This window comes from Schistocerca cancellata, chromosome 5, assembly GCF_023864275.1.
Source record: "Schistocerca cancellata isolate TAMUIC-IGC-003103 chromosome 5, iqSchCanc2.1, whole genome shotgun sequence".
NCBI classification, from domain to species: Eukaryota; Metazoa; Arthropoda; class Insecta; order Orthoptera; family Acrididae; genus Schistocerca; species Schistocerca cancellata.
Window position 1 is genome coordinate 718,543,254 of NC_064630.1, and position 72,089 is coordinate 718,615,342.

Consider the following 72,089-nt stretch of genomic DNA (forward strand, 5'->3'; position numbering starts at 1 on the left):
CCAGTGATCTTCATCCTCTACCCTTTCCAAGAACGCAGAAAAACTACTGTGTGTACTCCCAACATATCGTTTCGAATCCTCAGGCAGTTTCTGCCAAAGAACCCAAACGATCTCAGCTTCAGTTCTTCTAGCCTTCAAATGTATCAGTTTTCTATACCATGATTCGCAGAATTCTTTCATGGTTTGCCTACCCCTGATGTCATACAACCTGGCCATTAAAAACTCACGCCACAACTGGTCTTGTTTTTGTTCTGACCAGTATTCGTCAATAAATTTTTGTTTAAACGTTTCAAAATACATCTGGTTAGTATCCAGATTCAAACCCCATCTTTTTGCTTCTCCCGTTAGTGCACTAATTACAACATTAATTTTTTTCTGATCAGACAAATATTCAGGAAAATTTCTTTCGCAGTTCTTTACAAAGTCTAGGGGGTGCCATCCGTTATGCCTCTTTACAGGGTCGAATTTCTCTTCGCCCTCTAATATTTTACTGAGAGGCATTCTTTCAGTAAAATGTGTAGGTCCGGTTTGTATTTTCCTTTCCAAGTCATACACTTTGCCTTGGATTTGTGAAGTGTTAGGTTCACACTTCTTTTCGCAAGTAAGAATCTGTTTGGTTAGAGCTCTGCTTGTTTCTGTTACAGATTGTTTAATCTGGGCAAATTCCAGGTTACATTCTGTTTGTATTTCGGATTTAATACCGAATACCTTTTCGTCTACTTTAGTGACGACTAAGGGTTCTATTTGATCTTGAATTTTAATTACTTCAGTGTCAAATCTTTCGTTAATGTCATCAATTTGTTCTTGTACATTGGCAATATTGCCATTGATGACAGTAATTTCACTTTTAATACTTTTGATTTCATTACTCACTGTTCCTACCCTTGAGTTGACTTCTTCAATTTGTTTACTAAGTCTGGTACCCTGCTCTTGCATTTGTTTACTAATATCACTACTCTGTGCTGTAATTAGCTGTCTTTGTTCTACATTTTGTTGCCCCAGTGCTGCGATTTGTGTATTAATATTGTCACTGTGTGCTGCAATTAGCTGTCTTTGTTCTACATTTTGTTGCCCTAGTGCTGCGATTTGTGCATTAATATTTTCATTTTGCGCAGACAGTATTTTAAGCAAGTCAGTCAGATCTAGTGTCTTTTCACTTTTAGATTCTACTGCCTTTTCGTGTTCAGATCCTAAACTCCTTTCTGGTTTTGATGATTCAAACATATCCCTTGATTCATCAGCATAGCCACTGTCTTCGACAACATCGCCTACATTGTTTTGCTTATTACGCGCTATACACATAGCTTCGATCTGTTTATTAACGTCTGCGTGATAACGTACGTAATTTAACTCGCGCGTCATGCCATCTGTTGGTGTGCTGCCTGAACTGCTCTCGGTTGCATTCTGCTCTCGCGCGTCTAGACTTATTTCTAATTTCCTGTCCATTTTAGCTATTATTACGTACTGATACCTTTTATTTTTAATTTAAACTGAACTTTCACTACTAGTTCTTTGAAGTTATGTACAGGCTCGTGCCGCTGGACGTTTTATGTTCACTCAACGTTTGTAAAATGCTAACTACTTATAATTTTTTCCGTCTGTAGGTGCAAACTGAACAACGTCCTGTCACGCGGCGCCACGTATAACACTCCCTGTCTGCTACTACTGTACCATAACCTCAATGCCAGAAGCAGGTTGTAACATAAAACAATTTTGTAAAAGAAACTATGGCACAAAGCAACAGAGCAGTGTTACCCTCTGAGAGGAATTTTGTTAGTTTGACCGTGTTGTTCCTAACGGAGGTGGCTTATCGGAAATGAAAGTAAGAATTACGAAAATATTGGAATAGTGACAAACAAAATTTTGCCTAGCTATACTATTCCTAGAATAAGGGAAACGGTCGCCAGCCTAATTAGGCAAGAGAAAGATTAGCATTCTCGTTTATGAAAGTAGGTATAAGTAACTGTAATGGACAACACAACAGACACAACCTAGACTTAGCAACACGCGAGTGCAATGAACTCTGACGCACATATGTTTTGAGATTGAAGCTAACAGTTAGAGCAGTAGGAACTGTTTTCAAAATGATAACAGGTACAGAAAAACACTATCACTTTCAGGGTTTACACAAAATGAGTGGTCTTTATACTGTTAATATGCACACAAGAGAGACAAACACTTGGCACACATGAGAATGTAAAGTTTCACAACTGCAGCTTTCTCACTTTTACTACAACGAAAGGCAATGTAGACAAAATTGCAAGAACTGACTCACCTTTTAGAATTTACTACAGACAACAACGTGATCATTTACTTTATAAGACTCAGCCTAAAGTTTGAAGTTGGTAACAGCACTTTAAATAGCAGTTTCAATAGGAAAATTATTATTGGACAAATAACATTTGCTTTAACTCACTCTGTTACCACATTAGCTTTAACTATCTTTTTAATAAGTTCAAGAGGCATTATTTAACAAAGCTCTAGGCTTCAACGTACTTTCAGTAAGGACACTCGGTAATCACTTTACTTCAAACGGAGAGGACCCTGAGAGGTGTTATGATGAGGAGTAAAATCAAGGTAGGTAAATAAATTCCGATATGAATTACCTTATATTTCAGCACACTAACAAATCCATTAGGCTGATCCTTCACTGTACATCAATATGGTATTACGTTACAGTGATTGCGCAATGTGGTGGCAACTGCATGTTGGTAGGTGGAATTGCAGGTAGAATTGCCGGACTTTATCGTATCTTCATGGCGATGATTCATACAAATTCCAGAATAGTTCCAGCTATTTATCAACCCATCCGAGGCATTGGAAAGAAGCAGGAAAGGCCTCTCTCTGAATCATCACAATATGCACCGTTATAATGACAGTGCACAGACTCGTAGCTCCTTTCCGACTGGTGGCTCGTCTCCGACTGACTATCAGTTCCACCTTTTCCACCTATGCCAACCACAAATTGCGCGCGCTACCTATTTCCGTTCCTGAGGGGAACCACTACACCTTTTACATACAAAATAACTAAAAGCCCTAAGTGAGGATCAGCAATTTACATAACAGCAAACAAATACATTAAATAAAACAGAACATTTTCACATATTGACACTTCTACAAAAAATTATTCACACAAAATTACAATTACATACAATAAGTTCTGTTCCCTCCAAATGGGACAAAGAACTTTAAATTACAGATGCACTACTTTGCATAGAATCAAATCACAACATCAAAGGTTTTAACAAAGAAAAGAGTACACAATTTTATGTTATCGATTTAAACACATTCACAAACGATCAACAATGTAACATTAAATAAAGCAAAATAAATCCATACAGCATAAGAGCTGTGGTGTTACAAGCTGTGTTTGAAAGCCAAATTCTCAGAGCCAGACAAGCATTTACCTGTTAGACCAGACTGGAGTCGCCGTTATGCTGGCGTTTATAAATCACCAACGATGGAAGGCAGATTGGAAATTGACATATCCCTACGTTGCTGATGTCATTAGAGACGGAGCTCAACGTACAATTTCACAAAAATGAGGAAAGACATCAACAGTGTCCTATCCAAAGGAAGAAAGGCAGCTTCCACCATGAGTGGTTTGGAGAAAAATCTTAATGGCCGCTCGCGATTTTGAACCCTTCTCCACCAGAAATTTGACCAACAGTCAGTCATCTGGTGTGCGAAATTGATCGTGATCCTGATCATCTCCCTGTCTCGCAAGTCTGAATAAGATTGTATTGCTGTTTTCAATGCGTGGTTATGTGACAAATACGTGAAGTTATCACAGCATGTTCTGTTAGGGTTTAATTGTGTGCAGTCTTGTACATTTATCTGCATTTTATGCTGGTGCTAACGGAATCGGGTGTTTAACTACTCCTTCGCGAGAAGTGTAGCGATTTCATTATTTATTAGATGCCTGTGGATATGTGAGGATTAAACTCTTTGAAGCTAAAGGTAAGGGTAAGACGACGAATCGTAAACTACGTATTGGGAAAGCCAGATCTAAAATCGGAACCATAAAAGGTAGCAGAGCGCATTTGTTCTCCTTTGAATCATTGATTCTTCTGCCGGCTCCGACGTAGCGCGGAAGTAGAGATGCTGTGTCTCACAGTGGGATTTAGCGTCACTGAATATTTATCAGAGGGGGCTCAGGGCTTGGTACATGAATAATGAAATTTGCAGGCTCGTCACGTAAGAATCCCGGAGGTTCTCTTCTGATGGCCTTTCCACAGGGCACATCTATCCGGCGCGAAGCCTATAGTGACAGTGGTAGCACTCTAAGATCTGTACCAACATGAAGGAGTTACATGTGCCCTTTGTAATGCAGTAGTTCTTCATTCACAGTGAATGAATGATTTTTCTATTCACAACAATTGTGACTTACAGAAGCTCGAAATGACACTGCAGAATAGTGCTTCAAATGTAATGGACGGCATCATTTGTGAAGTGGCAGGCAGCTAGGATCTTACAGTAGTAAAGTGCTGAGGATAAATTAAATAATTTAAAAACAAGTAATTATAAACTTATCACAGAAGCTTATCTTACAAGTATCAAAACAAGTAAAATTGATTCGGCTCAACGGGCAAACTTTTCATTACAAGGGCCATCAAACTGAAAGCAAAGCCATTCTGATAAATATGCAAGAATTCAATAAAAATTTTAGAATTGTTTGTTGTGATAAAGAGTAGCAGATAGATGACATTTAAGGTGCTATACATGTCTCTGAAGCAGACAGTGACACCATAAATGCAAAACAAATTTTAAAGACAACAAATTGCATCCGTCTGTGAAGCAGAGCCAGCAGTACGTTGAAACTTATCAAGTCACATCAATGAAACCATTAATGTGCAAAATTCGAAAAGAAGAAAATTTATACACGTGTGTGAAGCAGAGAGAGTAAGATGTTAGTAAAAAGATTATGCAGGTTCGCGAATCGGACAGAGCGGAATGCTGTAATGGAACTTAAAATTTTCGGTTATTGTCAACAGCTTTAGTTTTAGGAAGTCAGGCGATTGCTCAATTCTAAATCCACATCTATATCAGTACTCCAGAAACGAACTGACGGTGTGTGGCGGAGGGTGTTTGTGATACCACTGATTGATTACCACCTTCTTGTTCCACTCGGATTGTCTGCTTTTGTGAACGTGATACAAAAGCAGTAAGTATTCTCTAACATACACAGAGAACGAAAATCAGATGGCAAGTGAAAGACCGGTACAGGTTTTGAGCGTGTGGGTGCTATTCTGTCATTCTACGCAAAGGATTAATCTGAGATGTACCCTTTACCCTGTGGCTCCTGCTAGATGCAATTTCCACCCCCACACTACTACAGAAGTCAGACAGACGCTCCTAGCGTTCTAAAGAGAAATGCTTAAAAAACTTTCAGCAATAAATATCTCCTGGAGTCGTCCGCTGTAAGGAAATGACAAAATAATTCACAAACCTTCTTACGTAAATAGTGGGACACTTGGAAACTTGAGTAGTGCTAGTTAGTGTAAGAGAAACATGAAACTAACGAAAAATATTATTTTGTTTGCAAAAATTCTGAGAAAACACAATGGCACTTTTAGTTATGAACTGAAAAAGTTGCAATAATTATTCGTTAGAATGTTGCAAGGTATGGTCAACGCTGACGTGTGTGAAATGCAGTGAAGTGTACTGTTGTGGAGGAAATATGTGGCTCGCAAGAGCTGTAGCGCACAATACTGTAAGCTGCGATGACTGCTGTCTTTGCCGCTCGCTGTTGACAAATAAGATAACTCTTGTTCTATCTGGATTGACCTTCGCCAATCAAACTCTCCCTATGCCTTGATGAAGTCAAGGACTCCTATTCGCCCCTAGTCTAACTACTGGCATGGTACACCGGTCAGATAACCAGTCCACCGCAATGCCACTCAAAGTTTCGCTCGCAGGCATTTAACCATAACTCTGTCCGCTCACACCGCACAATAAGTGTGGAGGCCAACACAGTGAACAATGCTTAATCGCAAGGACTCAGTATAGAGTCACACTCCAATTCCCTCTCGACAGAGGTGCTCTCCCAGTGAAGTTCTGAGGAGAGACTTGTTCCTCACTCTTTGAGTACATGTACGAGAGCACACGCTTTCGTTACGTGTTGTCGCCCCAAGAGCGACAATGGAATGGTCCCTCTCCATGCCGGATATGAAGGGGTATATCTTTTGTTCTCTTCCATTACTCCTTCAGCTCAAGGCGTCAGGAATATCGTCTGCCAATCAGCATTGCTCTTCTCAGACAGGAGAGTGACGTAAATCTGTAGCATCGGCGTTTGGCGTTTGCTGTATCCCTGCGAAAACCTCTGAAACTGCATGCTATGTTTGTAAAGAATTTGTAGGCTGGGCGCTCCCACACAATGAAGCAGAATTTGCTTTTAAGCCGAACACGGGGTCGTTCTCCCTTTCACCCAGGCAAACGGTGTCTGCTCTACGGGTGGTCGCCAGCCGACGTAGATAGGTTGACTTGTCCTCTGAAGGGACCACCCCCCTGGCATGCAGTTTGCCTCTCCTGAACTAAAAGCTGTTGTGACCGTCATGTCTTGAATGTGTGTGTGTGTATGCCAGCCTCAAGTATTTCAACCTTGGTGCGCATTTGTGATTTACTTGTTATTTGCATATCATTTACATGAATTCATACAACACTGAATTCTTGATGTGGAGAATATGATTGTGAGGGCGGAATATGTAAGTAATGAAGGTCAGGAGAACACGACGTCTTACATACCTCCCTCCTTCTGACAAAATTTTGGTCTGGGGTTTGTCAATGCCAAGGAAAACATTGACAAAGTCAGGCAAAAATTGTTCTTTTAGATTTTCCAATAAACTTTTCTCAGCCATTCTTAACATTTTCTTCTAATGATTTCTTTATAGCCATTGTTTCTATTTTTTAATTCTACAATTTATGTTTTGTTGCTAGCCAAATGTAGACTTTACAAAGGTTGTTATTCTTTGTCATTGCCAGTACGGGTCTGTGTTTTTCTTTTTCATTTCCAAAAATTGTTTTTACAATATTAATTTTTCTAAGCTCATTAGTGTACAGTGTATCATGTTTTAGTGTGTGTATATCTTTTCTTTAGTTAATCTTCGCGTGAGTGTTCACAAAAGCTCTGTTGTGTGACTTTGTTTAATCTATTTAGGCATTATTTTTCTTTTTTTGTGTCACTGTTTTAAGAATGAAGAAGTGTTTTTTTTCCTTTATTCTATCCTCTTTCAGCCTATGATTAACCAAAACCTATTTTATATAAAAAACTAACTTGGCTTTACAGGAATTTTTTGAGATTACCTACTTATAATAATTAATTTTCTTTACATAATATTTTAAGGTCTCTATCACATTAAGGGCTTTACATATATGATAAAATAATTAACTTAACAAAAAAGGAAAAAAATATTTTTTCAAATATATCATTTTCTTAACTCTACATTTGTATTTTATCAGTCTTTTCGTTTTGTGCTGTGTCAGTTTCTGTGCTCGACGATCCCAACTGAAATACTGTAAGGTGTCGACTTCTTTGTATGGGTGTCACAAATCATGAGAGAAGCACTCTAGCGTGCGATGGCGGGTCTTACTTGTTGACATTGTCCTCATGGAGTGGTAATTAACCGATGATGATGACTGTGGTTTACTGCATAAACACTGATGTCTTGGTACTCCTTTGCTGTCACACCTGGGATGGTATGGCAGTTCAATGATTGTAGTTGACTACCTACGATCGTTACCCAATATTGTGCTGTGATGTCTTGGTTCTTCACACCTCCTTCGGTACGGCAATTTGATACTGTGGCAGGGAGAATACTGTTCATTTTGCTGAATCTATTTCTAGATAATGTTGGTTGGTACTACTTAATATTCCGTTTGCCGTTCGCTTGTATTTGTTTACCGATTCAAGGTTTATTTTTGGAGAGGTGGTTGTAGTAGTTGCCATGCCTCAAAGCTCATGGAAAGACGTTAGAAGCAATTTGCTTTGTAGGATGGGAGAGAAAGGTATCTTGCTGTCTTCTGCCCTTCTTCATCTTTCATCTTCTGTTCGTCTCTTCTTTCTTGCATTCTTTTGTTCTTCTTCAGCTAGGAATATGTGAATTTTAGTGTGGGAGTGATATACGATTTGTAGGATGTGACTGCCTTTCCAAATGTTACTTGATGAGTTTGTAGATCTTAGTAATTTTTTGTACCTTCATTGTTGTCTCGTCGTATTATGATTCTCCCCATGCTCTTCCATTGTGTAGCAGTGTCGTGACATATGAAATATCCGTGCTGCACGTTGTCCTCCTGAAGTCCAACCTGGTTGCAACCTACATTTCCAGTGTGGCGTTGGTCTTCATGTTGTTGTTATTGCCCTGAGTACTTTCTCAACACGTCCGTACCCTCTCCGTCGCTATCTCGAAGCATCTGGTGTTAAGGGAGCTGGTGATTGGTGTTGGTGGCGATGTCCCTTTTTTCGTGTAGAGAAATTTTTTACAACGTTTTGTTTTGTACAAACAACAAGAGCTTTTGTCTCTATACAATGCAATGTTTATAAAAATGAAGAAAATTATTGTTTATTTCTCATATGATATGTTAATTAAAGCATATGTGTATCATTTTTATAGCCTACCACTTCTTCATTCTTTTAATTGTTGTGCATCATTTATTGTTTGTGTGCATGTTGTAGTGTACTTTACATTACAATAGATTGTTAGTGTGTTTTGTGTCTCTTTTTCTTTTAATTGGTGTGTTATTTTGTTGATTCCTAATTTATTTTTTGATTTATTGGTTAGTACACGATTTGCGATTGCCCCTCTGTCTCTTTCCCTTTCTTCTCTTTTACTATTTCTTTCATTCACATTCTTTTAGGTGGCTGACGTGGTAGATGGCAATACTTTTACCTGTTTTTTTTTCATCGTTCAAATTGTGAATAAAACATATTATTACATGATCTATTGTTACGAAGCCTTGTGGTATGCAAATGTGAACCTTACGCTCATTAATGATATCTACACTGATTGTCATATTAGCCGTAAGTTGTGGTACGATTATAAAATTGTTTTCAAACTCGTAACCTTGGCAATTGAATGAAAGACGTGTTTCGTATTTCACATCTGTTGCATTTTTTCCACAGGCTCCAAAAACTCTTATCCTTTTTGTCCTTAAAATCGGTAATTCTTTCTCTCTATTGCACCTTTCAAATAGGCTTTGTGATATAGCCGTCACTTTACTCCCACTATCTATGATTGCTTGTGTCGTGATTTCACCAATGTTTATCTTTAATACGGATTGTATGATTGTGGATGTTACGATTTCCTTTTCTTCCATCAAATCGTCTGCTATAGATTCACAGCTTAACCTATGGATAATTGTACCTTCCATTTGTGTTTGTGTTTGCTTTGGTGTTAACTCCGTGAGCAAACCGTTTGCGACCTATCTACCTCTTTTCGTCTGTTTTCGAACTCCCGTCTCTCCTTTTCACTTCATTTCCAAACATTCCCGAATGTACTCTCTCTCTATCTCCTCATAGTCACCCATGCTGTATACATTATACGTCTTTTGTGTTCGTGGCGTCTGTGTTTTGTTTTTATCTGGGATACTCTGCTCTATTTTATCGCGTTCATTTACTTGCTTCTCGTCAAATATATTACTATGTCCGTTAACAATTCTTCATCGCTTAATTCTTTAATACACGGAAGTGGTGGCAGTTCATCCTCGCTTTTAGAATTTTCCCATTCTATGCTATATTCCCAGGCTATGTAGCGTATTTCAAGTGTATCTGCTGCTGACTCTTTATCGGAAACTCTCGTAAGTCCCTGTTTGTCTGAATTTTGGCTATTTTCAGTTATTTCTAATTTTGATCTAGCTACTTCCAAAACATGAATGTCCTTTTTTGATTGTTTTAATCAATGGACGTCACTTTGCCTAACCTCTTCCGGATTTTCCCGTCAATCTTTACGTTTTTCAGGATTTGGTGGTTTAATTTCTACTTCTGGTTTCCCTTTGCTGTGCTGTTCTTGTCTCTGTGAACCATATACTTCCTCGATAATTATTCGCCCCCTGGTCTCGCCAGTTGCTGTTTCTAACCTCTTTCAAAGTACCTTTGACCGTTGGCATTTTGATTCCTAAACCCATATCCGCCTCTGTATGAGTGTCCATTGCCGTTCCTATTTCGGTACCAATTATTGTGGTTATCGTTTCTATCCCAGTTGTCTCCATTGTGGTACTGTCCTTGTCTCTTAAATTGCCTGAAATTATTGGTGTTAGGACTACGATTATTATTATTGGAATATTCGTTCCTAGTCCTCTCCTTTTGCTGTTCCCTATTCTTTCTTTTTCTTTTACCTCGTCTTCTTTAAACATAAATTCAAGTTCCCTTAAAACCTCTTTGAATTCTTCGGTATTTTCATTTTTTCCTACTGTCGCCTGTTGATACTTTACCGGTAATTTCATTCTACATAGACGTATCGGCCCTCCGTTACTATATGGTTTGTCTAGGCATTGATTCTTTTTGTCCATTGTATCAAAGAATTTTACCACGCTTTTCTCTCCTGAGTTTTCATATGGTGTCATCTGAAGTAACTCGTATTTAATTTTGTTTTTCTCCTCCTTAGACCAATATCTTTCGAGAAATGCTGTTCTGAACTGTAGGTAAGACGTACAGGTAGCCGCGATCTTTTGCATCACCTCTGCTACTGTCCCTGACATGTTTGCACAAATGAAGTCAAGTTTGTGAGCTACGCTCCAGTGGTTTGGTGAGCCTACTTGAAACTGATCGATGAATGTGCGTGCATGCAAGCTACCGCCTTCTTCCTTGAAATGTTGAAATTTTCTAACTGTAAGGAAGTGGTCTGTATCATATCTACTCATAAATCCGGTTGTGGCTGATTCATGGACTCAAATAATCTGCCACTGCTTGTGTCGTCGTGTTTATTCTCTGGTAATCTACTGCCTGTCTGCGTATTCTCAATTTCCTGACTCATATCCACGTAATATCGTATCATTGGTGGAAAAAAGTGTTGTTCGTGTGTTTCTACTCTCGTCGATCGCGGTATAGTACCTGTGCTGCTATTACGTTGTGTCTTTGGATTTACTGGTTCAGTTGCCTATCTATCGATTGGTATCGGCTGAATGTATGTGTTCTGTTTTTGTAGATACTGTGCCTGGTTCTGTGGCATGTCATGTATTACTTTAATCGGGGTTTTCTGTTTCGATTTCTGCGCGAGTGTTACGTCTAGCCTTGGTTATACTTGAACTTTCTTAGACGGCGGGTGTTCGTGTACTGAATTAATTCTTGACGTATCAGTTGTTTCGCTACAGATGTAATCGGTCTCGATCTTTTCTTCGATAGTTTGTATCAACTCTGTTCGAAGCTTTTCAAACTGATCTTTGTTTTTTAGCTCTGTTTTATTGATCCGCTGATCATATTTTCTCAGTGCAACCTTTGTGACCTTGCTTTGAATTGCTTGTTCTTCCGAAATTTGTACTGCTGTTCGAGTGGCTTTTTTCGTAAAACGTTCCACCTTTTTGTCAACGTTTACGATGTGCAGTTGGACCTTGTCCACGTCAGTGCGTAATTGCTGCTGACCTTGTGTTAGTACATGAATTCTTTCTCTAGATTCTTTCGCGTCTTTGTTTATCTGAGTGATCTGACTATCAATTCTGGCGATCCCTTCTTCCATCTGGATTTTAACCTGTTGGATCTGTGTCTTAATAGCCTAATTATCCTCTTTCAATGCCTGATACTGTTTTGTCATCTGTGTATTCTGTTCCGTTATCTGTGTATTAATATCCTGATTCTGTTTCATCCTACTAGCGTTCATTTTTTGTAACATCTCCATGATCGCGTCCTGTCCTGTAACACTACCTTCTGCTGAACTATGTATTCTCGATCTATTGTTTTCGACTCGGTCAGTTACGTCGTTTACTGGGCCATGCTGTGGCGTTTTTAAGTTTGATAACTGCAATATCCCGTGCTGTCTGTGTTGATGACTAGTTGCGTTTGTCATTACGTGGCGCAAACAACTCCGCATTCTGTCCTCTCTGTTGTGTATGTCTTGTGTTTGCAGGTACAATTGCGTCTGTTACGGAACCTTCTCATGGCGCTCGTAACCCCGCAAAATTCTGTGTCTGTTGTTGGGGCATATTTACAATGTGTACGATAGGTTCGACGTATTCTAAATGTTCCCCCTCTTCCTCACTGTCTATTTCTCTTTGAACGTTAACTAACTGCCGGTTCATTGACTGTATTGACGCGTATTCTGTCCCTGAAAATGCGGCAAACACACGCGTTTCCTGTGCTCGTTTCGCTTCTAATCTTTGCCATTTCCTACGTGGGCTGTCTATTTCTGGCTCAGAATGTGCCCTACCCGGAATTTCATATTATGGAAATTCGACGTTCTCGTCCCTTCGATTCCCATCTGTCTGATCTGTCTCAGTTTAATCCCAGTCTAACTGAGCTTGCTGATTCTGCAGCTACCCGACTGTCCTATTCTCTGATTCACCGCCTGTCCTATTCTTAGGTTCACCTTCTGTTCTATTATTAATAATCTCGTTTACTTGCTGTCCATCTGGTTGATTCTCCCCGTCTTGTCTACTTGCTGTCTCTGACGTAACCTGTTGGCTTGTACTCTCGTTAACATGGAAATTCTTTCAACACACCACAACACTGTCTACAAAACTGTACGACCACTTACCAGTTGGTTGAATCAACAACAACAACAACGTCGTGACTTCTCGGCTAATGTTCTGTCTTCTCTGCTAAGGTCTCCAATCTCTACCTGTGCGCTTGCAAAGGGACAAAAATGTTATTTCTTAATTCTAACTTATATGATGCTGCGTCACACTGCGTCTCAGCGTCACTCTGCGTCTGTACCTATCACCTGAAAATCCTATGCCCTAACAGCTACACAAAAATCGTAAAAAAATGCAAAATTTTCCAACACAATAACACACGCCCTTTTCCCTACAATTCTGCTTTCTTCACTACCTGTATCTATTCTGATCCCAATCTTTGCAAATAGGTATTTAATACTTGAAAAAAAAAAGTTCATCCAAGTGCTACTGCTGCGATCTGCCATACCTGACTATCCTGACACTTTTCTATTCTGGTAGCGTACCTATTTTACCTATCCTGGCAGGGTCGCCATTTTCTGTGAGCGTGTGGGTGCCATTCTGTCATTCTGTGTAACAGATTAATCTGAGTTGTACCCTTGACCCTGTGGTTCCTTCAAGATGCAATTTCCATCCCCACACTACTACAGAAGTCAGAGAAATGCTTGAAAAACATTCAGCAATAAATATCTTCTGGAGTCGTCCGCTGTAAGGAAATGACAAAAAATTCACAAAATTTCTTACGTAACTAGTGGGATAATTGGGTACTGGAGTAGTGCTAGTTAGTGTAAGAAAAACGTGAAACTAACGAAAATTATTTTATTTTATTTTATTTTTTTTTTTTTTTTTTTTTTTTTGCAAAAATCACAATGGAACTTTTAGTTATGAACTGAACAAGTTACTTCCAGGTTCTTTTCGGAATACGAAGTTACCTCTTAAGGATAAGATTCGCTAATGAAATTTCTATGCAAAGTTTAAGATTGTCATTGACTTGGCAGAACGGCTGAGAGCCGCGCCTACTCAATTGCAATAATTATCCGTTAGAATGTTGCTAAGTATGGTCGAGGCTGTCGCGTGCGAAATGCAGTGAAGTGTACTGTTGTGGAGAAAATATGGTGCTCGCAAGAGCTGCAGCGCACAATGCCGTAAGCTGCGATGACTACTGCCTGCGACGCTCGCTGCTGACAAATAAGATAACTCTCGTGCTATCTGGATTGACCTTCGCCAATCAAACTCTCCCTATGCCTTGATGAAGTCAAGGACTCCTATTCGCCCCTAGTCTAACTATTGGTGTGGTACACCATTCAGATAACCAGTCCACCGCGATGCCACTCAAAATTTCGCTCGCAGGCGTTTAACTATAACTCTGTCCGTTCGCACTGCACAATAAGTGTGGTGGTCAACACAGTGTACAACGCTTAATCGCAAGGACTCAATATAGAGTCGCACTCCGATTCGCTCTCAACAGAGGTGCTCTCCCAGTGAAGTACTGAGGAGAGATTTGTTCCTCGCTCTTTGAGTACACGTACGAGCGCACACGCTCTCGTTACATGATCTCGCTCCAAGAACGACAATGGAACGGCCCCTCTCCACGCCAGACGTGAAGGGGTATATCTTTTGTTTTCTTCCATTACTCCTTCAGCTCAAGGCGTCACGAATATCGTCTGCCAATCAGAATTGCTTTTATGGCTTTTATTTATCAAGCACATTATGTTGAAATTCTGCAAATAATCGTAGGTTTGTACATATTGTTTGTTATAGATTAAAAACTATTTATTTTTAGAGTTGGAGTGCAAATTTACTTGCGGTGTTTGTGCCACTTGCTGACGTATTCTGGAAACCACTGCTTTATTTTCTTCTCTGTTACAGGAGGTTGGTGTCGAAAGAAACGTCGTTGTACATATGCACTTGGCAGATATCTTGCCTTTTTGCACTTTCTCGTACTCAACAGTAACTGCGGAAGATGGCCATACAAACAAACATATTGAGACGAAGTGATTGAATTCAGGAATACAAAATACTTAAATTTACAAATGCACCCTCCGATGGTACAAGGTGAGAATTACAGTCAAAAGAGCGTTAGTCTTACTGATTCAGAATGCCGATCCATCTTTAGGGCATCGACAAAATTACGATGAGCAGAATAATTTCGCAAGAGCAACGAATGACACTTAATGGCGACAGAGTAGAATTTCGTCTCTCGAACTGCCACTGAAACATTAACTCGAATAAAATATGGAGCTCAACATGGTTTCCAAACGAGACCGAAGTAAAGCATTTACGATGTAGTTTCCCACGTCGACCAATCAAGGAAGCAGGAATTCACCAAAACGAACTGCAACGTGTAGCCTCGCCACCTTGCAGACAGAGTTAAAATACATTTCTGACAGATCAATGCATTTTATTAATACATCGGTTACATTCCTTACTTTTATAGGTTCGTGATGTACACTTCCTACACACTATGATACACAGTCACGTAACCAACAAAGTCGATTTAAGATCAGTTCCATGGTCATGAATAAAAATAGACAGGTTACACAAGTCTAGAATGAACACACATAGGTTTATCAATATAAAAATTAGACGACGTATCGCTCTTATCTGGAGCCCAGGTTTGCTTGATCTAAATGCCCTATAGGCGATAACATCCCGAGGTGGGAAAATCAATGTGGAGAATAAAATGACAGGTAACCAGCTCTTCCGTAGGCGAAGGCGCGGTCCGCGAAGTGGACACCGGAGATGCAAACACAGGGAGCAGCCCAGCACGACATTCTTTCACGAGCCACGATTCCCAGCACGGCTCCGTCCAACGACCCAATCCACCCCGATCTCCAGCCAACTGTCCCTTGAATGGACAGCCCATCTCCGAGCAGTGAGCAGTGCGCGCTCTAAAATAGTCCTCATGTTACTGCAAAAGGGCCATCCTAGGGGACGCCCGAGAAGTCGTAACTTCGCAACGCAACCAAAGATGTCCAACGAGCACCGCAATTGATATCAGGACGGGATCAATTTGACGCGTGAAGCTTTTAGCCTTTGCTTTACGCACCTTTTCGTCTCATTTCATTACATACTGCTCAAAACTGATATTCGAAAGTTTCACGCTAGATTCCATATACTCTGGCAGCTAGACTCTGCCAGCTGTAATGGCAGTAACGATTAAGGAATCAGGGTTTGTTTAAGATAATATTTACTTACTCGTACCAGCAGTCTGACAAAGAACTATCGGAAAGTTGTGATTGAATTGTAACCAAGTACTCGGATTCTTCACCCTTGACGCTCCTATATTTCATAAACGAGACATTAACAGTGTCGGCGACAAGCGGAGAAGCCGACCGGGGTGGCCGAGCGGTTCTAGGCGCTACAGTCCGGAACCGCACGACTGCTACGGTCGCAGGTTCAGATCCTGCCTCGGGCATGGATGTGTGTGATGTCCTTAGGTTAGTTAGGTTTAAGTAGTTCCAAGTTCTAGGGGACTGATGACCTCAGATATTAAGCCCCATAGTGCTCAGAGCCATTTGAACAATTTTGAACAGTGGGCCTGAACAAGCAGCCACTAGTTTTCTGCACATACAGCTTAGGAGACGCAAGAAACAGTGTCGAATTTCATTGCACACTAACATCGTGAGAACGTTCTATCCTTTTATGCATTATAATGTAATAATTATTACATGATTCTGAGGTAAATCAGACAATACCGTTAAACACTGCTGCTTCGGAGATTCAAGGAGAGATGCGAAGGACACCTTACGTTCAGTCAAATAACTGGAAAGAATATATAGTGCTCCGAACAGATAATTCATTAATTGCTGTGGGATCGGAACACTATAGTCGGGAATGAAGTAAAGCACAGATTTACGAAAGAATGTGGGATCCATAAGAATGAGAGAAGAGAATGACTTTATGAATTCTGTAATAAGTTTTGAGATAATAGCAGATACACTGTCTAAGAATCACAGAGGGAAGATACGTACTTGGAAAATGCCTGTAGACACGGGAATATACCGGCTGGATTATATTATGGTGAGAAAGGGATTCGGAAATTAGATACTGGGTTATAGGGCGTAGCAACATGCAAGCTGTTCGGAAATTCCCTTTCCAAACTTCTAAGACTTGTAGAGGAGAGTGAATAGATAATATTTTTGAATAGGAACGTATGCCTGGAAACGTACCTTTTCCGTTCTACGACGGTTGCAGTTCAGTTGTGTAAAGAATTCTGGCCGCTGCACTAGAAATTGAAGACATACCAGGTGGGATGGATAGTGTGCACCAGGACATGCTTCGCAGGTACAGTTTTGTAACAACATTGGTGGCCGCCACGTCGAGGCACTGTCGTAATGCGTGAGTACTGTTCTGTGCGGGCAGTATGCTGGGTTCTTTTTGTTTTGGAATAATGCAAACAGGTAATATTTAAGTGTTAATAGAAACAAATGTGCAAAAGCGATAAATGAATGTTCCGTTATATTTCCTTTCGAATTGTTACCTAGTAATTGTACTACGTAACGCCTAATTCAATTCCTCAGGTAGAAGTGGAAGAGTTAAACACCTGAAATGAAACCGTGGAAGAACGGAAACGGTACATTTATGGACATGGGTTCCTACTCAAAGTATTATGTGCTCACTCCCATCTACAAATCCTAGAGATTTGTGACGGGAATTTCCGAAAACTCTGTAGACGCAGATCGCAATTTAGTCATGACGAAGTGTAGACTGAAGCTTAACAGAATGGCCAGGGAAACTCATTATGCAAAGAACTGCGATGCGACAATACTGAGGAATAACGACTTGCGTTTGAAGTTTTCTGAGGTTATAATACCACGATAAGAATACTATAGAAGACAATTAAGTAGAAGTGGAACGGACATCCCTAAAAAGGGCAATCGCAGAATATGTGCACGTGAGGTACCCGCTGCGAAATACAGGATGACGGAAGAAGTACTTCAACTGATCGACGAAAGAATGAAATACAAAAATGTTTAGGGAAAGAAAGGAATACAATATAAATCACTTACGAATGAAATCAACAGAAAGGGAGATTACAAGAAAGATAAGCAATAGAATAGGTAATGGTGGTCCATGGACGTATGAAGCATATACAAAAGTAAAAATAATTTTCGGTGCAATTAGAAGGAAAGACGCCAAAAATAATAAACTGTAAAATTAAATGCACCGTTAAAAGCAGAGGAATGTGCGGATAGTTGAAAATAAACGTTTCTGAAAAGGGGGTTCTGTCTACTGACGCGACAGTAAAAGAAATATTCGTCGGTTAGGACAACGTATGGGATCCAGTATCTGAATCAGCTTTTAAAAAGTCTCTGAGACGCCTTCCAACAAAAAAACTAGAAGTGACACATTTCATCTTTTCGGAATTTTTAAAAACGTTGAAGGAAATGGAAATCAAACTATTTTTCACGTTAGTGGCTACAACATATGGGACTATATACCTCGGTCCTTAGGGAAAAATATAATCCACACATCTCAAATGATAGTAAGCGGAGATACATATGTGAACTGTCGCACCGCGAAAGTATCGTCCACGTAGCGATAAAAGACCTTGGGTTTAAGCGTGCTGTTTCCAAGGCGATATCCTCGAAGTAGTCCATGTACAGATTAGATGCACTCACGACCACGTATTTCCAGTGTGGGGGAAAGTTTTACCAATAGGTGGGTGGAGTCGCTATGGGAACCCCACTGGCACCAAGTATCTCTTATCTGTACATGGAATACTTGAAGGATATCGCCTTGGAAACAGCGCGCCTTAAACCCAAAGTCTCTTATCGGTACGTCTGGCTGCACGGCGAGAACACTAACGGAATTTCTCAACCATCTGAACAGCATTCACGAGAACATCAAGTTCACAATGGAACTGGAAGAAAATGAGTGCCTACCCTTCCTGGATATCCTAATAAAGAAGAAAACGGACAGCACACTGGAACACTCGGTCTACCGAAACAAAACATACACAAACCAGTACCTCAACGCCAACAGCTGTCATCACTCAGCGCAACGGAAATCCGTGCTCACTACCCTTGTCCGCAGAGCTCATGACATGTGCGACAAGGACAGTTTGCTACTGAGATTCAATCCCTGAAGAAAACCTTCTAGAAAAATGGATACAACGACACGCAGATTAGACGCGCTCGCAAGAAGGAGAAGAAGGAGGACCTCCAGGAAGAAGAGAACAACAAAGGTCTGGTGGTCCTCCCGTAAGCAGGACCGCTCACGGCTAAGTTTGCCAGGATACTCGAGAAGGACAACATAAAAACCATCTTCCTTCGTCCAGAAAAATCAGAAATATGCTGGGCTCAATGAAGGACAAATTGGGTCTAAGAACACCGGGTGTCTACAGCATTTCCTGTGAATGCGGAAAGCAGTATATTGGACAGACGCAGCGTTGCATCACACACCGCATCTCTGAACATGTGAGAAGCGCTCGTCTTGGACCAAAGGAAAAATCCGCGGTAGTGGAGCACGGCCACAGTGAAGAACACACGTTTCAATTTCAAGAAACCGAGAGACTGTGTAGAGCGAAGGGTTTCTGGGACTTTATTGCTGAAGAGGCAGTGGAGATATGGGTCAGCCATAACCTGGTCGACCGGGATAGTGGCTTCCAACTCAGCACTGCGTGGAACACGACATTATCAAGAATAAGACGAGAGCGCACCGATGGAGGCAGGTCGGTGGCGGCGGATGGAGTAAACAGACCACACCGAGACGAGACGCCATCACCCGGTGCCCGCGGCTGCCCCCCACCACGCGTCACCGCGCCGATTCCGCTAGCGCCTGATTGGTCCGACCGGCGCCTAGGATGCAGGGAAGCTCGTCGTCCAGCGGCTATAAAGATCAGGACGAGACATGAACCCGACACCATCCCCCCCTTTTCACCTGCACCTACAGGGTTATTACAAATGATTGAAGCGATTTCACAGCACTACAATAACTTTATTATTTGAGATATTTTCACAATGCATTGCACACACATACAAAAACTCAAGAAGTTTTTTTAGGCATTCACAAATGTTCGATATGTGCCCCTTTAGAGATTCGGCAGACACCAAGCCGATAATCAAGTTCCTCTTACACTCGGCGCAGCATGTCCCCATCAATGAGTTCGAAAGCATCGTTGATGCGAGCTCGCAGTTCTGGCACGTTTCTTGGTAGAGGAGGTTTAAACACTGAATCTTTCACATAACCCCACAGAAAGAAATCGTATGGGGTTAAGTCGGGAGAGCGTGGAGGCCATGACATGAATTGCTGATTATGATCTCCACCACGACCGATCCATCGGTTTTCCAATCTCCTGTTTAAGAAATGCCGAACACCATGATGGAAGTGCGGTGGAGCACCATCCTGTTGAAAGATGAAGTCGGCGCTGTCGGTCTCCAGTTGTGGCATGAGCCAATTTTCCAGCATGTTCAGATACACGTCTCCTGTAACGTTTTTTTCGCAGAAGAAAAAGGGGCCGTAAACTTTAAACCGTGAGATTGCACAAAACACGTTAACTTTTGGTGAATTGCGAATTTGCTGCAGGAATGCGTGAGGATTCTCTACCGCCCAGATTCGCACATTGTGTCTGTTCACTTCACCATTAAGAAAAAATGTTGCTTCATCACTGAAAACAAGTTTTGCACTGAACGCATCCTCTTCCATGAGCTGTTGCAACCGCGCCGAAAATTCAAAGCGTTTGACTTTGTCATCAGGTGTCAGGGCTTGTAGCTTGTAGCTTTAGCTTCTGCTTTAGCCTTTTCCGTAAGATTTTCCAAACCGTCGGCTGTGGTACGTTTAGCTCCCTGCTTGCTTTATTCGTCGACTTCCGTGGGCTACGCGTGAAACTTGCCCGCACGCGTTCAACCGTTTCTTCGCTCACTGCAGGCCGACCCGTTAATTTTCCCTTACAGAGGCATCCAGAAGCTTTAAACTGCGCATACCATCGCCGAATGGAGTTAGCAGTTGGTGGATCTTTGTTGAACTTCGTCCTGAAGTGTCGTTGCACTGTTATGACTGACTGATGTGAGTGCACTTCAAGCACGACATACGCTTTCTCGGCTCCTGTCGCCATTTTGTCTCACTGCGTTCTCGAGCGCTCTGGCGGGAGAAACCTAAAGTGCGGCTTCAGCCGAACAAAACTTTATGAGTTTTTCTACGTATCTGTAGTGTGTCGTGACCATAGGTCAATGAATGGAGCTACAGTGAATTTATGAAATCGCTTCAATCATATGTAATAGCCCTGTACATGGATCCCGACACCCCTGGCGCAGATCCACCAAGTATTCGGTGTAACCTTGGACTCGAGAATAACGTGGAAGCCTGCCCCACATAGACGAGGTCCATAGGAAGGTCTGTGCCAGAATGTTCAGCCTATACCCAGTCCTCAGCACAACCAGCTGCCTGCCCTTCTCTGTAAGAGTAAATTTATATCACATGCTTATACGGCCAGTAATGGAGTAAAAATGCTCTGTCTGGGGATAAGCGGCGAAGCAGCATCTGGACAAACTCCAGAGGCTACAGAACCGCGCCTTCAGGAGGGCATTGTATCACAGGGTTATTTGGTAAGCGTGATAGCGTTACGGAGATGTTTAGGAAACTCAAGTGGCAGACTCTGCACGAGAGGCGCTCTGCATCGTGGTGTAGCTTGCTGTCCAGGTTTCGAGAGGGTGCGTTTCTGGATGAGGTATCAAATATATTGCTTCCCCCTACTTATACCTCCAGAGGAGATCACGAATGTAAAATTAGAGAGATTCGAGCGCGCACGGAGGCTTTCCGGGAGTCGTTCTTCCCGTGAACCATACACGACTGGAACAGGAAAGGGAGGTAATGATAGTGGCACGTAAAGTGCCCTCCGCCATACTCCGTTGAGTGGCTTGCGGAGTATAAATGTAGATGTAGATGTACCCATGGGAGGATTCCCCACCGACGATCTGCACGCCGCTGCTGAAATGCTCCTCCTCAAAAAAAGACCCCAAGATCTTTCAAGGTCTTTCTACGAGAGCTCCTCCAGATCTGGAAATAACCTCATCCACTCCCTAGGTCGGTATGACATGTACCGTGATAAGCACAAACTTCCTATGACAATCTTCGACGACTAAGTCGAAGAGAAAAATCCCTAAATCTCGAAGTCTTAATACCAATCCTTAATCCTTAAAAATACCCAACACCTCGCCAACCTAAGGCAAGTACAAGACACAACCAGGACACCATCACAGTACACAGACAACCAAAACTATTCAAGATAATCACACACACAAAACATACAATGTGAAGTAAAAGCCAAAAGGCTAAAAACCCCTCCATACACTTCCCCAAGGAGGGGAAAGTAAAAGGTGGGAGAGAGTGAACCCGACACTTCGCCTGAAGATGGGAAGTAAGAAACTTGCTGAAACGTTGCTCGAGAACAACGCATTGACTTCGCTGTCAGCCCGAGAAGTTTTTATCATTCTTCGGTAAATCACAAAGCAAACGAAAGCGCTTGTTGAGTCCTCATGACGGAGGATCATTGAACAGGACTGTGACGAAAAATAAGAGGACGACAGCTGCGAAAGACTGAATATCGGACTCGCGAATACTGGCGTAACCAAAACATTAAGAAGGGCGCTCCATAAGCTGGAAATGAAAGGGCGAGCTGTAATTCCAAAGCCGCTCATCACTGATGCAAATGCCCTTACCAGGAAAACATGGGGCCGAATCCATGAACCATGGGTTATGGAGCAATGGAAGGAAGTCATTTGGTTGGATGATTCTTGTTTCGCACAGTTCCCCTACTTCTGGTTAAGTTTGCGTCCCAAGAGTGAAACATGGCGGAGTTCGGTGATGATTTGGACAGAAACATCGTGGTATTCCATAGACCCCACGGTTACCCTGCAAGGCTGCATTACTACCAAGGGCGATGTGACCATGCTGTCAGGTAAATCCCATTATGAAATGTTTGTTCCCCAATGGCGATGCTATTTTCTTAGATGATAGGGCCAGTTTCCAGACAGATAGCATCGTCCAGAACTCATTCTTCTGAGGAGGAGGATGTATTGTAGTATCTTCACTGCCAACCACAGACGCCAGTTCTCAGTATTATTGAGCCTTTGTGGGCTGCTTTGGAGAGGTGGGTGCATGATCGCTGTCAACTTCCATCGTCGTTATTGTCACTATTTTGCGGGAATAATGGTATAAGAATCCCTTGAAAACCGTGCAGGACTTGTATATATCCATTTCGATGCGGCGGGAATCTGATGTGAATGCCAACGGATTTCCTACACCGTATTAGGCATGTTACGTATTGTGTTTGCGATGTCGGAATTCTGTACATGTGCAAGAACAAAGAGGAAGCCACAAGAACAGAAAAGTGCTTGCGTTAATAAGGCGTAAGTTGGGGATGAATTTCAGTACTGTTCAAAGTCGAATGAACTGTGACGGATGTAAAAGACCAGTCGAGGACTGGGATTAAAATTCGGGGTGAAGTGATACCAATAATAAGTTTCGCTGACGATATCGGTATCGACAGTGAAAGTGGGGAAGAATTACTGCACCTGCTCTATGGAATAAACGGTCTACTGAGCAGAGAATTTGCAAGAAAGGCGGAAGTGAAGGGGATTATCATTAGTGAGATAAGCGATAAACGTAAACGTCAGGACTGGGGCCTACTTAGCAGACGATGTGAAGGAACTATTCACATGAATATAGTTGAATCGTTGTCGGCCGAGCTATCGTGGCAAGTTGTTGACCTCGTCCGGTTAGAATCCCGAAACATTGGGAAATACATTTTATGCCAGATAAACTGCAAATTACATTTGTCTGTATCCGATGTATTATGTATTGTGTGGCTGGGTGTGGTGAGATCTTTTCAGTGTAGTGTTGCGATTGATCTATCGTTAACGCATGTGGAATGAAATGAAGCAGAGACTAACTAGCCAGCAGCAAGAACCTCGACAAACTTAGCGTCCCTATCCAACGGAAGGATCAGGAGAAAGTACAGAGAGATTTGAGATTTAACCAACACATTGACTCAAAGTCCAATTATAAGGAAATTTTACCAGGATCCAAACTCATTTTCCGATGAAATAGTCCTGAGTAATATTTCTTTCCTAGTCAAAATTCGAGTCTCCATTTAGTCTGCACTACACTAACACATGTTAGTGAGTTCGAGAATGGAGGTTTGTATCATCGACTTATCGGAAAGCTAAATGATGGTATCTGAAGTGAAATATGACCTAGAAATGAGTAGAACATCTGTCAAAGTATTTCAGCAGCATGAATTCCCTCTGCCGCTGTTAAATTTCCTCGTTTTCTTTGTCACTGTACATATATCTTGGATAGAGGATTCTCGGACTTCGTAAACAATCGAAAAGCAAAGCAGTTTCTATAATTCATCGAATTCAGGATTTGAAAAAGCAGCTTACATCCATTGTGTTCGAAAGCTTGTCTGTTATTCACAGTGCGATCATAAAGCATTAAACGCATCAATTTTGGCTTCCACAAGTCGGTCATAATCCGATTTAGAGTTTGTTGTTGTATTCGTAAACCCATTCGATGTTGGTAGCGGACGCTGTGAAACGTTTGAAATCATTTATGTCCATTAACGTACTTAACGATCCCGTACGATCGATCACTAACTCCGTATATCGTGTCTCCCTACCACTTTCGCGCAACGACGCTCTGAGCGTGTTTTTTAGGGAATTGACTAGTTTGTTGCTGGTAAGGAGACGTCAGACCACACATGATATGTAGAGTTCAGAAGAGTTCAGTGAGACTAGCGATGATATAACCAAATATTTAATGATTTCAGCGTCAGCTCAACTGCACTCCCTGTAAAAGAATCTATTATTAACTAAATTTAGTGGAAGGGGTTCAAGGCTCTCCTATTTTTAGTTAGCTGGTAAAATAACGTCGAAAAAGCAGTTAAGTTTACCATTGGAAATTTTATTCCACTCACAAAACATTGTTTATAAATTGCACTATTAATAAAAAAATGGCTCTGAGCACTATGGGACTTAACTTCTGAGGTAATCAGTCCCCTAGACTTTAGAACTACTTAAACCTAACTAACCTAAGGACATCACACACATCCATGCCCGAGGCAGGATTCGAACCTGCGACTGTAGCGGTCGCGCGGTACCGGACTGTAGTGCTTAGAACCGCCTGGCCACGCCGGCTGGCCACTATTGATAAAAGGAAATGTTTTAATGCAGGATGGTGAAAACCAACTGCGTTCAACAAAAATGTGAACGAATATTCCCTGAATGGGTTTCCAAGTTCTACAATGGATCGAAGGATGACCTATGCCATATCACATCTATAATCTAGGTTTAAATTAAGTTTCACAAAAGAGAAAACTATCAAAATGGTCTACAGTGACCCTCAATTATCTTTAATTACTTATCTAACTTGTCGTAAATTACAGTGGCATTGTGGCTTCTCAATAACTATATAACAGAAAAATCACCGCGTTTCAGATTTTTACTTCAAGTGGCAAATGTGAACACCATGAGCTTTAATTGACGATCGACACTGGTATTAGCAAAAAGGGGGTGTAACAGATGAGACTTCTGCAGTTCTGAGTGAAGCTTTATGCGCTGTTATGCGGCATCGCGTGCGTTCATTACCTTGTCGGTGTTCGTCAGGGGGCGGAGGGCAGCACAGCTCCGCTCACCTCTCCTAACTACAATTTACCGAAGTTGGTTTAAAAAAAACTATCTGGCTGTGTTTTCATCGGACCAATCAGGGTCTCAGTGTTAACCTTAAGCTCCACCTACTAAAATTCTGTCTATCCAATGAGAAAGTTATAATTTTCGTGGTGGGGCAATGTTTTTAAAGTTTGCAACGTAACAGAGACGCAAAAAAGTCTCACGCAAAAACTTGCAGCTGGTGTGGTCCTTTTAGTGTTATCGTAAGATCTATACTGTTCTTCTGGAGGGCTCTATCTTTTAACATGGGCCAGGGGGTGGTCCTGACGTAACAGAGACGCGAAAAAGTCTCACACTGAAACTTGCGGCTGGGGTGGTCCTTTTAGTGTTATCGTAAGATCTATACTGTTCTTATGGAGGGCTCTAGCTTTTAACATGGGCTGGGGGGTGGTCCTAGCGGTTAGCTGGCGACGTGGGTGTCCGTCCCTTATTGTAGGGCCTTCCTGCTTTTCTGCTCTCGGCTTCTGTTCTCGTTTCTCCCCTCGGAACTGCGTCTGTCTCACGGTGGGAAGATATGATATGCATTTAGGCATTCTTGTGTTAGTCTGTGGTATTCCATTTGCACACTCGTTACTCGTATTACTTTGGTTAATTTAATGTCACGATTTATTCGGAGCTGTGTGACATTCTACTGGATTTGCTTATCATGTCAGGGTTTTCATGGAAGGTGTTGGATTTGCCTGACACCTTACATGGACACAAGAAAAAAGCGTTTATTTCTACAGAATAATACTTCTTCTATTTTTCAACATAATTCCCTTGAACATTCATGCACTTATTACAACGGCCTACAAGCTTTCTCATTCTGGCTGCAATGAACTCTTTATCTTGTTGTTTGAACCAATTTCTCCCTCGTTGTCCTGGAACCTCTTCCCACATAATGCCTCCTTCAGTGGACCAAACAAATGGAAATCACTAGGTGCTAAATCAGGACTATAAGGGGGATGAGGATGTACTTTCAGCCCATTTTGTCAATGGTTTTACGGGTTAGTTGAGCAATATGAGAACGTGCATTGTCTTGTTGCAGAATCACACTTCTCCTCTGAGATCAAGGACGTCTCTCTCTCATGACTCGCTTCACCTAGTTTAGAAGTAAATCCGAATAGTACTCCCTGTTCATTGCACGCTAATCTTCGAAATAATCACAAAAAACTCGACCTTCAGCATCGAAAAACATCGTCAACATGACTTTTCCTGCTGATGCTTGGGTTTAGATTTAACAGGAGGATTGGTGTGCTTCCAATCCATGCTTTATCTTTTTGATTCTGGCTCATAATAGGAAGTACTCACCTTCTCTTTCATAACGTCATTTATCTCTGTGCACATTCTCAATCTTGTTTCCTTGTGTAGCCGCGTCAAATCCTTTGGGACCCATCTTGCACAGGTTTTGCGGTATTTCAACTTGTTACAGATAATGTTATGAACTGTACCAGTACTAACTTGAACCTCATCAACTATCATTTCCACAGTCACTCGGCTGTCGCCACTAATAATGTAATCAATTCGTCTTTACAAGTAAGGGAGTTGAAACTGCAGCTGGTCGCCCAAAACGGTGTTCGTCAGTCACTCAGTCACGACAATTTATGAACTGCTCGACCCACTTGTAAAAATTTGCACGATTCATACAATCTTCATTATAAACTTTAGATATTCTACAGTAGGTAATCATTTGTTGCTCGTATCAAGTAAAAAACGAATAACAGAACGTTGTTCAACTAATGTGGACGTTTCAAACGGACTCGCCACCTTGAAATATATTTTTGAGGTTATAAACAAAACAATGTTTATGCATCAGCTAATCAGGATTCATCCCAGTGACGCCAACTTAAAGCCGTAAAAGTACCAAACTTGCCCAACTAACAGATTTTTTCCCCAGACCAATTTGTCTCTTTAATTATTGAACATACACTAGCTGTTGAAAAGTGAAGCATCAGGAGGGGAGAAGGACACGAAATTAAACTTCATGGGTTGAGAGGGTATGTGATATTATTCCGTGATTAGAATCTAGTCAGATTTACATCTCTTGGCAATATGGCCCACTTATCAGCATGATGTTGCACCTTATCTAGATTGGATGCGTGTACTCATTCGGTTGTAAATGGTATCATAAGGCTTTTGTATCTTCTTCTGGGGCAAACTGGCCCACAACAGATGCAACTGATGCTTGATATCTTGGAAACTGGCACTGGGATGTAGTTGACATGCAAACTGATCCAACACGTATTATATCAGTGACAAATCTGGGTAGCTGGCCATGAGAGTACCTCAGTATCGCGCAGACAGTTCACAGACTCACACTTCACATTGGGACAAGCATTGTCCTTTTGAGAAATGGCATCACGGTAGTTTCTGAAGTAGGAAATATTTTAAATCTGGTAAATACATGGTTCCTTTTTATTGAGATCTTTTTTATAATATTATTCGTGGGAACCGTCCTCATCCACCAAAATGTATATTTTATTGTATTGTGTAGAACAATGTCCGGAACTGAGAAAGATATAATTCTCCAGCTTTAATACATCACAAAATAAGACTTATATAATCTTTATTCAAGCTGTGTTGTTTCCACATAGTTTTCAGGTCAATAATTAAAACTGCAGGTAGGCAGAACATGGCTTATAACTTTTCTCACTCTCGATTGTCTGTGAGATTTACATGTACACCGGTAAACTTTCCTGTACTCTTAGTACCCCATCTGACAAACTGCAGAACACTGATGAAAAAGACAGAACAGAGGAACTGTTCTGTAAGCTATCTGATAATTTACACCACATGAAAGTGACTGCCACGGAGAAGGGTGGAGTACAACTGGTTGTTGGCATTTAATACACGTAGAGAGTCTTCCAAAGCATTGAACATACCATCCAGTGTAGAGTTATACATTGTAGATTCCAGCCTGGTAGTACCAAGTTTTTCAGCCAACGAAATTTAAAAGTTTCTCCTGAAGACAAATCAGGATACTTTATAAAATCGATAGATTGGTTACTTATAACTTTGTTCACTTCTGGGCTTGTGATATTATATGCAAATTTGATGTATATGTGTAGTCTACAATTGGAGTTTGTCCATGCTAAACTATTCTAAATATCTTATCGTTGTTTAAAATCACGTTTCTGTTTCTCGATAATATCTTTGCATGCAGAAGTTATGGTGTCTTGTCAGGTAGTTGAACATTTCCACTTTGTTAGAAATGGCAGTGGATATTTTCCAACATTCGTCTTGCTGTCACATTGTCGTTCCCATGTAGTATCAGTGATGGTTTCGTCTTGATCTTGTGTCTTGCAGAGATGAAGTACGAAAATTTACCACACAGATAATTATTAGATGCACCACATACTTCCTTCTTTAAAATTACGAACAGTCCTCTGATTATTCTTGGCGTTGCACTTGATCAAAAATTTTAATCAACATAATGTTGTCACAGAACAGCTCTGTAATGACTGTAAACAGATTTAAATTCTTCGTGCAAAGGTGCGTGCCATCTTTGGCGTACTTGATGCTAACAGTGTCAGTAACAAGATTCTCGAGGATCTACAACAATAACCATAAACAAAACAGTTTTTTAGTGGATCTCTTCTTCCCCACTAACAGGTGAGAGGTATCAAGCACTTTGGAGGAAGCCACGCTGACACTTCCGCTACCACAGGACATTGATCTGTTGTAGATATGAAGACTTCTTATATGCTGGAAGGATCCCAAATGGCGGCAATTTTTGCCGATGAGGCAGAACATTTTCTGATGAGGCAGAATTTTTTTCTGATGGGGAACTACTTTTACTGAGAAGGCAGAACTTTTGCTGACATAACTGTATATTATGGTACCGCTAAATGAATATGAAAAAATTAACAAACATTTTGTTCAAGAACAATTGTTTTCTTATATGTTACCCTGCCAAAACTCATAAAGATACCGGTATATTATTTATGTGTGTCTTTTGGTTCGTGATCTCGAAAAATAGCTAAAAGTTTGTAGTTGGGCGACCTAGAAAAGTTACCGAAACAAGTTAACTGAAAGTATAGTGACCCTCATTTGTTACGTGTGTGAAAAGTGCATTAGAAGTTTTGTCCACTGTTCGTGCAGTCATGCCAATGCCAGCTGAAGATTCATGTCCAATTATGATGACAGACTGGATGAATCTTATATAATCCATCTCGATGTCAACAGACATAACAGCTGGATGATGTTGCTGAATCTTCCACTGTCCAGTTTTGATTGGCTTCCTTCAGAGAGTGTCGAAACTTTCTGCGGTGGAAAATGTACTAGACGATTCCAACGCTGGGTACGTTTTAGAAGTGGATCTTGAATACCCTGAGAGCGTTGATGATTTATGTTCATATTGTCCACCATCCGATAGAGAAGAAACCAAAGAAATTACTATCGACCTTTAGGATAAGAAAAATTATCTTATTCAGTACAGAAATTTGAAACAATGTTCACAACATAAACTGGTTTTCAAAAACATTCATGGCCCTTATCATTCAGGAAAGCTCTCTGGATGAAGCCATGCGTTAAGATTAACACACGAGAATGCATGTGTACCAGAAATGGTTTCGAGAAGAAATTACGCTTTGACCTTCTTAGTCTATTCATAACTAGATCAAGCAGTGTCTCAGATCGGCAAAGGATAAAGGGGACCTACTGTAAGTGTGCGGAAGTCTATATTGGAATGACCAGACGGTCCAGAAACAGCAGGATCGCCGAAAATAAATGGTACTACAGGTTGTGAGAGGTGTAGAAATCGTCCTTGGTGTATGACGTGCTTTGTGACAAACATGTAAAGAAGTCACCGACATGAAGAGTTACTACGTCCTATTCTCCAGAGAAACCATACAAATCCACAATTATGACGATAACTTAAACAAGAAAGAGAAAAGCCTCAGGGTAAACGGATACTGGATTCCTTTGCTGCAGTGAACGACCGTTGCGGATAGCAAGGGAAACATCACAGTGATAATGACCAGAGAAAAGCTCTTAGACGTCCTCGTGGCAGATACGAGGGTTGGAACTTTAATAGTAGCAACTATTTATTTATGTCTGGTACAAAACAGATACGTGTTTCAGAGTTTTACTGACCTTAAAAGTAGTCACCAGCATTGTGTATAACCCGTTGCCAGCGATGTGAAAGTCGTAGGATACTCTTAGCAGCGCCAGTTGGGTTGACAGTTCGAGCGGCGCGGTCTATTGCCCGACGAATTTGTAGCAGTTCTGAAGCGAGCGCCGTGAAGTGTTTCCTTCAATTTAGAAATCGAGTTGAACTTACGAGGTCTTAAGTCAAGGGAGTGCAGTAGGTGGTATAGCAGTTAGCAGCACCATCAGTCAAACATATCAGTAACAGCTTGCGCTGTTCGTGCTTGGGCATTTCCTGGAAAATGATGGTCAGGTTGTGCAAAAAGTGTCATCACATCTGTCTCTATGCTGTTCATTTTTGAAACACAACCTACGACCAGCTTAGAGACAAAAGTGATGACACGTTCTGCAGGACCTGACCATCATTTTGCAGGACAATACTCAAGCAAGTACAGTGCAAGCTGTTACTGATTTGTTTGACTGATGGGGCTGCTAAGTGCTATACTGCACTCCCCTGACTTAAGCCCTCGTCAGTTCAATTCGGTTTCTAAACGAAGGAAACACTTCACGGCATTCGCTTCAGAACTGCTACAAATTCGTTGTGAAATAGACCGCGCCGCTCGAACTGTCAACGCAACATGGCACTGCTAAGAGTATCCTACGACTTCAACATCGCTGGCAACGGGTTATACATAGTGCTGGTACCTACTTTGAAGGTCAGTAAAACTTTGAAAAACCTATCTATTTTGTACGAGCTGTAAATAAATAGATGCCACTATTACAGTCCCAACCCTCGTACATATAAACTGCAGCCGTGATGTTGACTGCTGTCTGCCATCACCATTGGAGGATGGAGATTAGACAATACCAGCCACTCGTGCTGGAGAAACGTCACAAAAATCTCAAATAAATATTGGTCAAATAATCAGAATCAGCAGCTAAGAGGAAATTTGTCGATTGTGTGTCTGAAAAACCATGCATAGTGTGCGAAGGATGCGGGATGTAAGATCAGTCAAACCCTGGTAAGGCACATCTGGAGCAGCTATATTAATTGCCAAACTAATTTTTCAGAGAAGTGTAATTTTCAACGAAAACTTAGCCACCACTGAAATGAGCACGCTTAATGATATGATTGCGCCTCCATGGGCAATGAATCCACCACCTTCACCGCGGATACAAAACTATATTCGACCTCCTCCGGGAAACATAAAATAGCGAGCACGAAGAACACGGACAGGAACTGTGGTTGTAGGTGGGAATGTGGTTCTGCTGCGTGGACAAGCCGAGATAGTCCGCGCAATTGCTGTAAAAACTGTGTTCGAATGGAGCAGTGCTTAATGCAACTGTCCAGTAAGCAGGAGAACCCGGGTTCGAAGCCCGGTCCGGCTCACGATATTCACTCATCGCATGTGATTCCCCATCACGTCCCTATGCACCTTCTATCAATAGTTCCTTTCCTTTCTCCGCCCTGCACCTTCAATTTACTATATTGGAGTCTCTCATAAACAGTAGCCATGGATGTTTCAGATGTTTCAAAGACGCCGCTTGTATATTTTCATTACGGCAATATGTTAAAAAATCTAAGTCATTAAGTGTAAAAATGGGCTATGCAAACACTGATAGCTTAATATATCATTTAACCAACACTAGTACTTATAGTGAATTAAAAAATGAGATGTAAAGGTGGTCTGACACTTCAGCTCAACTCGATAATAATATTTATAGCACCTCCCCCCTCACCCTTGTCAATAAATAGGGAGTTGGTTTATTGAAAGACGTACTTAATGGTGAACCTATTACAGAATAAGTCAATCAATGACCAACGGCAGATGCTCACGAGACTGGGTCTGAGCGCGTAATGTGCAGACCAAAATGTATAAAACGAAATTCTGTTATATAGAATAGATTAATCAGTTATGATTATAGGCAAAGCATGAACGATTCAGGAGTAAAAATTACTACACAGCATGTAATGCAGTCAAAGCAACAAGTTGTTTCTATTAAACAATATGAACTTGCTTCACCTCCACAAGACAACAAACGTTTTGAAACTTCCCCTTTGAAAATTAGGAATGACTGTGCTGGTAAACTTCTACGTTATGCGATACAGAAACAACTGAGTAAAACTGAACGTACCCAGACAGTTTTCTCTTTACTTATTCTGATCATCACTAAACTGACACACAATATTTATACCGCAGCGCAATCTGACTTTCAATAATCCCTACAAAAGAATGGCCCTGACTAACAATAACCTGTACCTTTCATGAATCACTTACCTCACAAAAGTCTTCGTTGCTCGAACTACTGCAATACAGCGAGCGCCAATACTGCCAGCTAAATAAAAGATTGTAACTACTGTAGGCACTAGCTATTGATAGGAATAGTTAGCAAATGAAAGATTTTGACAGAGAACATACAATGTATTTACCTTAATTTCATGACATCCAGTCTTACAAATTTCCTTTTTCTGACACACGTCCAGATCGTCCGCTCATAGTAACCTCTCAAACCTCTGGCATCTCTCTCCCCACATCCACCACTGCTGGCGGCTCACCTCCAACTGCACAGCGCTACGCGCTGTTCACATCCAAATGCACAGGACTACACTAGCGAATATTCCAACAATGAGTCCAACCAGCCACAGACTGCACACAGCGCAGTCAGCGATTATCATGCAGAGCACTACGTGGCGTTACCAACATAAAAACCTAAACAGCCTACTTATAGTTTGATACGTTCTGATAATGTGTATACTGTGGCTGTGGGTCACTAATGCATGAAAAATTATGACTGATTTTATTGTAAACTGAACAAAAAGTAAATAATGTAAATACTAGAAAAAAGTGTGCGAAAATGTGAATGACACATTACATACTCCATTGTCATTACCTTGTATTGTATTGTATGTTAACCGGGGACCTAGAAACCACGGAGAGGCTCCGTTCCCGCCGCAGCCGCAGTGGTCCACAACCCCACGACGACTACCGCAGTCCCCTTCACCCCTCCGCCGCCCAACACCGAACCCAGGGTTATTGTGCGGTTCGGCCCCCGGTGGACCCCACAGGGAACGTCTTACACCAGACGAGTGTAACCCTTATGTTTGCGTGGTAGAGTAATGGTGGTGTACGCGTACGTGGAGAACTTGTCTGCGCAGCAATCGCCGACATAGTGTAACTGAGGCGGAATAAGGTGAACCAGCCCGCATTCGCCGAGGCAGATGGAAAACCGCCTAAAAACCATCCACAGACTGGCCGGTTCACCGGACGTCGACACAAATCCGCCGTGCGTTAGACCGCACGGCAAACCGAGCGGGCGTCATTACCTTAATGAATAGTTTCCGATGGAAATTTTGTGATCCACCACAATTACTTGGATATGGTAGTGAAAATCATTGTATCTAAAAACACTGAGTGTACGTACATATATTGTATATCAGAAAATTATGTGGAAAAAATTTATAAAATATTTTGTGTTTGGCGTTTTCTTTTTCTCCTTCAAATTTCATCTGTAATATATTGTGTGAGCTACATGCAACATACAGTTAATAAGTTGAAATGCATCTTTATCCTTCTAGCTCTCTCTCTCTCTCTCTCTCTCTCTCTCTCTCTCTCTCTCTCTCTCTCTCTCGGAAGCCAGGTGGGGTTGTGTGTTAACAGACAGTTGACACATGACAGCACATTATGGTACTGCTTTGCATAAAATGTTCCTCATGTGTGTTCGCTACAGATTATAAGCACTCAGTGTTAATACTTTTCCTGAATACTGCGCAAATAATTCAGTCTGAAACTTTTTGTGATCAAATCGTAAAATTCAGGCGTGACTGGTGTGTGTGTGTTTACTAATGACAAAAGTCAAGTATTTACAATTTTTTTGAACGTGTTGCAAGAAGCGGAGTCATGGCCCAGTCCTATAATGGAGCAGATGCCAGCTGCTGGGAATGTCATGCAGTGGGGAAGGGATATTTTTTAAATGCTGTGTGGCGGCAGAGGTGAAATTTAATTATGAGGCAGAGGTGAAAAGATAAGAAGATGCTGTAGTGTATTAATCACAGAAATGTGGGAATATTTTGTGCACACGCATATGTGATATGATTTTAATGTCGAGACACAGAAAGGGAGATAGAAAATATGTTGTGACATTAAATATAAGGGCCGATCAAAAAGCTTCCATCTGGTGCACTGTTGCAGCATATGTGCAATGTAGAGCGACTCCAATGTGGGTATATAACCAATGGCATGTAGGCAAGGCATTATTGTGGCATTCATGCATTTCCAACACGCATGCATACATTTTTAAACTTGTGCTATGGCGACGTTATTAGCAAAAGCGTGCAAACCGTGCAAAAGTGCTTTATTCTTGTCTAGGCTGCTGAAGAATAAACACCAGTAAACACCCACTGGAGGATGAAAAATGTGTACGTGGCAGCATGACTGTTGAAAATCACCATCGGGGGATGGTGTGCCAAGTTTTGTGCTTGTCGTGATTCGACCAGAAATGCCAGTCGATTTTAGAGGCCAGACTCGTCCACTGTGTACAATATCCTGTTGTCTTCCATCGCTGGCGGGGGTGGCGCTACAGTCTGGAACCATGTAACCGCGCGACCACTACGGTCGCAGGTTCGAATCCTGCCTCGGGCATGGATGTGTGTGATGTCCTTAGGTTAGTTAGGTTTAAATAGTTCTACGTTCTAGGGGACTGATGACCTCAGAAGTCCCATAGTGCTAAGAGACATTTAAACCATTTTGTCTTTCATCACTGGGAAACATTAATGCACAACACTGGAGAAATCATAGCGTGCAGTTATGGCAAAATGTCAAAAAAAAAAATCTGTGGCATGGGTTGCTGGTGTTTGATGAGACTTTCGTACTGTATAAGTTATGTCAACTCAATTGGGTGACACTCCAACACTCACCCTATAGTCCTGAACTCTATGTGATTATCACGCCTTCGGTCCCTTGAATGATCGACGATTTCTGTCGGATGAGGATAAGCAGCAGGCTGTTGCAGACTTCTTCATACAGCAAGCCACAATATTTTACCAAATAGGTATTTTTAACCTGGCCCATTAGTTGCCTGATTGGCATGCTAATTCTGGACTCTACAGCTGTCAAACGGAATCTCTTTGATTGCCCTTTATATAAATGATGAGACAGTACAGAGAGCTATTATACAATATTCCTGTGACATGGGGAGCAATTTGTTACTGTTTTGGTGTGACGTGGCAGTTTGTTAAAGTTTTGATGTAATATGGAGTACAATTTGTTACTGTTTAGGCGGAAGTAGTTACAGTTTCAGAGCAAGTTGTTACAGTTTTGGGGCAAGTTATTGCAGATTTCATTTTGGTAGAAATGGGTAGAGTTGGGGGTGGAAGGGGGCTATAAGCTGATACAGTTTTGGAGGCATGTTGATACAGTTTGGGGGCAAGTTTATGCAGTTTCAAGTGCAAGTTGATGCAGTCAGGGGTACAAGTTGATATATTTTTGACGAAGTTTTTACACTTTCAGAGAGATAAGTTGAAATGCTTTTGGGGCAAGCTGACATAGTCCTGAGGTATGTTCGGGGAGTTTAAGGTGTCTGATTTCTGTGAAGTCCGCCAAGTCCAGACCTGACAGCTTTCATCAATCATGAACTGATGTGTGTGTATGTGTGTGTGTGTGTGTGTGTGTGTGTGTGTGTGTGTGTGTGTGTGTGTGTGTGTGTATGCAATTCAGAGTCAAATATCTTACGCAAAAAGGTTTGCTTCTATCAAGTAATGGCTACAAAAATACCGCAGCTTGACGTCATGTTATGCATCATTTTAATACTATGAGTGTTGTACATGTATACAATTTTATGTAAACACCTTTGACTTTCACAGACATAATTCATTTCCCTTTGACCTTTGTGCCTACTCAACAGATGATCATGTAATTTTTACTGCATATATTCCAATTTGGTCCCATTTTTATGTAACTGATGGTCTGTTTTTAATACTTCACTGAGACTGGGTGGGGAGGAGACGGGAAGAGGCAGTGGGGCACTAACTATACTTGGTCTAGTTCCATCATCTTAAACTATTTTTTAAAAAAATTCCAACGAGTAGAATGGGCTAACTCCACAATCTTGTATTTTTATTGGCCAGACATAGGTGTCTTTGTCAATCTTAGCAGTAACATCATTGATAAGATTTAGCATGTAGGTAACTGACACTGACACCTGCATTTTTCAAGGTCAAGTGGCCACCACATTGGATTGTGACAACAGTTGTATCACAAATATCAGCACCACATTTGAGTGCAAAGTATACCGGATTCACTACGGATGTGGTACTCCCACGTAGCCCAACATCAGACCTTGTTCACATCTGAATGCCCCACAAATACAGATATTACACAGTTCGACAAACTGGCAACTAGAGACACGGTGCCTCAAAGAAGTATGCATCGTCATCCCTTCACATGGCTGCTGGCGGCTGGACGCTGCCTGGCCAGAGGGTGGGTGGGGATGAGGCTGCTGTAGCGGGGGGTTGCAAGGTGGGGGTGGTAAGTAAACCAGAGACTGGACTCGAATCTCCGTCTGGGTATTCCAGATGCGTGTTGCGTGCTGGATGGTGCTGGGCGCGCTTTCGTCTGATTGCTGCTAGCACAGGAGTCCATGCCAAAATAAGTTGGTATCCTTGCCCTACTGGCCATATCATTGGTAACACTTATATCTAAGGATTCCTTTATAATATTGCCCCAATAGCCATTTGCTCAGCGTAGCACGTTGGTGATCTGAAAACAAATGAGTGGTCCCACTTGATGCAATGTTATGCATTGCTGACTTCTCTCCGTGCCTCAACTGAACATGCCTTATGTGCTCCTCGCCACATTTAGAAATAAAGCGTTGCGTTTTCTCAATGTATTAGTGACCCCATTCACAGATGTTACTGTATATCACAAGCATGTTCAGTTTTAGTAGTTACTTCGTAGAGCCAAAGCATTCTTTTGACTTAGGAGATGGTCGGAAGAAGATATTTATGTTCGATTTTTTATGTAGCCTGGCAATTTTGGCCAAAAGTCGTCACACGTATGGAAGGAAAGCAAATCTCTCGTCTTCTTCCCCCTCTTCCCAGATTACTGCATGTTTTGTATTCTTGAATCTTCTGCTGATCTGTGCTACACTGTACCTATTTTTGCAGAACAGCTCCTTTACTTGCTATAGTTCGACTGAGAAGCTTTCTATATCGCAGATGGCGCGCTCCCTATCTACACTGTCCGAGATGCACTGGATGGTGGCAGCCCATTGCATGCAGGTGCAGTGTTGTATAGGTCTGTGTGGGTAGTTTTCCTACACACTACGTGGTCTAGTGTACCAACTGCCTTCTTCTTTATTAGTAGGTCCAAGAAAGGAAGACAAATATTGACATCTATTTCCATAGTGAATGCTACTGTTTGATGAGTGATCCCAAATCTTATCCAGCGCCTGTCATGCTCCCACACCACAAAAGTATCGGCAACGTAACGGAGGAAATGTCAGGGTCTATGGCGTGTGGATCAAATGCCAACTCCTCAAAATGCGTTCATCTAGACATCTGCAATCCCAGAAGCCGCTGGAGATCCCACATCCATTCCATCCAACTGTTTATAAAACTCCCCGATATACTTGTGTACGTCATTGCATGGTCTTAAAGTTTGTTTTCCGCTCGAAAAATTGATATATGATCACTAACGAATCTTGAAGGCGTACTTTAATGAATAGCAATGCCACGTCGAACTCGTGAGCATGTCATCCATTTGTAGTCACATGTCGTTAAGTACTATAACGAAATGGGATGAGGTCTTCACACGGTGACTACAGTGCCCCAGCGTGCGGTTTATAGACACCGCATACTCGGCCAGTCCGTAATTCTATGAGTTGACGCTGTCGAGTATTGGCCACAGTGGCTCCAGTTCCTTGTGGATTTTGAGAAGTCTATACAGCCGTGATGCCGCTGGCGACCTGGGACCCGGCTGCTTCTTCAGTGGCGTATATCAGTTCTCGATATTTCGCTCAAAGATGATGAATATCACATTAGTCGAACCGCCGTGGTATTTTAACACCGACACCTGTCATTTCATCAATAGCGGGCACCGGGAGAGTCTACATTCATATTAACTGTAAATTTATTTTACAAACTTTAAAGGGGGACATGTGAGGAAGTAAATGGATGATAATAAGCTAATGTGACTTTTACTGTTTCGGAGATAGTTGAACTCAACTTGGCATACGTTGGCATTACGTTATTGGCTTTAACATGTTTTTTAATTTTTTGTTTATTTGGCAAATAATTTGATCAGGACGTTTCTGGATACTTTAGTTATCAGTTTCAGAATGTGGTCGGTTATTCACAGTAATAAGATAAACAAATCATCATAGCAGTTTTGTTAATATCAGTCTTAGAACTCTTATAATTATTTTTTAAATTTATATGAATGACACATATCATTTTTTTCAGAAAAAGTTGAATGTTCTACCACAGGAAGTAGTGGTAAGGTCTATATACGCTACTGGCCATTAAAATTACTACACCAAGAAGAAATGCAGATGATAAACGGGTATTCATTGGACAAATATATTATACTACAACTGACATTTGATTTCATTTTCATGCAATTTGGGTGCATAGATCCTGAGAAATCAGTCCCCAGAACAACCACCTCTGGCCGTAATAACGTCCTTGATACGCCTAGGCATTGAGTCAGAGCTTGGATGGCGGGTACAGGTATGCTTCAACACGGTACCACAGTTCATCAAGAGTAGTGACTGGCGTATTGCGACGGGCCAGTTGCTCGGCCACCATTTACCAGACGTTTTCAATTGGCGAGAGATCTGGAGAATGTGCTGGCCAGAGCAGCAGTCGAACGTTTTCTGTATCCAGAAAGGCCTGTACAGGACCTGCAACATGAGGTCGTGCATTATCCTGCTGAAATGTAGGGTTTCGCAGGGATCGAATGAGGGGTAGAGCCACGGGTCGTACCACATCGGAAATGTAACGTCCACTGTTCAAAATGCCGTCAATGCGAACAAGAGGTGGCAGAGACGTGTAACCAATGGCACCCCATACCATCATACCGCGTGATACGCCAATAAATGGCTCTGAGCACTATGGGACTTAACATCTGAGGTCATCAGTCCCCTAGAACTTAGAACTACTTAAACCTAACTAACCTAAGGACATCACACACATCCATGCCCGAGGCAGGATTCGAACCTGCGACCGTAGCAGTCGCGCGGTTCCGGACTGCAGCGCCTAAACCGCGTGGCCACCGCGGTCGGCTGATACGCCAATATGGCAATGACGAATACACGCTTCCAATGTGCGTTCACCGCTATGTCGCCAAACACGGATGCGACAATCATGATGCTGTAAACAGAGCCTGGATTCATCCGAAAAAATGACGTTTTGCCATTCGTGCACCCAGTTTCGTCGTTGAGTACACCATCGCAGGAGCTCCTGTCTGTGATGCAGCGTCAAGGGTAACCGCAGCCATGGTCTCCGAGCTGATAGTCCGTGCTGCTGCAAACGTCATCGAACTGTTGGTGCAGGTGGTTGTTGTCTTGCAAACGTCCCCATCTGTTGACTCAGGGACCGAGACGTGGCTGCACTATCCGTTACAGCCATGCGGATAAGATGCCTGTCATCTCGACTGCTAGTGATACGAGGCCGTTGGGATCCAGCACGGCGTTCCGTATTACCCTCCTCAACCCACCGATTCCATAGTCGGTTAACAGTCATTGGATCTCGACCAATGCGAGCAACAATGTCGCGATACGATAAACGGCAATCGCGATAAGCTACAATCCGACCTTTATCAAAGTTGGAAACGTGACGGTACGCATTTCTCCTCCTTACACGAGGCATCACAACAACGTTTTACCAGGCAACGCCGGTCACCTACTGTTTGTGTATGAGCAATCGGTAGGAAACTCCTCATGTCAGCACGTTGTAGGTGTCGCCACCGGCGCCAACCTTGTGTGAATGCTCTGAAAAGCTAATCATTTGCATAACACAGCATCTTCTTCCTGTCGGTTAAATTTCGCGTCTGTAGCACGTCATCTTCGTGGTGTAGCAATTTTAATGACCAGTACTGTAAAATCTGTAGCACATTTTCCGTTTTTATCTACAGTGGTTCAGCAGAAAACGTCCCTTTTACACTGAAAACGAAAGTTTCTGGAAATGCAGATAAAAAGAGTTTATTAGCACTTATTAACAGGTTAATATTGGCCCTCATTATACGTTTTGTAATTTTTGTCTTCATGTAGCTCTTTTCATTCAAACTGATCCTTCTGGCTTGCCCTTTTGGACAATACTCTTCTCTGATATTTCAGAACTAGCAATACATACATCGCGAATCTTCTTCAGTAGGTTTACAGTGGAGCAACCTGTGTCAAGTCCTAGTTTAATAAGGGTCTTGGTTCTTTTAGTGTTACCATCACTGAACTAGAGACAAGGATTGTATGAAGAAATTTCAACAACAAAATGTTGTCTTTGGGCATTTCTTGTAAATGGCGTAAGTAAAGCTTTCATTCGGGTTTTGTGCCCCCCTGCGTGTGTATTTCTTTAATAAACCGTAATTAATCGATTCGTAAAGGGGATGAAAGCCTTCTATACTCTATAGATGTCTTTTCTGGTGACAGTAAACGATAAAATATCGCGAACGAGACACAGTAGTGTAGGAAAGGGGGCGTGGCACTGAACATTGGTTGAAACAAATCAGCTACTGGATTATTTGTAGCACGAATTAAGCTCTGAAAGTCGGATACAGTATTTCTGACATACAGCGGAAATATCTGGTGGCAAAAAATTTCCATATTTTTGATTAATTTTGTTTACATCCCACCTTAAAAAAATGAAGCAGCTCTGTCACCGTTTACGGAAGTTTCTTCTTTATGTGCGCGTCTGCAAAGAAGTCACAAGTAAGATCTGCAGCTGCAAAGGTACGAGAAAACAGGTTAGCAGGCGTCTCCCGGTGGCAGCTGTAGGGTGTGCCTAGTCGCTGGTCGGGTGGCGTCGGATATTTTATTCAGCAGACAGCTGACCCTGGCGCGGTGCGGCCTCACCTCTGATCCTCGCGAAACCCGAGCCGGTGCTCGTCTTCACAGGCCGGCCGCGCTGCCCCAGGTCACCATCCAGCAGGTTTCTCCACGTACTTTAGCTGCAACTCCCAACTAGCGCCTTGGACGTATCAGAAGGACGCAAAATAACGCTGACCACGATAAGTACGAAAAATTTTGATATCGTCGCAATAGAGAGGTCAAGAAGCCCATTAAACGTTCATTGCGTCATTTATGCAACTAATCCCTTCGATTATTGTGTTACTTGCGTTTAGGTCAACATTATCTCGTCATTCATTTTACAAAGGGCTAACTTTGTTCATATTTGGTAGAGAAATGCATAGTGTGGGAGAGTGTTATACTATGGAACAATTTTCAGACAAAACAAATAATGATTGAATTTAATGCGTTTAGACGATAACCTTCCCGTCTAGAATAAAATAATTTAACTTACTTTCCGTCTAATGAAAGAAAGAAAGAGAATTGAACTTTTTGTGCGTTGCAGCTTTCCTGTCTGAACTTGCTTTTGCCAACGTGTCTGCTTTGATAGTCTTCAGCGTACACAGTGTTGTACGCCCTGTGCCTTTATTGGTAACAATATGAATGTGACTGATCAAAAGAAGATTATTTCGACGTGAACATATAAGCTTACGACGTGGCCCTCAGTATTGGTTGTCTATGCAGTGAACCTGAAAACATACGTATATATTTTTCTTACCTTTTATTTTACTGGGTTGCCTTTGGATAACGCCATCTGACTGAATGTCTGAATCTATTCACTCTGATCTATTGTTGATAATTATTTGGGTTGGCATTTATTTACTAGGATTGAAAATATGTGAGCTAAAACTGTACTTATTATTCATTTGCTTTTTTGATTGAAGTTACTGGTGCAAAACTCAATATCATTATAAAAGAATTGAGAAAACTCAACAAAAGTTAAATCTTGTGGTTACTGGGTTCAATGAAAAATAATACGATACTGATTGAGATAAACTGATCTATTCTGAAAATTATTTAATATAAATTTTTAACTCTTTATAATGATTCAATTTATAAAGGGATCGTTTACGTAAAAGAGATTACAAATGTAACAACGATCGTACAATATGCAGTTACCGCTTGAATACCTTTGATGTCTTCATGACGTCGATTTTTAATAATTCGTCGATTTTTAATAATTCATGAATAATTACCAATTATATAATTATAGTATTCTTCAAGTAATATACAGCTAGTGGCGAACAAGCACACTGTTCTGTCTCAACACATAACTTCACAGCACAAGGTTGACTCAAAGTGTTCTATCGACAATGCTGCGCGTTTCTCGCCGCGCTCCCTATGTATCAATGCGCGGGCTCTCTCGCCAACAAACAGCTTGGTGCGGATACTTCACTGTCACCATCGATATGCAAAGAACTTAAATAAATTTTACAAAATATTTTTCTTTAACATTTTTCTTACACACCAATATTGTTATTTACATATTTCTTAGCTTATAAATATTTGTCATCAGTTTATTACTTTGATTTATTTATGTTTTGGGATGGTTGATTTTATGTTGACATATTTCAAAGTTAAATGTTTTTTCTTATTCGATTCTTAAATGACAGCAGTCAATTTGTGTGTGGTGCAGTCGTTTTCTGAAATTAGAAGAACTATACCAGAAGATTAAGATGTTTCAAACGTGAAAAAAAAATTTTCATGGTACGACATGGACACGCACCTAGTAACAAATATTCTTTTTGATTATAACAGTGTCGCAGTCGATAAAATCTTGCCAATACTGTATTTAACAGTCTACTTATTACATTATTAATCTGCTAATTACGAATAATCAGTATGCCAAATCAAATTAAGCAGAAGTATTATAGAAATCCAGTTACCAGTTAAATAAATATGAAATGTAAGCTATCGAAAAAACACAAATTGCCATATTCATGTTAACTGTTAAGATAGTAAAACAAACTCAGATCATTTGCAAATATCACATGTTCTTTGCCAGTAGAACATCAGTTTCAAGGTACAATTTGGTGCACGAACGTCAAAGTGCGGCTTGAATGTTCATATGTTACATTCCGAGATAATAAACAAGCACAGAACCACACTTCGATAAAAAGTGTCCATTCCGTTTGACCTTAGTGAGCCATACAGCTCCCAAGACACCAACAACCTATTGAAATTGGTTCACAGCGCAAACAATAATTATTTTAATAAAATATTAATTATTTAAGTAGTATTAAAGTGGCTTACGTCATTACTATATTTACGATATTTACATATAACGGGACAGAATTTCTAAGTAATTAAATTAAGTTCAACGTCCAGCGGAATCACATGTATTTTCTCAGTCTGTATTCACATACGGTCAACAAGATACAATAATATGGCATTACGAAATACAACAGAATAAGGAGATCAAACCACATACCTACAGTGATATAGTTAATTAGTGCAACATAAGCGTGGCGAGACTGTACTGGTAATGGCTGAGATGGTGGATAATACCATACTGGATTTGAAAGAGAGCCACAGAATTTACCTTTAATTTCTAGCTCCCTGAGTGGTTACACAAATCTAACTGATAGTACATCAGTACTTAAACGGTGAGTCATGCGAATACTTACATGTGTAGAATGATGATTTCAGATTGCATACAGCCCCATGTCCGTTCACGCCTAATCTTCATCGAAGTCTCGAATCGCTATGGCACAGACACGTTTTAGCAATTGTGTGCCGGAAGCTTCAGCTACTAGACGCGTGTTGCCACAACCGTATGAGAACTGAAGATCAATTATGGTACAGTTGAATGTCCTTGACTCCGATATTATCTGCTGCTCATCAGTGCGAGATATACACGGTGACTCCACGGTGAGTGTGAAAAGGGCTTGGAGGTAGATGAGATCAGAAACATCACTCCAAGACTGCCCACCATGTAACTACCCCGAGACTCTCCCACTTCTCCACTTCAGAGGATGGTACTGTATTTTAGTGTACCTTACTCCACAATGAAATATTTATTCCACAATGAAAAGTTTTATAACAGAATTAGATCCACCAAATACGGAAATCTTATGAATTAATTAACGGGCAGCATTCCTACACACAGGAAAATGAGCGCCCAAATCTTTAACCACACCGGCGCTAGATCAGCACCTTTCCCCCTCCCCCCTCCCGCCAAACACACACAAAACTGAGAATACAGCATAGCTCAAAGTGGCGCCTGCTCTTCAGTAACATAGAAGGATGCTATCTCAGAGAAAATAGTCTCACCAAGCACTCTGCGAATATACCCTTTTAGTGACAATCTATTTTCATGTTTTCTATAACCGATGGGCGTCCTCTGAAAAGTGTTATATGACCCGGTTGTAATGCATGTATCTTGTACCTATACGTTTCTTGAGACTATCCTGTATCCGCTCGCACTATTCCCCTGTACCACTAGTGTGCCCCACTGATAACGTTATCCCGCAATTCTTGGTCTCTGTTGTTGAGTCTAAACCGGTGAAATCCTGCTGTGATAGGAGTTTCCCTTTTGGAGTGGCCGCCAGGTAAATGTGACCAACTACCTCATTCCACTTGATCCTGCAGCTACACGTGACTATGAAACTAGTATGCAATTCGCTTTGCTAAAAACGCACGAATTACACACTCCAAACATAATGTGGAGTAAAGAAATATCTGGAATAAATTTCTCTAGGTAACATATTTAAGTGATTAACACTGCAAGATCACAAGTTAATGTTTGCGCGAAGTAATCCATTGTAGGTGTGAAAGGCTGATACACCTACGTAACCGCCAGGATGCTGAACGCAAACATACAAACGTGTATGCAATTTGTTGTACACGTGTCGGATGCGGGCTGGATTTCAATGCTGCACTTGGTCGGTCAATACAGGGACGGGTAATGCTTGTTGTGGATGACGCTGGAGTTGACGTCCGTTGATGTCCCTATTTGCTCGATTGGAGACAGATCTGATGATCGAGCAGGCCAAGGTAACATGTCGACATTCTATAGAGCGTTATCCTGTTGGAAAACGCTTCTTGGAATGTTGTTCATGACTAACCGCACAACAGGTCAATTCACGAATAAATTTCCCCTCAGGGTGCATGGGATAACCACGAGAGTACTCCTGCTGTTATAAGAAATCGCACCCCAGACCAGAAGTCCAGGTGTAGGTCCAGTGTGTCTACCGCGCAGACACGTTGGTTGCAGGCCTCAACTGCCCTCTTACTAACCAACACACGGCCATCACTGGCACAGAGGCAGAACCAGCTTTCATCAGAAAACGCAACAGACCTCCACTTCGGGGTCAGGCATTTTCTCTGCCTCGTGATGACTGGGTGTTGTGTGATATCCTTAGGTTAATTAGGTTTAAGTAGTTCTAAGTTCTAGGGGACTGATGACCATAGATGTTAAGTCCCATAGTGCTCAGAGCCATTTGAACCCATTTTTGAACCTCCACTCCGCCCATCAATGGGCTCTCGCTTGACACCACTGAAAGTCACTGTTGGCGATGGTTGGGGGTCAGCAGAATGCACGCTACAGGTGTGTGGTTCAGGGCTGTCCATGAAGAAACCTGTTTCTAACGGTTCGATGTGTCACTGTGGTGGCAACTGCTCAAATTGCTGCTGCAGATGCAGTACCATGTGCCAGTGCTACACTTACGTTATTGTCGTGAAATCTGAATAGACATCATCTTTCCGATGTAGAAACATGCCTAGAAACCTTCGTTTATGTCTCGCAACTCCTTCTTGATGTTGCTATTTTTTTCCGTCTAAATGGTTCAAATGGCTCTGAGCACTATGAGACTTAAGAGCTGAGGTCATCAGTCTCCTAGAACTTAGAACTAATTAAACCTAACTAACCTAAGGACACCACACACATCCATGCCCGAGGCAGGATTCGAACCTGCGACCGTAGCGGTCTCGCGGTTCCAGACTGAAGCGCCGAGAACAGCTCGGCCACCAGCGGACGGCTTTTTCCGTCTGTGTAATTAAGTGCGACTTGCGGCTGTCCTGAAAAACTTAGTTTCAACAATCTTTGTTTCGCGTGCAAGCAACACCTGCTCTTGCTGATAGAACTTTATTTTTAAGATCAAGGATTGACCACCTTCTCTCAGAGAGCATACCATCGACACTTCAATGTGCGCTACTTCCCTCGTCAGACTACGATTCTCCGTCTTGTAGCATGCCTTTCGACAACATATTCAGTCTGCGATCGCCCAAGAATGGGTAGACGAGATTTGGTTTGAGCCCCTGAAAACAGTCAACGAATGAGCAACAGCATTAATGGAAAATGGCTCAAATGGCTCTGAGCACTATGGGACTTAATATCTGAGGTCGACAGTCCCCAAGACTTAGAACTACTTAAACCTAACTAACCTAAGGACACCACACACATCCATGCCCGACCCAGGATTCGATCCTGCGACCGTTGCAGCAGCGCGGTTCCTGACTGAAGCACCTAGAACTGCTCGGCCACAGCGGCCGGCATTAATGATAACTTCGAACCATCAACCCGAAGATGTGCCGCTCAGCTTGGGATTAAGGCATTACATGTTTGTATCAAGTAGATGTATCAATCAGTCGAAAATGTAAAATAAATCTGTGTATGTGACCCTACGTTTCTTCCAATGCATTGTATTTTTTTCTTTTTCCTCTTATGAAGTACCATAAATTGTCAAATCTGTGCAACAAGTTCACGATATCGTGGTCAGAGACAGTAATTAACGAGCCACACTTCTAGAAATACCCAAAAGTGATACTATCAGGTTTTTTTGACAAATGAAAATAGCTGGCTTCATTTTCTCCTTGCTCATATTTGTGCTTTTTTCTTACACGATTCCGAGCTCTGGACATGTAATTGACAGGCTCTTGTAAAAAGGGCTAAATGGATTGTATTGAAATCTTAATGCAAACTGTATTTATTTCAAAACACTCTAACCCCCCTAGTTTCCTGTCTAATGATTACAATTTTATATGCATATCTTTATTCTTAAAGTGCCGTCATGGAAGAGACTGAAGGGTGGCTGATCGATGCCATAACGATAGGACACATTTTTCTTTCGTTACTTACTCCCTGTCACAAAACAGAATCACCATGAGATTTACTTGCCGATCGTTTCCTCAATCTCGCTTACTCTTCACGTAAGAATTTTGCATAACTAATCAGTCTTTTATCACCGAACAGTGACCAGGCAATCGCCTCAGAGATCTGATGTCCACCGACTCTCACTTCAGTTTTGATGAAGAATTTTTTCATAAACGTATGTTGACATATAATCTTTCGGAATTTTATAGTCTTTTCTCTAAAGAGAGAAAGTTTTATTCATCGTCACTGAAGCTTTCGCTTTATTGTCACTGTATCCCAGTTATGCAAACTTTCTTGGAATTTGTAGTATGTGCATGTCGTGACTTACTGAGAGAATTTTTATTGGAATACCAGTCTTCACAGGGAGGAGGAGGAACGCTTTACGATGGACCAAGGATCACTGCAAAGAAGTTTAACGATATAGCTGGAATTCATCCAGTACAAAGCGCAGCTGGTGCATCGAATGAATCCTGCCGATGCACAATTCCGTCTCAGCTATGCATTTCGCTTCCAATACTTAGTGACAGAATAACGGGACATCTTTGAGGTTCTGATAACGACCTGAGAACCTCGCTGCAACTGAAATATCGTTGAGAGCAAGGAAAACTTCCGAATGTGGGTACGGGAAAACCTAAAAGGTCGTCTGTCAGGGTGATATGCATTCAGTAAAATGTACAACCACAGACTTTTTTTGGGAACACCTCAAAGAAATGTGTACGTCGAAAAACAAGCAACTAAAAACAAGAAAGGAAAGAAAAGAAAAATGGCCCGTGATTTTTTGAGGTACAGCGAACAATTCTTCGCAGAGTTAGAACAATGTAATGCGAAGAGCAGCTCTTTGTGAGTTTAAGATCGGCGCCATTTGAAAGACATAATTTTACCCACCCAGTGTTTTCACATTTTCCAAACACATGCTTCATTTCGTTAACAGTAATAATGAAATGCACTTCCAAAAAAAAAAAAGGTTAGACTTTATCCAAACCTATGCGTGATTTCTGCGCCACGCTGTAGGGCCTATGCAAGACCTCACACTTTCGCAAATACTGAAGTGGTAAAACAGTGTCTCTGAGTGTGTTACAGAAGAACTATTGACCGGTTTCGGCTTCTCAAGGGCAGCAGTAAATATCTGCCGCTGACTTGTAGCGCGTAGCGTTAATAAATTACATTCACAACATCGCTTGTAAATCAGTCCATCTAATAATGAAAACGCTATCTAAATTATTACAGTAGTTCCTGAGATCATCTTTCGCATACAGGCACAAAAACGCTTTTGCCCACGTATATAATGGAGGTAGAGCTTCTTGTATAGACGCAGGCAAAAGAGAGCTGTGTAGCTAATCTGAGGGAAAGGAACCTTTGCGAATTTCGACGAGAATAAAACCAAACGTATTAGCTGACCTTTTTGTGAACCCTACTTGTGAACAATTGAAACGCAAATATTTTCTCGAAATAATACTTCTGAACTTAGCAATTTTTCGCGTCAGTGTCACAGATTTGAAGAATATAAGGCAAGTAGTTTGATGCAATAGTGTAAGCTATAAAGTATTGACCAGCGTATTCAGTAATATTCTGATATGCTGAACTTACAATTATCACTGATTTTCCACTTGCTTTAGACTTAGAAATGTCATTAATTCGCCTGTAGCATTATTAGCGCCTGAACGCAAATTTAGTAGGTGCTTTTGGATTACTAAGCCGAGTTGGTAAACATCAGTATTGCGCTCCTACACAGTAGAACCTATATACAGGGTGGTCCATTGATAGTGACCGGGCCAAATATCTCACGAAATAAGCCTCAAACGAAAAAACTACAAAGGACGAAACTCGTCTAGCTTGAAGGGGGGAAAACAGATGGCGCTATGGTTGGCCCGCTAGATGGAGCTGCCATAGGTCAAACGCATATCTACTGAGCTTCTTAAAATAGAACCCCCATTTTTATTACATATTCGTGTAGTACGTAAAGAAATATGAATGTTTTAGTTGGACCACTTCTTTCGCTTTGTGACAGATGGCGCTGTAATAGTCACAAACCTTTAAGTAGGTGGTATCAAGTAACATTCCGCCAGTGCGGACGGAATTTGCTTCGTGATACATTACCCGTGTTAAAATGGACTGTTTACCAATTGCGGAAAATATCGATATCGTGTTAATGTATGGCTATTGTGATCAAAATGCCCAACGGGCGTGTGCTATGTATGCTGCTCGGCTTCCTGGACGACATCATCGAAGTGTCCGGACCGTTCGCCGGATACTTACGTTATTTAAGGAAACAGGAATTGTAGAGCCACATGTGAAACCTCAAACACGTCCTGCAACAAATGATGATGTCCAGGTAGGTGTTCTACCTGCTGTCGCGGCTAATCCGCACATCAGTAGCAGACAAACTGCACGAGAATCAGGAGTCTCAAAAACGTCGGTGTTGAGAATGCTACATCAACATCGATTGTGCTCATACCATATTTCTATGCACCAGGAATTGCATGGCGACGACTTTGAACGTCGTGTACAGTTCTGCCACTGGGCACAAGAGAAATTACGGGACGATGAAAGATTTTTTCCACGCGTTCTATTTAGCGACGAAGCGTCATTCACCAACAGCGGTAACGTAAACCGGCATAATATGCACTGTTGGGAAACGGAAAATCCACGATGGCTGCGACAAGTGGAACATCACCGACCTTGGCGGGTTAATGTATGGTGCGGCATTATGGGAGGAAGGATAATTGGCCCCCATTTTATTGATGGCAACCTCAATGGTGCAATGTATGCTGATTTCCCACATAATGTTCTACCGATGTTACTACAAGATTTTTTCACTGCATGACAGAATGGGGATGGACTTCCAACATGATGCATGTTCAGCATATAGCTCGCATGCGGTTGAAGGGGTGTTGAATAGCATATTTCATGACAGGTGGATTGGTCGTCGAAGCACCATACCATCGCCCGCGTGTTCACAGGGTCTGACGTTCCCTGATTTCTTTCTGTGAAGAAAGTTGAAGGATATTTGTTATCTTGATCCACCGACAACGCCTGACAACATGCGTCAGCGCATTGTCAATGCATGTGCGAACATTACGGAAGGCGAACTACTCGCTGGTAAGAGGAATGTCGTTACACGTATTGCCAAATGCGTTGAGGTTGACGGACATCATTTTGAGCATTTGTTGCATTAATGTGGTATTTACAGGTAATCACGCTGTAATAGCATGCGTTCTCAGAAATGATAAGTTCGCAGAGGTACATGTATCACATTGGAACAACCGAAATAAAATGTTCAAACGTACCTACGTTCTGTATTTTAATTTAAAAAACCTACCTGTTACGAACTGTTCGTCTAAAATTGTGAGCCATATGATTGTGACTATTACTTCGCTATCTATCACAAAGCGAAAAAAGTGGTCATATTTCTTACGTACTACAGGTATATGTAATAAAAAATTGGGGTTCCTATTTTAAAAAAAACGCTGTTGATATCGGTTTGACCTATGGCAGTGCCATCTAGCGGGCCAACCATGGCGCCATCTGGTTTCCCCCTTCAAGCTAGACAAGTTTCGTTCTTTGTAGTTTTTTTTCGTTTGACGCTTATTTCGTGAGATATTTGGCCCATTGACGATCAATGGACCACCCTGTATTCTAGTCGACGTGGCAGCAACTGTGCAGTCACTACTAGCAGTTTACGATCCGACTTCGTGGAAACGGAATGTCTTATCGAACATTAAGTCGCTGTGTTTTAGCTATAGCCAGTTCAACAACTATAAGTATTTCTGTGCTATTAATTACATACCCTCGCTCCTGGTTTCCAGTACTTGCACACACGGAACTCAATACTCCTATCATTACACAGGATCTCATTGCTACACTCCGCACAAAACGCAACACCGCTCCTGGTCACGATCGTGTCACCTACCGTCACCTTCGTGAAGCTCCTGTCTCTTTTCTCTCCACCCTGGCCAGGCTCTACAATGTAGTCTTGTCCACCGGTTCCTACCCCGACCTGTGGAAAACCTCCCGTATCCTCATGTTCCTTAAACCTGGCAAACCGCCGTCCGCCGTCTCCTCCTACCGTCCCATCAGCCTTACCTCGGTCTTCAGCAAGGTCCTGGAATCTATCCTCACCCGACGCATCCACCAGCATCTCCGCCAGCACCGCCTCCTTCCCGTTACCCAGTGTGGCTTTCGGCCGTCCTTCTCTTCCGACGATCTTCTCCTTCACCTCACTCATCTCCTTTCCGAACAGCTAAACTCCCGTCGCTCCGCCATCTGCCTCTCCCTTGACCTCGAACGCGCTTATGACCGCGTATGGCATTCCGGTCTCCTCTTCAAGCTCCAAACCTTCGCCCTTCCCATTAACTACGTCCGTCTGATCGGTTCCTTTCTCTCCCGCCGTCCTTCCTACGTCACGATCCATAACACAGATTCCTACACCTTTTTCCCCTCCGCCGGTGTGCCCCAAGGCTCCGTCCTCTCCCCCCTTCTGTACCTTTTGTACACGGCGGACATGCCGCCGCCGTCACCCCCCGTCCACCTTCTCCAGTTTGCCGATGACACCGCCTTCCTTGCCCTTGCCCTGCAACGCTCCCAATGCCTTCTCCAATCCCATCTTGACCGGTTCACTGCTTGGTGCAACCAGTGGTTGCTCAAGATCAATTCCTCCAAAACCCAGGCGATCATTGTTGGCAAAACCACCCCCTCCTTCCGCCTCCTTGATTTCTATCTCACCGTCTATGGCCGTCCTATCGCCCTCACTCCCACCCTTAAGTACCTTGGCGTCACCCTCGACCGTCGCCTCTCCTGGACTCCCCATCTCCGGACAATCCAAGCCAAGGCACGTTCCCGCCTCTGTCTCCTCAAGCTCCTTTCCAGCAGTACGTGGGGTCTGGACCCCTCCACAATCCTCCACACCTATAAATCCCTCATCCGCCCTATCCTTTGTTATGCCCATCCAGCCTGGATCTCTGCCCCCCCCTACCTTTTATAAATCCCTCCAAATCCTTGAATGCCATGCTCTCCGCCTTGTCTATCGCATCCGTCTCCCCTCCCCCACGCGGATCCTGTATGATCTCATCCCCTTCCCCCACCTCCTCCTTTTCCTTGAAAGGATACGGATCCTGAACACCTCCCGTAAACTTGATCCTCCTCACCCGCTCGTGTCCCCGATCCTCTCCCACCCCCGCCAACTGCCGTGCCTGTATTCCCACGTCCCACCCGGTCTCCATCTCTCCACCCTCCCTACCCTCTCCCAAGGTGGCTTCCGCCAGGTCCCCCTCCCTGATGATGTCCTCGTCCCCTCCATCTACCCCTTCCCTATCAACTTTGACCCTGCCCCACCCCCCACTTCCGGTGTCCTTTCCTTTCGGCACCCTCCCTCCCTTCTCTTCTCTTCCCTTCTTATTCCTTTTCCCCCGTCCCCTCCCTCCACCCCTCTTCCCCCGGGCTTCCCCTCCCCCTTCCTCCCACTCCCCCTATCTCCACTGCCCGTGGCATCTCTGCTCTCCCCTCTCGCTCTCCCACTCCCCTTCCTCCTCCTCCTCTCTTGGCAGGTCCCTGGACACGTACACGCTCAGTGGACTTTCGCGCGCTGGAGATCATCGCCATCTGTGTGTCGTGTGTGTGCCTCAATTTGTGTTTAGTGTTCTGTCACCGTCACGCATCAACTGTTCACGTGTGCCGTCGCCGTCATCCGTGTTCTGTGCGCCGTGTCACCAAGTTTTTCCTGTTTTTTCGAGTCCAGCGTGAACGGCTTCATGTTTATTGTTTTTTTTTCAATCTCCTCTTTTTGCCCGCCGTTTTTACTGTAGTGTCTGTATCACCTATATGTCTTGTTATTGTTCCACTTAAGGCTGAAGAGCAGCGTACTATGCTGCTGACAGCCCGCCTGTATCGGGTGATGAAAATTACAATAAAGGAAAAAAAATTAATTACATATTACGTAGCTGCAGATAATAGGGACATATTACGATAGTTTCTGCACTACAGCTCAATAGAGTCATGATACCATTTTTTCCATCGATCCCATGACAATTTGCACATAGTATTTCTCTTTACAGTCAAACTTATACTATGTAGTCGCTGCTCGCAAGACGCCACGTAAGCTATTTGGGCAAAAGTCTAGTTCGGGAAGTAAGGTGGCAGCCGGATGCCGCCTGCAGTTTTTTTTCTCTTTTTTTGTGAACTTGCTTTACCAGGATGTGCTAAAGTCTTATCCTATTTCCGTCGAACTAGTGTAGTGAGTACAAGAGTGGTAAACAATCGTTCATCTCCCGTTACGTGAATTTGACATCCTCCAAGAAGCCGCTTAATTCATCTCTACCATGGAGTCACACTAAGAATGTACCGTCTATCTATCTTCAGACCACCGCGGTTTTCAAGACAACAGCATGAAGTGGATTGTCTTTAAAGATCTCTGTTAATAACGCTCGAATTATTACTCCTGTATGTTGACAGACGTTGAAATAAGAACGTTTTAGATTTTGCGTAGCCCTGTCTCTTATGAGCATAATTAAATTACACAAATAAATATAACAAGTATCTGTCATTGTTCTTTACCCTATCCGGATCAGAGAGATTACCTCAAGCATAAAGTGAATTTATTTAAATACGATGTGGATGGTTTAAAGACACGTATTTTATTTTTAAACTTGTGGTAATTACTGGTAGTGATGTAATACATAGTTCAAAGTAATGGGGATGCTTGTAAAGCTTAGGTACACAGTGCAATGTACGATAAATATCTGACTGTCCTACCTGACGATTTATAACATTGAAGTATAAATAAATTCATTGTAAACTATAGTGAAATTAATCTTGGGAAAGAAATCATGAAGCTGTAGATTCTGAATTATACTTAAAGGAATGAGCGTTCAACGTCTTGGCTTGTTGTAGCGTTAGACAGCGTCAGAGAGACACAAAAATACTGTACATTCCAACCACGAAAATATGAAGATAAGTTAGATATAGTTAGATAAGTAATGAAATGTTATTTAGTCTCAAGTAGCTCATCAATTAAGCTTCACGTTTTACTATCACCAAATGATGTACAGCGTGACATACATGGACGCCAACACATTTGTGAGTCCTAACTAACACTCTGACGTACATGGGCGACAATACATATATGTATCCTAATTAACGCTGTAGGACAGGCAACAGCAAAGTCGAGGCTTTTCAGGAGTGAATTATTATTTTATTATTTTCGTAAACGGGCGAGGGAGCAAAGAAGGATGATAATGATTAAAAACTCGCGTGCAGAGCATCTATGGATTCTTACGGTAGCTACAGGATAGATTACTGCTAATCGCAGTTTCGGAGTTTCTACTCATGCAGATTTCGGAGATTCTGTTAACTCTATATTACAACAGTAAGACAAATATGAATATTTTAGTTGGTCAAATGCATTTTTCTGATTAGTAATGTATGCTACGTACATTTTCTACATACTGAAAAAAGAAAATGAATACAGTATGTTAGGAGCTAACGAGTGGGCTCATGCGCGCGCAATTTAAACGGAGAGAGAGATGCAGGCAGAGATGGTGAGAGAGAGATTGCATGGGGGCTTTTATTTATATATATAAGGAATGCAAATATTTTTTTGTAGCTGTCTGTCCGATTACGCAAGTCTCGTACACGATTGGCCCTGACTAGTTTTAGTACGCAATCTGACTGCATAGAATAACAACAAACAATGAAGAAAATTTTCGTTAACACAGTTAATTAAGTCCCCAGCAACTATAAAACCTACGAAACCAACAAAACACAAGTGTAGCTGTTCTGTATGTGGTAGTATGACTCAACGCACATCTGGCACGGTTCTTCTTCAACAAGACAAGAATTTTTAAATAGCAATTATCCTGGCGTGATAAAAGAAAACTACAAATACTATAATTGTGCAAGAAAAGCAAAATTACACTCTAATACAAGAACACAAGCCAGATGCTTTGTTGACTGAACCTGTAATGACACATTATTCAGGACACACAAATAATAAAACAACATAATATTTATTACCTTCATATATATTGACGAAATGCACTCTGACCATTACAATATCTCCATTAGAACAACATCTGCTATCTCTCCCATCAAACCACTGCATAAAACATGGAACAACACTCTCCACTACCACATCTCACTCTGACTTCACGACAAGCAGTGTCCACCACAACTTCTCGGTAAGAACTGCCTGCCGCTACGTCTCAATAAGCACTGCCAGTGGAGGCGGCGGAACAATACTCTCTGGCGCGCTCTCTGGCGCTGTGTCTCAGTGTAGCCACCTTTCATATGCCCCTCCTCCACGGGCTAGAATTTGATGGTATTTTTGCTAGCATTGGTGGTGAAAATACCACCAAATTCGTCAAAAAAAAAATACAGACAAAAATAAAAGATAATATTGATACATAAATATCATATAACTAGATAATATTTTGGCTTTGCACTGACCTTTGAATAGCCTAATATATAAAATACACTAAGCAATATAAATTCTTTCATACATGTGACTTTACATAATAGTTTACACAAGTATTATGTGGTTAAACAGTTCAATCAATAGCGTCAGCAATGACGAATATGTACAGGTAAGAGTCTCATAACTTTTCACAAACAGTAATACACAAAAAATCAGTTTATACAAATATTCACATAAAATGTTTTCACAACAAGTGGTTGACAGTTCCAGCAGTAGCACCCAGCAATGTTGAGTAGGTGCAGACACCATCAGGTGACATCATTTCAGTAGAAGCAGTCCATCAGTGGCACCCAGCAATGTGGAGTAGGTGCAGACTCCAACAGGTGACATCATTTCAGTAGAAGCAGTCCATCAGTGGCACCCAGCATTGTGGAACAGGTGCAGACTCCAACAGGTGACATCATTTCAGTAGAAGCAGTTCATCAGTGGCACCCAGCATTGTTGAGTAGGTGCAGACTCCAACAGGTGACATCATTTCAGTAGAAGCAGTTCATCAGTGGCACCCAGCATTGTGGAACAGGTGCAGACTCCATCAGGTGACATCATTTCAGTAGAAGCAGTCCATCAGTGGCACCCAGCAATGTTGAGTAGGTGCAGACAGCAAGAAGTAACATCATTTCAGTAGAAGCAGTTCCATCTGTGGTACCCAGCAATGTTGAAGAGGTACAGACAGCAAGAAGTAACATCATTTCAGTAGAAGCAGTCCATCAGTGGCACCCAGCATTGTTGAGTAGGTGCAGACACCGACAAATGACATCATTTCCATAGAAGTAGCTCCATCTGTGCACCCGGTATTGTTGAGTAGGTGCAGAGAGCAACAAGTGACATCATTTCAATAAAAGCAGTTCCATCAGTTGCACCCAGCGATGATGAGTAGGTTCAGACTCCAACAGGTGACATCATTTTAGTAGAAGCAGTCCATCAATGGCACCCAGCAATGTCGAGTAGGTGCAGACTCCAACAGGTGACATCATTTCAGTAGAAGCAGTCCATCAGTGGCACCCAGCATTGTGGAGTAGGTGCAGACTCCAACAGGTGACATCATTTCAGTAGAAGCAGTCCATCAGTGGCACCCAGCATTGTGGAGTAGGTGCAGACACCATCAGGTGACATCATTTCAGTAGAAGCAGTCCATCAATGGCACCCAGCAATGTTGAGTAGGTGCAGACAGCAGTCCATAATATTCACTATCACTGATCACACTGTTCATCAGCGTTTATTAGCAGAAAGTAAACATGTCCTATTGGCACCAATCATGTAGAAAAAGTACAAGTAACAGTCCATAATATTCACTATCACTGATCACACTGTTCATCAGCAGAAATTAAACATTTCTAAGTGTCACACATCATGTTGAAAAGTGCAGGTAACAGTTCATAATATTCACCATCAGTACTCAGACAGTTCAAGCATGAACAATAGTTTGAATACACATACAAATGCTTTTACAATGCTCTTACACTAAACATACAAATTCTAATAAACACACAAATGATACCAGATAATTGTCATATTACTATTACAAATACTCAAATATCAGTAAACCTATAATATTTATGGGTGTCAGTGCAAGCCACTACAAACAAATAAAATAATATTTAAGAAATAGGTGGGTAGGATTAGGAAAGGAAAACACACAAAACACACTCACTCATCTTTCATCCACATTAAGTACTACTGTGTAATTGAATAGTGTTAACTGTGTGAATCCACTTCTGTCAAAATTTCATGTTCATCATGTGTATCAGGTAGTAGTGGCAGCAATGTATAACAGTCAATAATAGTTAAGTCAACGTCATAGTCATCATGTCAAGACCAATGTTTGCCAGGCCAGATCAAAATGTACGGTTGCTGAACAACTGTCAGTGTGCCAAGATATGCAACTTCCTCTCTCCAAAAAAAAAGTACATACTGCTTAGTGATTTAACAAAGTGTGTGTAGATAATCTTCCTTCCATTTTAGTGTTCTAGTCTGCTATCTTCATCCTCCTTGTTCCATATAGACCAACAAAAAAAAATATGCACCTCACTTATTTTACCTCTTATACACCAAAACGCCAATCAACTTCATATAATCTCAATACCTCAATAATACCTCTTCAATACGTCGATACATATAAACCTTATTGCCAGTATCATTTCACTTCCATAACAACTCTTTCCTCTAGTCAGTCTCCTCGAATAAGTACAGATAAAATCCTAATGCAAACCTCATCATCCCATACAATCCGAAGACACACTGTCAACACACAACCTCTGTGTAATCCATCTGACCAAAATCTTCTACTCATTATGAATTATAAACAAAGAATGCATACATGACCTCTAACAGACTTAGTTCGAATAACTCTCAGTAATTAAGTACGATTACGGAGTGTGAATGATCCTAATTTTTCACAGTGTGGACACCACTTCAAGAATTATGGCAAACAAAAGCAAACATGTGGAGTATTTCTTGTGTCAAGTGTCACTTCCTATTTCAATTGCTCACGAAAAATGCAGTGTAATAACTGTGTTGGTATGTCATGTCGTTAGCTTCCTTCCTATTGGCATACATTTATACAGCTTTCATAAAACCTCCAGCTCATGTGACTTCTATAAAGTTTCTTGTACTAATGTCATTCGCCGAATTATAGCAGTTCATTTTCTTATCTTAAAAATATAAAGCACTGAGCGTAAGCAAAACAAGCAATAGCGAGTAAATATACCAGTAGAGAACAGAATGTCAACAAATGGATGCAGCACAAATCTTACAACGAGGCTCTGCCAAGCGAACAATCTATAACTAATACCATAGTGTAACCTAAACTCTATGTTCGTACACTGTACATCAGCATTGCTATATACCAAATTAAAGAGTGGTTGTGACGACAAACAGAAATGTATAAATATGCAATTCATACGCATAGCAGCAAACATATATCTTACGTAATGAACAGGTCATCAGCATCGTATCACTGTAAGCAAATAAATGTTCATATGTAATCTTAATAAATAAACATGAAGGCGCAAGCAGATAAATCACAAAGTATAACTTACATACCTAACCACATCACACAATTAATCAGGTGACAATTATAATTTAAATAAATAAGCACAGCAGGCACATAATTAAAAAATATGACATCAGTGAAAAAGCAGTGCAGTCAAGCGATGCATAATATACACAAGTTACAACCCAGTTCATTAATAATCATTGTCAAAATCAGTTAACGTACGCAAGCACGTCGCTTCACAAGTAAATTCATAGAACATGAAATTAGTACAAAGTATGAATCACGTAATCGCGAGCAGCAAATTACGTCTAAAGTACGTACCTAAGTGTAAATATGTTACCTGAAAATGAACTCAATTAACAGTTACCTTTTTTTAGTTTATTAGTTTCTTCTTGGAAATTACATTCTTCCTGAAAATTTCTCGGTAGCAAGTCGTCTTAACGTCGGACACGCACAGAATTTACCTGAAGTTCTTAAATATCTTATAGAACCGTATCCTGAAAAATACTGAATGTTAATAACATAATTCATCAAGTCATAATAGCTTTATACTGATTTTATTCGGAGAAAGACTGTGTATTTGTTTACCGCTGTCAGTACATTCGCACCGAGCGCTCGATCAGCTGTAGGCGCGTGACGTAGAAAGCAATTGTTTGCGGTCAACGACTGCCCTGTGCGGCGCGCAGACGTGACTGTTGCTTTGAGTATATGCCGCCGCCAAAACACAGCGCGGTGTTCTTGTACTCTCTGCGTGTTTACAAGTAGCTGTTAGTCTCTCAAAAATATGTCATTCCACAAAAATTTTAACGTTAGATATATGATGTATTCCCTTAGAGCGTCGTGATTTAAGAGTTTCTACATCTACAGTGTTATCATGAATAATTTTGCGAATTCTATATGGGCCGTTATAAAGCATAAAAAATTTGCGACACAAGCCTTTTTCTTTGTGAGACAAACGATGAGACTTAATTAACACCTTCAGACCAACTGACAAGATTTTTGAACGACCAGGACGCTTAGCTGATTTCTCTCTTCTAGCAGCAGCAGATGCAATATTTTGCAAAGCCAGGTTCACAACTTCAGAATGCTGCAGTTTCTGTGAAGGCGGAAAAGGAACGATTTCAGATATGCGATTTGTTGGTGCTTTGTTTTTTAATATCAGTATAGGTGGTAAAGAAGTTGAGTCATTAGGAAGTTCATTCAGAATGTTTTGAAAAATATGAAGATACTGATCCCAAGTTCTGTGATTCTGATGACAATAAAGACGACACAATTTATTGATTTCCTTCATCCATCTCTCTGAAGCGTTAGATTGAGGGTGAAAAAGTGAAATGAAAATTGGTTTAATCTTACGACGCCGTAGAGTACGAAGCCGAATTTTAGAACGAAACTGTGATCCATTATCTGATATAACCTTATCAACATGACCAACTTCTTTAAGAAAATGTTTGATGAAAGCGTTAGATACTGAACGAGCTGTTGCTTTGCGTAAAGGTGTAAAACACACATATTTTGATTTCAACTCCACTGCTACGAAAATGTACGCAAAACCATTAGTAGAACGAACCACTGGACCGAACAAATCAACTGCAGCCATGTCCTTTAATTTTGCTGGAATGATAGTAAAAACAACGGTGCTCTGTGAGAAACTGTTGGCGGCTTAGCCTTTTGACATAATTTGCATTTGGCAAGAACAAATCGAATACGTTTTTCCATATTATTGAAGTAGCAATTTTCTCGTAATTTATGAAAGCATTTTCTGGGACCAAAGTGTGCATAACTGAAATGTGTATACCAAATCAGCTTATTAACCCACTCATCAGGAATACAAATTAACCAAACAGAGTTGTCGACCGATTTTCGTTTAAAAAGAACTTTCCAGATAGATCGCAAAAACGAGGTGTGACCAAATTGTCCAATTTAACAAAGCGTCTAAGAAAATTACAGACACCAAGGAAACTACGAACATCACGTTTTGTGGTAGGAACAGCATAATTACGAATAGCGTCAAGTTTTTCTGGATCAGGAAGAATACCTTCTGTAGAAATAATGTGACCGAGAAATTTCACCTGAGAACGACCAAATTCAGATTTTTATAAGTTCACTGTAATGCCAACTCGTGCAAAAATACGTAACAATGAATCCAAATTTTTGTTGTGCTCACTCCAAGAACGTTTAGCAATAAGAATGTCGTCAACATATGAAGTAATATTGTCACGAAGATAAACAGGTAAAATTTCATTTAGGCTACGAATGAATGCTGCTGAAGATACAGTAAGTCCAAATGGTAATTTACGAAATCACTTTTGGGTAAAATAGTCATATCCGGTTATTTTTTACACGCTCTCTAGATAGATTGATAGTTGAAGAGTTGTTTCGATAGATGCAAAGAATAGTGAAAGAGTAGGCAGCGGTGCAGAAAGCTAAAAGGGAAATAGCACCACTACAGCTCAGGGCCCTATGCTCGCTACGGCACATATTCACTTAAGAGTAGTGAATCCCCTGAGGACTTCAATAGCTGCACATTAATTTCAGTTTGTGACTTAGTGGCACATTTGGCGGAAGTGCGTACATAAATTGATCTAACCATGAACATGGATGTATGTCATTCTTAGAATTGCGGAAGATCTTAAATTTCCGAACAGTCAAAAAGTGTTTATATTCAAAGTTTTCACCTCGTGGCGACAAAGACCTACCGCGTCTGTCCCAGTCCCAATGTCGATTATTGTCAAGTTCGCGCGCCTGGCGCTCTCTTGTAGCATCCCGTAAATGAAACAAATTATTTTCTTCAAACCCCTCTGGTATCTGTGATTCTAAATTTCTTTTGCCGTCTTTTCCTACGATTTCGCCTTCAATTTGTTTCACTTGCTTTTTTAATGCCTCAAATTCCCTTTTCACGCGTTCATTAAATTTTCCCTGATTTTCAACATGTTTATTTATGCTCTGGTACTCTTCGGTTTCTGAAAATGGCAATGGAGCTGTGTCATCTGAATCTCTGTCCCCATTTAAACTAAGATTTGTCAATTTATCTGAAATCTCCTCCACTCTTTCCGACAAGTCACCAATTTGTTCTTTCTGTTTATTTACGTCTTCCGTAAGTGTCGCGACTCGGGTTTCGGTATGGCCACATTTAGTAGTTAACTGTTCACACTGTTGTGTTAGGTTATTTATTCTGTCATTTGGTACGGATTCCTCGATTCTTTCAAGTATTTATTCCTTATCGTGTGCACATTGTAAATTTCATTCTGAAAATATCTGTACTATCACGCGATCTCTTTTCTCCTGTTCTCTATCCTGTTCCCTTTGTCTATTCTCTACTGCAATTAATCTATTATTGTGAGAATTCAAAATCGGTTGTACTTCTTCTCTGATTTCTTTCTTTAATTCATCTTTCATATTTTTGAAACATGTCCCTATTCGTGAATCTAACCGTGTTTCCAAAGTTCCCATCTCTGTTTTTAATTCAGATCCAAACCGTGTTTCCATTGTTCCCATATCAGTTTTTAATTCAGATCGTAAAGTTCCTATCTCTGTTTTAAATTCAGATCCTAACCGAGTTTCCATTGTTCCCATCCGTGAGTCTAACCGTGTTTCCATACGTGCTCCCAAATTTAATATAGCACTCATCAATTGCTCCATATTAAATGGTTCAGAATTCTTTTCGCCCCTAACATTTCCCGCAAAACTAACTTCCTTCTGCACAGCCATAAGGCTATCTGTGTTCGATACTATTCCAGAATCTTCTGTCGTTAATCTCGGATTCTGTGAATTTTCTGATTGAGAAAAATTTTGAAATGGTTCCGGACTATTTTCCCGACTTATTACATTGTTTTCCACTTCATTATCCATCATACTGTTTTCCTCTGTTGGCGAGTTCGCCATGTTAACAAATTCGTTATTCTCACTATTCATCATTTTTGCCTTTTTCATTGATCGCGTAATCATTTACAAAATATACAAAACTCGTCACTATATGAAAATTACACACAATGACACTTTATCATCAACAATACCATTCACTCGAAATGTTTCCCTCAAACACGATTCGAACAATTGAAATAATTGCACTAAATTGTCAAACGCGTATACAAGGCAATAAATCAAATTCTGAGAAAAAATACCATTATAAGAATGACAATTACCAAATCTACACATGCAAAATAGACTACAATTACTAAACTACAGATTACTACAACAGTACTACTGTCTACCATTTTTACAATCAGAAAAATTCCAAGGGACGATTCGAAGCAGCGGTCGCCACGTGCATGGGGGCTTTATTAAATTAGAATGCAAATATATATATTTTTTTTAGTAGCTGTCTGTCCGATTACGCAAGTCTCGTAAACGATTGGCCCTGACTAGTTTTAGTACGCAATCTGACTGCATAGAATAACAACAAACAATGAAGAAAATTTTTGTTAACACAGTTAATTAATTAAGTCCCCAGCAACTATAAAACCTACGAAACCAACAAAACACAAGTGTAGCTGTTCTGTATGTGGTAGTATGACTCAACGCACATCTGGCACGGTTCTTCTTCAACAAGACAAGAATTTTTAAATAGCAATTATCCTGGCGTGATAAAAGAAAACTACAAATACTATAATTGTGCAAGAAAACCAAAATTACACTCTAATACAAGAACACAAGCCAGATGCTTTGTTGACTGAACCTGTAATGACACATTATTCAGGACACACAAATAATAAAACAACATAATATTTATTACCTTCATATATATTGACGAAATGCACTCTGACCATTACAATATCTCCATTAGAACAACATCTGCTATATCTCCCATCAAACCACTGCATAAAACATGGAACAACACTCTCCACTACCACATCTCACTCTGACTTCACGACAAGCAGTGTCCACCACAACTTCTCGGTAAGAACTGCCTGCCGCTACGTCTCAATAAGCACTGCCAGTGGAGGCGGCGGAACAATACTCTCTGGCGCGCTCTCTGGCGCTGTGGCTCAGTGTAGCCACCTTTCAAGATATAGAGGAAGAAAGAGAGATTTGTATTTAGCGTCCCGTCGAGAATGGGGTAATAGGGTGCTGCATAGGTTCCTACCGTTTTTCCATAAGAAAACATACACACAGCAGAGACGTTAGTCATCAGTAACACATTCTTGTTCACTATTTGTAACAGTCTGCCAACGCTGTGGTAGCTTTTCGATTCCACGACTGGAGAAGTCGCGTGGTTTTGAGTCGAAGAACTCGTTGAGCCACGTTTGGAGCGCATTTTCATGCAGAAACTAAATTCCTTGAAGATTGTTCGATAGAGAACGGGAGAGGTGAAAAATCTGAGGAAACAAGATGAGTTGAATTACGTGAGTGCGGAATGACTTCACAGCCTAGCTTCTGGTTAATTTCTTGTCAGTCAAGAAGAATGTCGGCTTGCGTTATCGCGCGCAGCATCACTTCACACAGTCTTCTTTGTGATTATTCTTGGAGCACGTCTGCAAGACGTCTCAATTGTTGACAATAAATGTCAACAGTGATGGTTACATCTCCGGGAAGAAATTCGTAATACAGCAAACTGTCGCTGTTCCACCAGATGCATGACATTACTTTCCGTGGATGCGCGCAGTTCTTTGCATGTGGAGTTGCTGATTCGTTTCGGGTAACCATTCCTTTCTTTTCCTTACGTTAGCTTGTAGACACCATTGCTCGTCGATAGTTACGATACAGGATAGGAATGGTAGGAGTTGTTCACTAGCCAGCTGATGACGAGAATGAAGAGATGCGCATATAGCCATCCGCTGATTTTTGTGGTTTTGGCTTAGGCATGCTGTAATCATACACCCAATTTTCCAACCTTCCCCATTGCCTGTAAATGCCGCACGATGGTAGAATGATCACAGCTCATTACATTTGCCAGTTCTTGAAACACTGACGTGGATAATTGTGGATTAATGCTTTTTAAACGATCTTCATCAAACTCCGAAGGTCTTCCTGAACTTGGGGAGTCATGTCAAAACGTTCCTCTTAAAACGAGAAAACCATTATCTTACCTGGCCCTGTCCAATGACATTGTCCCCATACTCGGTGGAGATGTTACTGGGTGCCTCCGCTGCAGCCATCCCCCTGTTGACTTCGGACAGGAGAAAATATCGGAAAAATTCCAAATTCTCCACTTGGCACTCTATTTTATATCGCCCACAGCTCCACTCACTATCTTGAAATGACAGCACGTCAACTCAAGTAACAACAGCGAAGTACAAACGAAGAATGACAATCGATAAATAAACCTGTAGCAAACGGAATACCAACAAGCAAAACAAAAACCTTACGATCTTACGCACCTACCTAATAATTGGAGTACAAGCTCGGAGCAGGGAAGGAAATCGGCAATGCCCTTTCAGAAGCACCATCCACGGATTTTCCTTAAGTGCTTTAGGAAAATCACGGAAAACATAAAACTGGATGGTTGGAAGGAGATTCGAACTTTCGTCCTCGTGAATGCGATTCACTGTGGTAACCACTGGGCCACATCGCTCGATAAGAGATATATGGAGAGGAAGTTATTTATATAGTTCAGATTATGTTTAGCGGAGCGCTGGATATTTCCCTCTGCAGCAAGATACGTAACTCTCATTACTACGACAAAGAGATCTTCACATTCAGTGAAGTCGAGCTGACAAAGACGACTGTGGAGGATGAATAACTTCGTTGAATATGACATTGATTCTTGCAAAAAAAAACAGGTGTTGCTTTAATACCTAAAGTTTTGAAAAAGATAGAAACTGAAGCTGGATACTTTCTCAATAACTTTTTTAATTGTTAACGAAGTAGTTCATCTAAAAGAATTGAGTCTGCGTCGGACCCCTTCCTCAGCGCTCTTCGTCGGGTTCTGCCCTTTCAGGAGCCACGATTTACGGCTGTGAAATGCACTTTCTCTCCTCCCACCTATGACCCCCAGGCAAGGAGAAACAATGGGGTCTTGCAGCTGTAATCTCTCCCTTTAACGCATTACGCTGGCGCGACGTGTCGCCGCTTAGGGCATTGTTCTGCTGCGCAATATTCCGACTAAAGTGCTGCAGTTTAGTTGTAAGCTGCCCGCCGCTCTTTCTGCCTTAACGACGCCCGTTAACGAACGTTCCGCGGAGCGTTGCTGGGAGCTTTGCCGCCGGCATGTTCTTAAGCTTCGTGAGCGTGTACAGCTAGCGCTATGTGACGAGAGCGAGGGAAGCTCACTGAGGCGGCACAGAGCCAACGTGTTTGACGTTTGCAAAGTGAAAGCCTGATTATACTCGCTGAAGACTTTTTTGCCATTTGTGAGGTTCAACGTCTTGCTGACAGCGAGGTCGTTAAGGAATGAGAGATTGTTCGCTTGGGCAAGAAAGCGATCCTCTGTAGCCACGAAGAAGGAATTCGTCGGGAATATGCGGGGATTACCCAACGAAAACCTCAGAAATTGATGACTATGTTGGCCAGCCTAGGATTGCAAATAAATTTTCTCTGATACCTTGTTAAGAAATCTTGCTTCAAATGATCCTTGTTTTACGGTGATTACCTAAATTTGACCCTATTCGCTAGCAAACAACACGACACATAATGTCGTAAGTTTATACGGAGCGTTAGTTGTAAAGGTACTGAGACTGTGATAGTTTGTACCCTTATATGTACCCACTTCAGTGTGTAACTTGTTTTTTCTCTGCTTCTAAGAGTCTTCCTGCAAACACCTCACACAATTTACTACCTGATGTTTTATGTAAGGTCCTTAACTACCGTTGGAAATGGACTACGCTTGTCAGTACAGACTATACTTTTCATGTCCAAGCGTCCACAATTCAGTGCCTGATCTGCTGCCCAGGGTAAAGTAAACATTAATGGCTTGGTTGTACCACGCGTACAAGGAGCTACTAACGAACTTAAAAACATGCTACATGTAGCAGTTATGACAATTCGTCTGCAAATGAAGTAAAATACTGATGTAATGTTGTTCAGTATATGGTCGTCAGTCAATAGAAACATCTGCACTTACAGCCCTAACCCCATGTATATACATACAGAGAGAAAAGATTAGTTAACGAATATAACGAAATTTTAGCCAAATCCCACCTCCCACTTCACAATGAGCTGACTGATGCTCTGCACAGGCTCAAGTCTAGATCTCCGCCACTACCATTAACGGAATTACATCTGACAGTCAGTTTCACGTAGCGTGAACGTTGGGAAGCTCTGAAACCCAGTCAACTTTCACACACCATCGACACTTCTTCATCGCTATCAGCAATGGAAATGGCTCACCATGTAAGGAAAACCTTCAATAGAATAAGAATGTCATATGGAATTTGCATGACTCACTCTACAAGTGGGGAGTAACCGAATCACCTTCACACGACTGTGGAGAACCTCGTCGGGTTGCTCACCGTATTGTCTCTGAAAGTCACCTTGCAGCATATCCAAGAGAAAATTTTTATTGCTTTGTAGCCCCAAACTCTGTACTGGACTGGGTTAGTAATCGCAACTTTAACATTTAAATTTATATATGAGGGTGGTATGATAAGTCTGGTTAATTCCCAAGAAAGAATGGAACCTTTTTGCTGTGTCTTGATGAGTGGTAAGATGTATTTCAGTAATGTACAGCTTACAGTCCGTTGTTGACAGCCATCTGAGTTGACCATGGTGTCGACTGCGACTGAAAATGGAGCAAATCGAGTTTTATACTGTTACTAAACATTTTCATTTGAAGGACTGGACTGCCGCATAAATCAAAACAGATGAATTGGATGAATTTCAAGTGGTCTCTGCACCATCACTTAAGACAATTTAGTTTGGGATTGACGAATTAAAGCGTGGTCGTACAAGCACCGAAGACGAAGCGCGCTCCAGAGGTCCTGTTGAGGAAACCATTTACAAAATTCACGATATGGTGATGCAGGACCACCGGATAAAAATTCGTAAGACTGCTCAGACTGTGGGCATCTCAAATGAACGAGTGCTCGATATCCTGCGAGCAGAATTGCCCATGAAGAACCTGTGTGCGGGGTGAGTGCCTCGATTGCTCACAGTCGACAGAAAGCGCATCCGGCACAATATTTCGACAAAAGTCTGGCGATGTTTAACCACAATATGCAAGACTTTTGCCCTGATTTGAGACTGCTGATGAAACCTGGATCCATAATTACAAACCCGTCAAAATGACAGGCAAAACACTGGACAAATGCCGGTGAAAGCGCAACGAAGAAGAGAACATCATTTTGTCAGATGGTGATGTGATGGCTATTATTTTTTGGAATTCCAGAGGAATAATCCTAATAGATTACTGGGAAGAAGGTAGAACCATAACCGGACCTTATTATGTTTCATTGTTGGAGCGTCTTAAATATGCGTTTGCTGAGAAAAGACTAAGATCGGCGCGCAAAATGTGCTCTTTCACCACATAACGTAGCATCTCACACATCAGCGATAACAATGGAGAAAGTGCATGAATTAGGCTTTAAACTGGTTCCTCATACACGCTCTTCACTAGACATTGGCTGCTTCCTGTTCCATAACCTGACACACCAGCGTGCTGGGAAGAAACTTTCGTCAAACTAGGAAGTAATAGTTGTAATCAAAAAACATTTTACAAATTTGACAGTACCTCTTTCTTCGATAGGCTTAAAGAGTTGGAGTATCGATGGACCAAGTGCGTATCCCTAAAAGGAGACTGTATCGGGAAGTAAGGTGAATTACTTACTAAATGAACATTTTCATTGTTTTTTTACCAGTCTTATCGAACCACTGTCGTATACACTCTTTTTATGTTTAGTTTTAGCCTTGTGACTAAATTGTGAAATTTTATCATTTTGTGCTATACATATTTTTATAGATTATACAACCATACACTAAATGAATGAAAGGTATGCCATGATCCACTGCACAAGAAGCGCGCAACAAGAAAAACTATCACTCATCATGTGGAACAGGTCGACGTTCTGGCAAATGGAAGAATGTAACGAAGTTTTTGTGTGAAATTGCTTGATAATGTTGTTGTTTTGGAAACATAATTCACGATTTTGAGTGTTCTATTGCAAATTTTAATGATAAAACATGATCATATACATAAGGCGATGTGTAGAAGTAGCTGTATTATCGAATTGTCTGCATTTTTTCTTTCTGAGAAGCCTTATTCCGTTGAAGGCCGCGAAATATATGCATGTTGTGCAAAATGCACTTGGCGTCAAATATGTAAATGCGGCTGGAGAAGAACCCCATACCAAAGACAGTACATACTGTTATGAGTTGGTTTGGTTGAACGCAGAAACTATACATACTCATCACAGGGCCAATCAGTGTTAGGCAACAGCTATGACAAAAATAGATTACAACGCAGATGAACAACAGTTTACAATCGTTTACTGAACGATGTGCACTTGCCTGCGAAAGGCAAAGGTCCCGGGTACGAGTCTCGGTCCAGTACACAGTTTTAATCTGCCAGGAAGTTTCATATCAGCGCACACACCGCTGCAGAGTGAAAATCTCGTTGTGGAAACATACCCCAGGCTGTGGCTAAGCCATGTCTCAACAATATCCTTTCTTTCACGAGTGCTAGTTCTGCAAGGTTCGCAGGAGAGCTTCTGTAAAGTTTGGAAGGTAGGAGGCGAGGTACTGGCGGAATTAAAGCTGTGAGGACGGGGCGTGAGTCGTGCTTGGGTAGCTCAGTTGGTAGAGCACATGCCCGCGATAGGCAAAGGTCCCGAGTTCGAGTCTCGGTCCGGCACAGACTTTTAATCTGAAAGGAAGTTTCATATCAGCACTCGCTCCACTGCTGAGTGAAAATCTCATTCTGGGAACATGAAAAATCATCAATTTATAACAAACTGATGGACACTGAATATTCTGAATAATTATTATATACATATAAAGATACACCTGTGAAATCAAACTGTTAAAAACAGCTACTAACTATTGTTAATAATTTTCATCTGTATAAATGAAGTTATCTGGAATGAATATTAAACAGCTCAAAGCTTTAGCTGAAAGTGCAAAGCTTGAAGGCTATTCTGGATTACATAAAAGGGAATTGGTACAATATCTTGAAACAGGACAATCAGATACAACAAATCTAAGAAATATGGCTTTAATTAAACTCAAAGGTTTAGCTAAATGTCTTGGTATTAGAGATTGTAGCAAGTTAAAAAAGAACATAATTAGTTGCTTCAGATTGACTTATTTCATCAGCCAATATCAAAATCAAAACTACTTCCAAACATAAAATACTTTTACAGATTTTATGATGAAATCTTTGAAAACCTTAACCACGAAGAAAAGAAAACAAACAAAACGGTTAGATCTAATAATTCCATTTAGTGATGAACTATTTGCAGAAGAAAAAGAGAATAAAGGATTAAAAAATTTAATATTTGTAAAAAGATCAAAATTTATTGGAAAATTTTAAGCATGGACTGTTGACTACAAAACTGTCTTTAATGATGATCATATTAGTAATCTCAATACCGTTAATGGAAAGACAGATTATATAACAAAAGCACTTAAAGCTGTGGTATATGTAGGTAAAAAAATGACTAGATTCAGAAAAGGAGATAAATTGAATATAATAGTCATAAACATGAAAATGTTTTATCCAGTGTCTACAAGATACATAGCATTACAAAATAGTAAACAATCAGTTCAACTGCTACTTAACAAAATTAGAGATTTATTAACATCTGGTGAATCTATTGATATAGCAGATACTACATTTAATGTTCAAATTTTAGCTGTGCCTAGAGGTGGTAAAGGTAATAAAATAATAAATTCAGCTGATGATAAAAAGACTAAAAATATATATTTCTAGAATTAATAATAGTAATTACCTGTGTTGTCCTAGAGCAATAACAGTTGCATTAACATACTGTGCAAATATTATCTTAGGAAGAGAACAAACAGCAGCTGAAATTACGAAAATGAGAGAGGGCAATCTATATAGATTTCACAAAGTGTTAACTACCCTATTGTGTAGCCAATTAGATGAATATAACGAACAAGGATTTACAGCAGATCATGCTAAATATGTAGATGAATTATTAGATATCCAAATAAATATAGTGTGTGCTGAAAATCTCAACTCAGTTATCTATAGTGGTACTGGTAAAGAAATAAAGATATATCTGTATAAAAATCAAAACGATTTTGTTGTAATTAACAGCATGTCAGGATTCTTAGATCATTATATTACTAACAGACACAGATGTAAAATACAATGGATAATGTATATATTACGCAGTAGTGAAGAAAAAAATACAACATAAAATAAGATATATTGTGAAGAGTGTAATAAATACTGTTACAACGAAGAATGTTTACGTAGTCATCAATCTGTTTGAGATATAATGTATAAATGTGACGAATGCAAAGGAATTTCTTTAAGATCTGAAGAACATAAAAATGATTTTGAAAGATATAGAAATTGTCTTCTTGAAGTTGAAATCAAAGATCATCAGTGTTACACGCAAAATGAAAAACAAAAAGTTGGTGACTGTGTACGAAAGATAATTGATAATGAAAGTAAAAAATGTAAAGTCAAAGGAGATATCAGAAATATAGTAGAAACGATTCTATTGTTAATGGTGAAAATAAAAATGATTATGTATTTCAGTGTTCCAAATGCTATAATGTAGTTAGTGGTAAACAATTTGAATGTTGTGAAGGAGCTGATCCAACAGATCTAGAACTTAGAACTACTTAAACCTAACTAACCTAAGGACATCACACACATCCATGCCCGAAAATTTAGCGCGGACTACAGTGTGAGGTGCTTATAATACTTTCCACAACGAAACTTTTACTCGAAACCTGGCAGAAAATCCAAAGATATTCTGGTCGTATGTGAAGTATGCTAGCGGTATTACACATTCAAATCCTTCTCTGAGCGATAGCAATATAGATACACAGAAGACAGTGCTGCCAAACCAGAGTTACTAAACACAGCCTTCCAAAATTCCATCACCAAAGAAGACGAAGTAAATATTCCAGAATTCGAATCAAGAACATCTGCCAATGTGAGTAACATAAAATTAGATAACCTCGGAGTGTTGAAGCAACTTACATCTCTTAATAAAAGCAAGTCTTCTGGTCTAGTTTTATACCAATTAAGTTCCTTTCAAAGTATGCTGATGCAATAGCTGCATACTTAAC